This window comes from Augochlora pura, chromosome 9 (assembly GCF_028453695.1).
Source record: "Augochlora pura isolate Apur16 chromosome 9, APUR_v2.2.1, whole genome shotgun sequence".
In the NCBI taxonomy this organism is placed as follows: Eukaryota; Metazoa; Arthropoda; class Insecta; order Hymenoptera; family Halictidae; genus Augochlora; species Augochlora pura.
Window position 1 is genome coordinate 1221942 of NC_135780.1, and position 70911 is coordinate 1292852.

The following is a 70911-nucleotide window of genomic DNA, read 5'->3' on the forward strand; positions in this document are numbered from 1 at the left end:
GGATACAAGGAGCGGAGTCTGAATCAAGAAAATCATTGTTTAGTCCCTTGTATTCGTAGTTTCGTGGCTGTGTCGGATGGAGCCTTTGCGTTTACAAAATTTATATTATGACGACCCCGTATAATTTTTGTATAATGTATGATTTTCACATAAGTTTTATAGAATTTTTTTATAATGTATAACGTTTGTAATGATGTCTGTATAATTTTTGTGTAATGTATAATGTTTGTATAATGTATAACTTTTCTATAATTTTTGTTTAACTACTGAATAATTTTTAAAATGTTTGATACACTAAAATCTAATACTCGTACATGTAACACGATAAATTAAATTAAATCAAATTACATTACAATTAGTAACATTTAGAACCGGTCGGTAGATTTAGCGTTAAATCGTTCGCGCTAGAAGACGATTTTTATAATCTGTCCCTGCCTAAAACAGTATAAATTAGGACACGTAACACGATTGTAGGGAACAGTGAACAAATTCTACCGCAATCTCACTGGCTAGCAGCTGTCCCTGGCGACCAATACGCAGCAAGGCCCGCCCACTGTCAGCTGACCCGCAATAGTGGTGATAACCGTAACATTACGAAACAAGAGAGGCAAATCTACCAATACAAACTGAAAATAAACGTTAAAAATAAAAGAATGAGAAATGAAGACTGAAACAACTGTCTCCATACTCGTTGCAGACATAAAAACTGTCCCACAAAGTAATCGATCCTAGCAAGCTTCGATTTAATCGCGGTCTGCGCGTGCGACGAAACGATCGCGTGGAAACTGGGAAATCGCGACGATCGAATTTTTCGCGTTTTAATAAAATCGGAACACGGGGACGTGTTCGACTGTTTCTGTGACCGTCGTCACGCGGCCCCGACATCGTATAACGCGAATCGAGTACAGGCGGCGCGGCGCAAAGGGAACAAATAAAATACAAATGACGCGTTTCGGATTATGCGTGGCGACCGGGCGACAAGCAGGAGGTCGAGTGCCACTCGAATCGTTGAAAAATTAACGGCAACAATTTATTGCAAATATCGCGTAGGGCGCTGGAACGGCGGGAGGGGGCGACACTTGGGCAACGGGCCCGCCATTCGACGCCATTAGCGAATAGCTCGTTTGCATCAAAGGAATGTCATCTAAATAAATCACACGGTCCGGCTCGTCGGGTTACACATTACCCCGCGCGGACCGCGCGCGCGAAATAATTTTCAGCCCGCCGTTCTATAATTTCTCGATCGATCGAGATCGCGTGTCGGATACGCGTCAATTAACTCGCGCAGCGATTCCCGGCAACAATTTCACGGGAAAACGGAGAACAGCGTTACGGTTCCCGTTGTCCGGATTGAAACGGCTATTTACAACGAACGATTTCATCGGGCACTCCATTTGTGCAGGTATTAATTAGCGCAGGCGTTCGCGTAAGCTCTCTTTCGACGCGCATTGTGCCGGTTAATGGTGGTCCAGATCGAATCTGACAGTATTTCGGGGGCGGATTCATCGACTCTGTTAGATCTAGCGCATACCCCGGCGCCGCGGCCGAACGGAAACAGAATTTTGCAGCACCGATTTCTGCGGCCTACGCTAGGAACTATTCCGCTGGCACCGGCCCGGCGGAATTCCCGCTATCGGTTCGCCGAAAAGATGCCGCGGTTTCCGATTCTGGCAAATTATTCGCGCGTTCGAAACTTTCCCTCGACGATCGCGTCGTATTTTAATAATACTTTCGTTTAATAAATAGATAAAATATTGTAATAAGTAATATAGTTCGGTCATTTTTTAGAGAGTTGAATTTTAGTACGAATTTAGTAATTATTCAGTACATTTATTCATGATTTCTACAAATATTAATATTTTTATAAATAACGTAAAATGACCGAAAACTGATTAAATTAATCGATTAATAATAAACTAAGCTGCATTGGAGTGCAAACGAAAAATGCATGAGCGAAGTGTGCAGTGACTTACTTAAAACTTAAAACTTAAAAACTTAAAACTAAAAACTACTTAGAACTTAAAACTACCCTAAAAACTTTTACATTTCTTAACCAAAGGTCTGTCAACCTCGATAAGTGTAATTAAATGTAATTACCTAAAAGTGTCTCAATGTTCTCATTTATAAACTGATCAACATGTTACACAGTTGATTCATTTAATTTCTTACTTTATTTTTATTATTTTCCTATTTTATTTCCTGTTATATTTTCCTATTTCTCATTTATAAACTGATGAACATGTTACACAGTTGATTCATTTAATTTCTTATTTTATTTTTATTATTTTCCTATTTTATTTCCTGTTATATTTTCCTATTTCTCATTTATAAACTGATCAACATGTTACACAGTTGATTCATTTAATTTCCTATTTCATATTCTGTTTTTGTTGCAAGCTCCGAGTTCTCATACGTGAAAAGCAAAGATAACTAATTACTTCGTTCCTTTATATGGGGTTTTAAAACTACTTTAAGATTATTCACAAAAGCGACGCATAATTTAAAATCGTTTTAGTACAATTTTATCAGAGTAAAACGCTTTATATTCTCTTTCGTACTATCCAGGGCTAACTTTTGCCCGGTCTGTCCTACAATATTTGTTGTAATTGTCTTCGAAGAGTATATACATATAGCCGCCAAGTACCCATTCCATCCACATGGCAATCACGTCGCCCTAATTAGTTCTCTAGAGGAAAACTACAAAAAAAAAAAACAAAAGCGTGTTCCACCGAAGAATCCGCCAGTCTCACACTATTAAAAACTAACGCTTCGCATGCTCGATCCAGTAATTATTTCGCAACAACCGCGAAGGCAAGCGTAACGGCGAAGGTTCACACTGTTCCACCTGCATTGTCCTGCTATCCTTTCCCAGGACCTTTCGGGCGTGTTTCGAGCCCATCGAGTAAATCGTATTGTGGGACGTGCTAAAAAGATGGAGGAGCGAGGCGAAAGAAAACGAGCGTTCCTCGTCCTCATCCTGCCGCAGGACTGCTCATCGGCGGGGCTATCTAGCGAGCCCTGCCCCAGACGCGGAGATATCGGCGGTTCTTTTTCTTTATTTCTTTTATAATCTTTCTTGTGTGTTTATGCTTCACAGTAGCTACGTCGTCGAACCTGTATTTATCTTGTGGCGGTAATATACTGTTTGCTTCGGTGTGTGTGTGTGTGTGTGTTGGTTATTTCTACTCGGTTCTCATGAGTATTTTCTAGGAAACAGTTTGAAAAGCACGTATTAATTGGTGGGGGTGTTAATTGTTTGTCTTTGAGAATTAAATGCTCTTAGTACAACAGTTGTTTTATTTTCATTTTTATCGAGACGTTTTTGAAGTCAATAGTGTTTAACATTAAATACTAATGGATGTATTTAATATAGTGGCCACTGATGGTGTCCGTAGCATTTTTAAGGGTACTTAATAACATTTAATTCTAAATATATTCTCCAACAGTGGAGACGTTTGCAGTCCCCTCATATAAATATATCTGTCTCCTTTAAAATAATTCTTAGAAATTTCTTCTATATAACCAGTATATTTTTATACAGTATTAACCTTTTAGATACGGCAGGATTTTGCGCAAATAAAGTTTTTCGTAACTAAATTACGATTTTTTCTTAATATATATTTTTTCCGGATATCTATATATAATACTAATAACATATATTCTTTTCTTAATATATTGTATATACACACTTTCACTTTAATTGTTTGCTTTAATAAATAATAAAACAATTGAGTAAAGCACGAGCCATTCGCGAAAGCCACTATAGCGACGCGTAGTATCTAAAAGGTTAAAGAACGGTTAAGCACGGGGTATAAACAAATCGGTAACAAATCAAGTAGCGCAAGGTATTTATCTATCGGCGAGCATAGGAGCGTAACCGGCACAATATTAACGCATAATATCCCGTTCGATTACGTTTCCGCGGGCAGATGTTCCCGACGGTTTCTCCGGCCGGTTAATAAAGGTGCCGCGGGATCGATAGCCGATCGGTCCGTGCAAATAAGATCGAGGGGAAGCCGCGAGGAGAACGAAAACGGGGTGCCTCTCGCGACCCGACCCCGACGCGACGCGATGCGACGCGGGCTGAGGCGGCGAATCGGCGAAAACCCGAGAAAAGTAATAAGGGATACTGGGCGACAGGACAAAGGAAATTCCGAGGAACGCGTGAAATTGCAGTCGCGCACCGAGGAGGCAGAGAATACCGGTGGAAACCGTGGAAGGTCCGAGTGTGGGAATAAAGAGAAGCCTAGCGCGTGCGCGCGCGCGCGCACGAAAACGGAAGGAAGACGAAGACCGTGCAAAATAGTCGCGCGGTGCCATGAGAAATTATACGCGAGCAAAGCCGCTGACGCGTACCGAACCCTGCCAGGACTTTTTCTAATTTCGTGTCTAATTGCGCGCGCCAGGCTATTGCAAGCACGACGATTGGCTCGCTAACGAATCGCCGGAAACCTGTGCGCGCGCGCACGCGAATAATCATGGAGAACCGCTGTTCCCATTCGGCGGGATAGGTTCAAACGGGAGAAAAAGGTTCGACAAGCACGAATACGGAACTTCTTGCTGGCTTGTACGCCACGGGGTCGTTACGCTTGCTGTTATTATTATTTATCGCGGCTAATAAACCCTTTAGTCTTAACAAAGGCTTGAATTATGAACGAGGATGGTGGAAAAAAAAGGTACGTGGAACGAGAACGAAACAAAAAGATTGTTGCACAGCACGCACCACCTCCACTAATGATTTACTTACGATTCTACCATTCTCGTGCTTTCATTCTTTCAGCTTCCATGACTTTTATAACGAATCCGATGTTAGTTAGTAGCGAAACAATCGAACATACCTTCACTGTTATTTTGAGCTACAGAAATGTATTTCAAAGCTGAAAAATGTCACAGGAAACCTACAGTGTATGTAAATCTTAAATTAGAACTAGTATAAATTTTGTTTAAGAACATTTAATACAATGGTTATTTAATATATGATAAGTAATTTATGTTAGATAAACTTTATCGATTTAATTACGGATTTTAAATGGATTTCAAAACCGAATTTGAGAATAATATCGACAAAGAAGTATTAATTATTGCAAGTATAAATTGCTTTATATGACAAGCATTTTGTACGAAATAAGATAATAATTTTGTCAACCTAATTAGCAATGATCGCAACAGTGTGCGCGACCGCTTCAATTTCTGCCAGATTGACCGCGCCGACGTTGCAGCTTATGGTCTTCTTATAGGTAAAACTCGTTTATATTCCACCGATTATGGTCCGTGGAAACGTTGAACGACAGATATCGATTTCTTTCTGAACTTTCGCGGGCTTTAACGGTTTCGTGCTCGGGCCGGAAATCGAGCCAGTGGCGATCGCAATTAATGACGATCGCGCGGAGTCATTCGGTTGTAATTTGATGCTCTTACGACGCGGCAATTACGGGTCTGCGGCTGAAAAACCGCATTCACCGTAGATAAGCGAGCTCTGCGGTAGAACGAGCAGGTTACCCGTTTACCTCGTTGCACTTTTATTCTGTTGCGGCCGCGCGCTATCGCCGCGATCGAGGGATCCGCTGTTTTCTGCGATACATGGCCAGAGTGCCGCGATCGCGAACAGATACCAATCGATCCACGGCAATTAATAATCTGACCGAGCAGCAAGCTTTCTTGCCGCACGCTCGCTCGCTCGCTCGTGAAAGCGAAAAAAGCTGTTTCCCGCTTTCCAATCGATATTTCTTCGTGCCAAGCAAAAACACAGAGTCTCGGCAACGAGAGCAGTACCACTTCCGGTCTCCTTCGTCTCTTTAACCCGCTGATCAAATTGTTTCGCGCGAATATTTGCAGCACGATCGACTCCGGTTTACTTTGCCCATTTTCAACGGGTTGCCGCGCGATGGGTTACTTCCACTTTCGACGATTTTTAAACCGATCCGGTAAGTGAGTCGATTACCGTCACCATTACACCGACACGCAGTGGGCTGGGTGCTCGCGTTCTTTGCCAGGGATTATGTTAACGTTGTTTCGAGGTCATGGTGTAGCAGGTCGTTGAATTCGTCTCGACGCCAGCTGGTTCATTATTAAATTAAAAATATGCGTTAGCGTTGAAAATATCACGGTGACTAGTAACTTTTATAAAAAGTAATTCTTTATTATCGTAATTTGTAGAAAAGCCAAATCATTAGAAATGCCTAAAAATTTTAATTTCTCTATAATCAAACTAATAATTTTCTATAATCGAAATATATTAAAGAAAATCGAATTACTGTCGTTAGGCGATTCGTTGTGTTCTATATAAAAATGTATCATTCCGACACATATTTCGTTATGAAATGTGTAAAATGTTTCTGGTAGAATAATGCAATATTTCATAAATAATGTAAGCACACCGCGACCGCGTTTTTCTCATTACAGACGATATATCTGCAGCATGTGATAAGTTAGAGTGCGTTTTCACATTTTGTGCCTTATCATTTCGACCGACAGTAACGTGGCGAACAGCAAGAAGTTACGTTTCAACTAGTAACATTACAACTTTTGCGTTTTAATATGCTGTCACGAACAAATGTGCCGGTACAGCTAGCTTTCAATTACACAGTCCAAAAATTCCACAAAATTTACCAAATTATACAAACGAGCGCCGCAACATGATATTCAGCTATTTACTATTGTAAAAGCCATCATTATTGCTTCTACAATCTTAATATGTGTTACGCATTCTACATTAGACAGTAACTTTTCAAAATGAAAAATATTAATACCCTTGTAAGCAGTACAACATTGCTTATAATATAGTATGGACAGTATAATATAGACAAATTAATAATCATTTTCATAAAAAAGTAGGAAAAAGAGAAAAATCGATTCTCTTTTTAGAAACAATATTTCAACATAAGAAGAATCATCGTTTGATCATAGCTATAAATATCGCGCTTCCAATCATTTGCAACAAAATTATGACAACGTCAAGCTACACAAATGATAGTTTCTATCTTATCGCTGTAGCGTGTACTCGTCCTCCGCAGCAGCATAGAATATAACAAACGCTTAAATCCGTAACAAATACTTTCAATTATCTCGCAACGGAATTGAATCATTTATAACGTTTTATAAATATATCCCGAGACAGTGTGCACTCGCGATGCGAATAGTTAGGCGGCATCGCAATACGCAACGATACATCGTCGTCGGCACTTCCCGCAGGCGTTGCGAACGACGATGTATCGTCTTTCGGCGCTAAAAGGGTTAAACGCAAAGAGAGCGCGGATAAAAGCTCGCGCAGTCACGCTACACGCAATAAAACACGACGAATGTATCGCTCTTGTACAAATGTTCTGCTCGTAACGAACAGAGAATAAAATTTACTTTGCAAGGAGAACGTTCGAAGCACATCTCGGCGCGGCGCCGAAGAATCTCTCTTACGCCGATTCGCTCCGCGTCAAACACAAAACACGATTCACGCGCGGAGCCCGAGAGCGAGCGGGAGCACGGCAGAATTCTCGAAATAAAATCCTTCGGCCGAAAGTACCAAATAAAAGAAACCCTAGGAGAGCGCGGGTGGTCCCGGTGAAATTCGGAAATCCGGCCGGAATCCGTGGAAAAAAAGAATCGAGATACCGGCGGCGCGGGATCGCGTCTGAAAGCGGAAGAATTCCCGCGAATCGCGCGGCAACGCCGACAATGAAAACGACGACGAACAAACGACCCGGCGATGGTCCGATGGTTTTTGAAAACGACAGCGAAATCGAGAAGCGTCCAACGGAACTTGTATCCGTTTCCTCGCGGCCCGGTCGCAATCCGCCCGTCCGCGCGTCGGGCGAGGGCGATGGGGTAGGGGGTGGGGTGAGAAAGGGGTGAGAAGGGATCCTCTTTGCCTCTCGCCGCCAGAGGCAGAGACATTTGGCGCTCGAGCTTTTCTGCCATTCGAGGGAAGAATCGAAAAGGATGCAGAGGGTGCACCGAGCCAAACTGTCGCGCCAACGCAACGGTTAGTAGCTACGTGGCCCTCTGCCGATCCTCTCCGTTCGAGGAGGTGGGACCGGCTGCCAACCAGCGTGCAACGCGTAGGCGCGGAACGAATGATCCCGCTCCTAGACAATGCGACGGATACAATCGCTTGGAAACTCGCTAACATTCCCTGTCCACCGATTCGCCGAAATACGTTTCCCTCTGCGAAATATTTCGCCGCGTCTCCCTCCCCTTATCAGCGACTGATTTTGTTCTGAGGAACATCCTTCGGGAATACCGTTCGCTGAGTGATCGATAACGCGGTGGACCGGGCCACGGATTTTAGCGCAAAATGCTTGTCAGTTTTTTTATTCAAAGATGGAAAAAATATAAGAATGATTTAAAATTCTTCGATTCAATTCTTATCGAAGACAGAAAACTCTGGACTGCAAAGTTTCATACAAATTTGAGAAGATATTGAGTTTCGATAAAAGATTATCGATCTCTCGGTTACTGTGCAATGTTACAAAATTTAAAATGAATTTTTATAAACCGTTTACCCAATTTCTTGTTCCTCTGTCAGTCTTAAAATGGTATCTTTGTTCTTTGATGGTAAATATTGGTGTTGAACATAAATCAATTAAATTAGAATACATTATATTAAATTAAATTACGTTAAATTAAATTAGATTAAATTGCATCGAACTAAATTAAATTAACATAGCATTAAATTGAATTGAACTGAATTGAAATAAACGTTATCTATTACACTAGGTACTCTACAGATTATAATTTTTCTCTCTTAATCATTTTATAAAATTGAAGACAATGTAATAATATTTTTACAATTATTACACAGAATGTGCACAATAGCGAAGGCTCGAACGACCTCGAATTGTTCGGTGTGAGAATCAAAGTAACTCGTAAATTAATCACCGTAGAGAACAACCTTCGAAACAAAAGATTCAGCGGTGTGAAGATGAATCACCATAGATAGTACACCATCATCTTCTTAAGCGGAACGTCTAATTCCGTGAACTCGTCGGAAGCATGAAATTCTACTCGAATTCGAAGGCCCGCGGAGCATCGACGAGACATCGCAGTTTGGGAAGTAAACCGAGTAACAGATAAACGTAACAGCAGGATTTCGAGTTGAGGAAAGAAAGTGCGCAGAGATCGACGAGCAAAGTGCTACGTTCGAAAAGTTGGAATCCCTCGGTGACAAAACTTGCCGCGCGCAAATCTAAAACAGTTGACCATAACGGAAACGTTAAAGGCGAGTAGTGGCCGAATGTATAGTACCTGGCCGTGGCCGAGCTGGGCCGAAGACGTCGAGAAACAGCGGGCGTCGTCAGAAGCTGAAAAGCGTCGGCGAAAACCATAAAACACTGCTCCAGATGCCAGGATTCTCACGTGTCGAGTTAGAGTTTTTCATTAAACGAACAAGATGTGAGCTCTCTTGGCTGGTGCCTCTAGAACCTGGACTACGGCAGCAGGGCGTGGATTCATGACGCCGAAAGTGGCGCTGAAAGCCAGCGGCTCCTGAAGCCAGGCTCTCAAGGGAGAAGTAGACCTTGACCCGTTCCAACGCTAGGAATTTTTCTGCTAAATGGATTATTAAGAGCCTGGTAGCCGCGGTCTGATCGTCAATTAACCCTTAATTACAATCGCCGCCTCTAATTACTTATTCATCTGTGCTAATGATACACGCTGCTCGACGAAATTATAGCACAGAAAAATTCAGATAAAAATGCACCATATTCGAGTCGCGATAACTCTGCGAAAAATCAACGTAGGATGATCATCATTTCTTCAAATTAAAGGCTGAAATTCCTACTTTAAGATACTTTTTATCGATTTTAAGTTTATTGCACTCTCGCCATTATAACTTTTTAAATATGAGGCTATGTATATCGTATTGAAAATTGTCATGTTTGTCATATTAAAAATCGTCAAGTTTAACGAAATGCATGGACTTGTTAAAATTTTTGTTGGGGGTGCCGTTTACGGTGATATATAGCTTGATCCTTGACCTTTAATTTAAGAAAAGAGAATCGTGGCTACGATTTTTTCCCGCGAAGTTATTGCACTTTAAACTAACCGAAACATCGTCTCATATTTAAAGGATCGCAGAGGTGAGAGTGCATCGTACAATAATAAATAAATTCCATTAAGAATTAATAACGAATAATATAATTTTTAATGCAATAATATTAAATAACATAGCATTTAACATAATAATATTCATGAAGTTATCTCGCCATCGGTGATGACGACAATTTATAACAGTGTTCATGCGAGAGTCGGTGGACGCTTCTTTCAACACTAGCAGCCGTTTAATTCGGACAGACGCATCGCCGTGACACGCATAATTTCACAGTTCGCGGACACGTTGGGGTCTGTCGAATCTCCACCCCTTCGCGTTTGTCCTCCCAGCGAATCCTGACCCCCGACGTTCGCTATACTTTATGGCCTTTCGCTCGCGAACTTCCCGTGCGTTCGCTAGAGCCGTACCCATCCCCGTAAAGACTCCGAGTATCGATCTCGCCGAGTATCGGCGAGATTCGAGACAGATATCCGATTTCGAGACACCCTGTTAGCTTCCGGAGAGACCGTGGAGGAATCGCGACTGCTGCTTTTTCCCCCGGAACTCGATGCCCCGGGATTGTTTCGCGAGCCCCGCGACGAGGAAACGTCTAATTTCATCGGCGGAGCTCACCCGTCATTTCGATTGCGTCCATTGTCCGGAAAAGATAACTCGGCGAGACAGCGTGCCAGACTATTTCGAGAAGATATGAAATTTCCATCGGGTCTGTAGGAAATACCCACGTATTAACTAACCCGGTGTTACCAAATTGATTCATTCGAAGAATCCGCGATCTCCAGCGAGATGGTACCTCGACGGTTTTCTATTGGACGACGCAAGAATTCTTTCTATTTTAACATTATTTAACTAGAACTGTTATTGTTATCGTGTTCAATTTTTGTAGAGTTTAAGCACCATTTGGTCTGTTTGGTTTTATTAAAACTAGGATGCTAAATGAATAAGAAGATTTAGGGGTGGATTTCTTGCGAGTGGTCAAAAGGACTTCATTCTTCCAAAATAGTTGACCAAAATGCAATTTTCTAAATATAGTAGTTAAAAGTTGTCTATATATAATTTTATAAATTTATTTACGAAATTTATTACTTCAATATGGAGTCTATAAATTACTTATACAATTTTATCATATTGCTATTATATCTTCTACACTCTCTTATGAAAATTAATTATATTAGTATCATATTTGACAAATTTCCTTATGCAAATTTATTACATTGATATCACATGTTATAAATTCACTTATGAAAATTTATAAAAAGTGAACTTAACAATTAATTTAATGATATAAAAATGACAACAGTACTTCACACAGGGAATAAGACAGCAGAGAAAAGACATTGTTAAAATCAGTAATGCCTGTTTCTGCGTTTTAATAACATATTCAAACATCAACGATCTGAACAATATAAGAGCGCCAGTTTCTACAAAAATTTACGAACATTCACGAATTTACAAATCGTCGACAACTGTTTGTACGAAGGTAACACCGCGCGTCGCCGGTACGGAAAAAGCAGCCGGTTAGGTCCGTGTTTCGTCACGGTCGTGCTCGTTTTTCATTTTTCGGGGATCTCCTAATATTTCATAATGCCCCGCCGCTACGCCCCCGCTTCCTGCGTCGCGCCTTTCGAAATAGAAATCTGGTTGCCGGCGTGATATTAAATTCGCGGTTTTCGGAGGAACCCGGGCGCATCGGAAATTGCACTCGGCGAGATCGCTGAAGTTTGATATCCGCACCGATTCGTGGACAACGCCGCGCGACGGATGAAAGTTTAACGTAAGGTGGTTTTGCGGTCGGAATTTTCGAGGCGAAGAAATTTGGCGAGATTCTCGAAAATATTGATTGCAAACGTGGTGGAGCGAGCGCATTTTGTTCGAAACCTTTTTGCACCTGTTGTCAGAACCGATCGAGGGAACGATCCGATGGTAGAACGGTTACTCAGTTTTCCCGCTAGATCAAAGTTTAAGCGTTGCATCTGGATCGATTTGTTGGCGTGAGCAACGCGCTTGGATGTAATTGGTATATAGGATATATATATAGGGTGTACCAAAAATGTCTAACAATGCGGAAATCGGAGATATCTTAAGTCATTTCAAGCAACTTTTTCCAGTACAAAAATTTTCTCCGAAGCATCGTTAACGAGTTATTAAAGAAAAGCATTAACCAATGGGAAACGAGCTCCGCTAACGCGATGCAGTCAAGCCCATTCTCGCTCATTGGCTCAATCGCCTGGCATCAGCGGTACTCACTGCTCATTCGTCAATGTTTTACATTAATAATTCGTTAACGATGCCTCGGAGAAAATTTTTGTAAAGGAAAAAGTTACTTGAAATGATCTCAGGTATCCCATATTCCTGGATTGTTAAACATTCTTGGGACACTCGGCATGAAGAGTGATATAATAAATAATATAAGTGACCCAATTTGACCACGATTAAAAGCATAGTAAAAGGAAAGTTTCATACATAAATTGACACCTCTCCCTAAATCAATATTTGTCGATAAGTAAAAGTAGTAAAAAAATATAGGTAATCAATTTATATATAACATTTTCATTTTTCTCTCTTTTTTTAATCCGAGGGCACGAGAATTGGGGCATCTGCCCACTGCAATCTAATACACAAAATTCAAATCGACATCCTTTATTACATCGATCCAAGAGTTACGATTTCTATTATTAATTGCCGTGTAAACTTTCGTGAATTTCATAGACCGTAATTAAATTTAATGAACTCGATCTACCGGAACTAAAATTAACGTTACAATCTCATTAGCAAAATGTGAACACAGCAGTCGAATAATTAACACTAAAGCTGTCAAACCGGTCAAAGATGACCCCGTTTGCAATTTCTGTTATTATAAAAATATTATCAGGTGATATTTTTAGGTACACTTGTTTATCGAAGCATATATTAATAACATAAATCACACGAATGCAGTCTAGACATTGTTATAAAGTAATATACATTACCAGCGTTTATATTATAGTATGAAAGGACCATAAAGAAACAGAAAGCTGAATAAACAAGTGTAATATACTCCGGATATAATTAACGAAGCGTGAGTGCAAGGGACACCGTATAAAATCGCCGCTGTATCAAATTTTTGACGATTAATCATTTTCGCCGAGGTTCCCTATCGTTAATAACCACTTAATCACAGCGGACACGGCGTTAATGCACGCGCGACATATTTTCCTAATACAATCGAAAAGCGGACGAATCGACGCGCAGTGCTCCGACACTTGGAAAATAATTTCCAACGAAAACCATTGTTTCGCGCGGCCCATTGTCCGACGGAAATCGATACCGTTTCTAATTTCTGGACCGCCTCGAAGTAATTTGTTGTTCCGCCGAACAAAATTAGCCGAGCAATATACGTTTTCTAAGTTTATCGAGGCCCCGGGGAATTAGTATCAGATAGCTTTTGGCGATGGATCAATTTTCATCTCGGTCGGACCAATGAAAACGACCGTTTCGGCTGCGTACTATCGCCATCGCAGAGCTAATACGAATTTCCATAACTGTTGGACTATGTTATCGTAACTATGCGTGTAACTATACGGAACAGAAGCGGCTCCGCCAGACAACTATAGAAACCCGCTCGACCATGCAGCCCGCACAAAGTAGACGCGCTCAGTTTTACCCTGTATAAATCATCCGCAAACAGAACGCCATCCCGCTTCAAGGGATTCTGCCTCGCGGAAATTCTCCCTCCCGGAACATATTCGATCGTCGGTCCGAGGCAAGTATCAATTATCAACCTTAGACTTGCACGGAGAAACTTTGGAGCGAGTACTTAACCGCTCGCTCCTCGATTATGCGCGCTGCTCATTAGCAGACCTTTATGCAAAATTCTGTTTTTCATTATTTCTTTCTTTTCACAAGATCTACAAAGAGGTTGAAAGCAATACATGCACGTTCTCAAATTGTCATAACACCTTGATTCTTTAAAATCTTGTGGTTAAGTTAATTTATTAACACATTACCGAGAAACAAGAATTCTCGTTTTATTCTACCCACCGTGACGTATATTTATTAATGTTTTTCCGACGATTGAATACATATAATTTCTGACAATTTCAGTGATATATATATTAATTACAAAAGTAATATATATGAAATATATTAATTACTAAAACGATATATATATAAAACATATTAATTACTAAAATTACAAAACTTTTTAGTGAACACATGTTGAAGGAATTTGAATGTGTTAACAATAACAGAACTTAATAAAAAAGATTGATAAAGAGGAAACAATAATGACTGTTTCACCTTCGTAAAGTTACGAGCGCCGATCGAGCACGATTTAAAACGCGTGTTTCGAAGTTCCACGGGATCCCATGCACGGCGCGAACTTCAACGGTGATCACACCACATTAACCCCGCGTCGATCGCCGGTGTTCGAGAATTTTATTATCGGTCGCGGCCGCTGCATAGCCTTTGAATTTCATTTTAGAAATATTTCTGCACGCCGTGCCTTTTTTTTTACCGCCGCAAACATTTCCGGCGTTATGCGTCGCCGCGCGCGTAACCGTCCGGCAAAATATTATTCCTATCGCGAGCCGGGATCGGCTCGTAAAAGGTACCGCATGGGAAACCAAATGCACCTGAATATTATCAATTTGTCGATTGCAGAACGTAATCGCGGTCTCTGCTCGCAATTAGTGTACTCACGGTGAACATTTGAGATTTTATAATTGTTCTGCTCTTGATCTCGCAACACTGAGCCCCTATTAAAGCGAAATAACTTCTGTAAAATTATACCAGGCGATTTAGACTTTTTGCTAAGACGACGGAAGCTCTACTTTGCTGGATAAAATATAGATAAATGTTTACAAAAATTGCAACTGGGTGGAACGAGAAAAAGAAAATAAAACGATCGCGTATTTGGACGTTTTAATTTCAGCTTCGAAATTTTCAGTTGTTTATAGTAACGTTTTGTTTTCTTAGTAACGTTAAACAATTTCGAAGGAATTTTCAACTGTACAAGAGTTATCTAAAAGATTTCCTCAAAATTGTTTAGCTTTGCTGCGAGAGATAAGCAATTAAACATTCCTAAAGACGCAGCTCTTCTTCGATGTCTGTCAATTGTTAGATCATTTTTAAATATATTACTTTAAAATCCGAAGGACATTATAAATTTTAAAAATAGTAGAAATCGAAATTTTAAGCTAGAGAAACCGAGAAGATTGCAACCGAGGGATCGCAGGATTTTTTGGTCGCGGCAAATGGAATCGAGAGCGCGAGTTACGACGGAGAAGGACGGTGAAAAGTAGCAAATTTTTCAACCGGGCAACGATAAATCCTAAGTCCCGCGAACTGCGGGCCACGGCGTTTAACCGAGCGAATTTACAGCCGAAACGTCTATTAAAATAATAGGATAACGCGACGCGAATCCTCGCGGATCCGCGCGAAGAAGACACCCCCCATCGGCGTGAACTTCCACTAGCGTCTTTTAGTGGGGACATTAAACCACGATTACGAGAAACGACGATCCACGAACGTTCTCTCCCAAAGTTTTCTCCCCGCTTTAAAACCACTCGCGTAATCGATTACGATACAGTTCCACCATGACGATCCACGGTTTATGGATCGTCGCCATTTTTACGGAACTACCGAAGACGTTCACCGACCCCTCCGCGCAAGCGTGAATTTATTTCGAGATATTTTCAAATAATTCGAACTTTATTCCGCCCGTATCCTGCGGACTAAAGCGATTTTTAAGCCGAGTATACTTACGCCATCAATATTTTATACGTCCGATTTATGTGGCGGTCTTGAGCGAAACTTTTATTCTGTTCTTATTTTGGCGGCGCGGTAAAATATCCACAGACCTGTTCGCGGCTTTCGCTCTCGCCGACGAGATCGCCTCGCTGTGCTTCCTTGCTTTTGTAAATAATAACAGCATTATTACTTATCTTTCGCCATGAATAATTCACTAGCTGGCGGGAAGAATTGTAACTCCAATTTCTATGAAATAACGCGCGAAAATGAGAACTTGTATAATGATGTAATAACGAAAAGTGTCTCGGCAAATTCTTATCAATCAGTTATAATACGCGATACAGTGCGTTAAAAAACGATCGCAAAAACTGCAGTTCGGTAGACGCTGTCCGTCCGAGTACCCTAATTGATTTACGCAATTATTAGGCAAACAACTGCGGTGAAAAATAAAAACGCGAACACCCCGATCAATGAACTTACAGAGCCGAAACGTTGAGCGCCGCGGTAACCGTCGATATTTTGTTGACTTTCGAGTCAGCGCCGAGTGCTTCTGAATTAGTCGGCGGCGGCGTATATTGAAAACATGTTATTGGCCGTGCGCAATAAAAACCCGCCGATAAAAAAATCGTCCGTTCTCCCGAGCAAATCCGATCGCGAATAATTGCGATGACTTAAGCTGAAAATGATTCGACGCGATCGCGCGTGCACCTGCGAAATATATACGGTTGCCTATTGGAGATGCGCCGATCGGGAACGGTCGAAATTATTCGCGTATTGGAAATCGTGATGCGCGCGTTGCAAAAAACTCGCGTAATCTATGCTTTCGATGTGTCCCGGTGTTCGCGGCGTTTTGTTCAGGTCGAATCATCGAGGCAGGAGTCCGTGATTTACGAGACAACTTTCAGGCGAAACTGCAACATTTGTGGCAGAAGTAACGAGGTGAAGGCTAACTTTGAATCACTTTGATCGATGAGACAGAGAACGCTAAACTGTTGTATTATTAATATTTTTAAATATTATCGGTAAGATTTTGTCTATAGACAAAATATTGACTCTATGTTCATAGATTTCCATGTTCGACCACGCAAAATCATTGTAGACGCGCTCCTTATTATACAATTATAAAAGTAGTAAAGAAGCTTTCATGAGAAATGATTAAGTAAATTACATTATTGGAGCAACTATTGTAATAAAGACTACAGAATATCTGAATAAGTTGTATCTCCTCATTCTTACGAAGCAGAGCGGAACAGTCAACTTTACCATTCGGTGAACTTAGTGGTAATACTACGCTACAGTATTCAGTTCGATTTAAAAATTTGTTACGTAATCTACTAAATATGACTAGGATTTATTTATCAAAACGTAGGAAGTGAAGCAAACTATACAGGAATTATCAAGAACGAAGACAAATCAGCGGAATTCCAAACGAAATCGTAGCTTAAGGAAGATTAAATCGCCTTAGTTAAAAGCCGTTTTCTCCATGTGAAAAGTAATTATAAAAAGTCTCGTAACATCGTACCAAACTGCTTGGCGACCAGTGAAACAACGCGTCGACCAAAAATCATAAAAATAATTCAGGTATCGGGGAACGCAGCGCAGAATTGCAAAAGAAAAGCCATGGCGCCATTCTGTTTGCCGCACTTTCGCAGCGTTTAGTTTCATTTAAATTCTGTCCTCGGGAAACCGGTGAAATTCAGTGAAAAAAGAGATCGTCAAGGTAAACGCCGTGGATTCCCCGTCTCGCGGGGAAACTCGCAGGAAGGACCATAAAATACCGGACTTGTTTCGCGGCCCTGTAATTATGCGCAAATGGAGCCGCTTTGTAATTAATATTCTTTTCTTCGAACCACACCGTCGTACACCCGTTGTCCGGCGGCGAACAATACGCGCCCTTTCTAATGTTTTCTCTGCCGTGTGAGACAGCCGCTCGTTTTTTTTTTTCGGCCGCGGCGAAAGGAAAGCGCGCGTGCACACGGTAACTGCTTTTTAATTCTGCCGGAGAGCCCGGCATCAACCTGTCCACCGAACGAACGAGCGAACGGGCGACAAGAAACGCCCGGCGAAACTTTCGTTACACGGCGAGAAAAAGCGTTATTAACGAGATACGGTGACTGGCTGAACGTACTCTAAGTGGATTGAAAATAATGCGGAGCACTCGTTGCCCGCCCGTGTCATAAATATTAGGATGCGGAGGCTTCGATCGCGTGATCCTGCGCCGTTCGCGGCGCCGGAGATGAATGAAAATGGTGGAAATTGAATTTTCCGCGCTCGTTCGTTTTACTTTTGTCGCGCGACACTTGATGAGTGCGTGAGCATACTGTTTCAAATAGAATATTGCGGATACAGTCGAACCTCGATAACTCAAACCTCGATAACTCGAACCTAGGTAATTCGAACCTTGATGACTCAAACCTAAATAACTCGAACCTTGATAACTCAAACCTTGATAACTCAAACCTTGATAACTCAAACCTTGATAACTCAAACCTTGATAACTCAAACCTTGATAACTCGAATCTCCATAACTCGAACCTTGATAACTCAAACCTTTATAACTCAAACCTTGATAACTCAAACCTCCATAACTCGAACCTTGATAACTCAAACCTTGATAACTCAAACCTTGATAACTCAAACCTTGATAACTCGAATCTCGATAACTCGGACCTTGATAACTCAAACCTAGATAACTCAAACCTCGATAACTCGAACCTTGAGAACTCAAACCTAGATAACTCGAACCTCGATAACTCAAACCTTGATAACTCAAACCTAGATAACTCGAACCTCGATAACTCGAACCTAGATAACTCGAACCTTGATGATTCAAGATGCGAATTTTGTTCATTCCCTTCCGCCGCATTGTAAGAACCTCTATAAATCGAAATAAAATCATGTTGATTTTCAGAGTTTTATAGAACAATTCACCGAACTATCGTGGATAGTTCCACAAAAGTTTTATGAGAGGAAAAAGACTACTATTTCAATTACTATAAAAGGCCCCTCGAACATTGCGATCGTTTGTCAATTTATTACGCGAAAGAACGTCACGAACGGAAATTAAACAATTTCCAAAGAGAGCAAACAAGGTGGTAAAACGAGACCGCGGTTTCAGCAGCTTGTAAGACCCCCTAAAAAACTGGAACTTGTTTAATGAACCTAAGCACGAGAGTCCATGCTCTCCCAGCGCCGGCGACGTTGTGTTACGAAAAACTTTCCAAAAAATGCTGTAAAAACGACGCTGCAGAAACTTGTGCCGTTTTGCCACTTTGCAGACCGTACTGGGGCTGTTTGTGGTAGAATATTCCAGTTTCTTTCAAGGACTATCGATCCGATAAAAGGACATCGTAAAAGAATATATGTAATACGAATTTATGTCGGAACAGGAATCTAATTCATCTGTGTAATCGTGATATCTTTTGTTTTATTTGGAGTTTAAGATATGTACAGTAAAATTCAAAATTTAATTTCTTTTTATTTTTGATAAATTATTAATACAACAGAATTAGTAGAGGTTTAATCGAGGTCAAGATTATGTCAAATATAGTTTCATCGTTATTCCTTGAAATTATCCAAAATTTTGTCAATTCTAACAATTCTAACTCGTCGGTTACTATTATAGATCACTTACAACAACTAAAGTATTATAATCGTCAATTTTTAATCAGATTACTATTCGTCCCGCTCTGGTGCATCACCGTTAACGATTCAAATACACGTGTTAAGTTTGAAAAAACCTTTCACGTGCAGTTTCGAATAAACATCTCTGCGTGGTCCCAGCATGTTTGCGCCGGGCCGACCCAAGAATTCGAGCAGCTCGAAAATCCGCCCCGAAAGAGGCCGCGCGGACCCCCCTTGTTAGCCGCAGTAATTTCTAAACATCTGTAAGGAAAATCCACGTTTCCAGGGTCTGAAGTTCAACCATCTGTTTACCAGACGCGGACACTTTCGCTCTAGACACCAGCCAACCCATCAAAACAGTGACCATCCGAAAGGGATCCGGTTGCTGCGGAGTGACCTGGATTTTCAAGCGTTTGCCACCTTACGGCGATTCTTCGGGACCCAGACGGTTCTCCGAGGGCCGAAGAAGCCAACCCGAGGAGTCAGCTAACCGAAGATAAATAAGGGTCACGCGAGAAAAAAAAAACTCGGCTCAAATCTACTGCCACCGGGTGACAAATTGAGACTACGAGCCGCTTCCAATTTGGGGACGTTTTGCCGCTCGAAACGTACAGTATCTGTCGCGTAGCGTTTCTTAATATCGCGTGAACCTTATGTTCGTATATTGTGTTTATTTATGTGTTGAATTTATATAAGGATGCAAGGGATGATACGAGAGCAAGAGATTTTTTATTTAAAAAAGAACGTGACTTTGAAGAAGAGGAGAGTAGAAGTTATCATTAAGCAGATGTCACGCATTCATTCATTTCTTTTTAATATAATCGTTTTGTCATTAATTGTAAAGGCATTTTAATTACTTTCAGACGGTGGCTATGTCAATGTGACATATCGTTCGTTTAATTATTCAATTTTCGTCAATTAAATAAAATAATATACTATTAAATGAAAAATAAAATAAAAAGTATCCTCAAAAATATATTCTAAAAAATTGCTGAATGGCCTATTTACCATTTCATATTTTCTGTACCATTTTGCTAAATGCATGAGATCCTCGGCAATTACAATCCACCTGATTCCGCAGAGAACTGTCTGAAAAATGTCTCGAATCAGCCGAGCCACGAGTAAAATCGCAGAGCGAGGGACCAACATCGATGGTAAAAATCGCGAAGCTGTCGAAACTTTTGCGAGGAACTCCCTAATCAGGCACCATAAATGGGTCGCGGAGCGTGCGAACAAACATACCGGGAGTTCGGGCAAAAATGTTACTTTTCCGTTCGGACAATAAGCGTTTGATTAACGTGTGTCTACACGTCGAAAATCAGAGTGCTCTTCTCGTTAATTCGAGGCTCGGAGAAATCGAGGGAAATGCGAGAAATCGGCGAACGAGTCGGACGAGAAAAAGTGAGAGGGCGAGAGAACCGGACGGCGGAGGGAGGAGAAGGGCGAAGTCAAAATCTCATTTCTGAATTACATCGCGTCCGTGTGCGGGAACTTCGTAGCAGAAATTGTGATTCGTTTTTCCCCGGTGGCCGAAGATGCGCGACGCCGCTGTCCACCCCACCTCGTCTCGAGGGCGAGGGGCGGGGGTGGCGACCGGCAAAAAAATGGGGATATTCGTTAAGCATATTACACACGCCTGTGGAAACTCGATTAAAAGGCTCGTGTGTGCCCGGCGGTAACTCGCGTCACGGGAACTAACGTTGCAAACAGAACTTTTTCCAGATAGCCGCGTAACGAACGAACGTGGATCGGTAATTTTTCGACGTTTAGCAACGCCGCTGCCGCCACCGCCCCCGGTCCGATTGAATTTATAGCAATCGATACTAGCGTTCGCAAGGTCGGTAGAATTGTTTTTGTATCGACGCGCCGCGGATATGTTTAGCCGAATTTATCGTTCGCTCGGATTCGCTCGCAGAAACTTGTTCTCTCTTTAATATTCACTGCGTCACGTGGAACTAAAGTTTCCATTTTATTGGTTATTTGCTCTGCTGTTTCTGCTGTTGATTATTTATTTTTACCGTCCAATAATTCCGACGGTTTTTCGGCGAAGGTTTTCGCCGAACTTGCGGTTTCTTGACTTTGCGTTCACGCTGGACCGATCGTACAAATTGAACAGACTACGCTTTTATCACTCGAAAGTTGCTGAAATTACAGATACCATTCCGTGGAAAATTATTTGTTACGTTATACATGTTGTGTTATTTTATATAATCTTATTCTGAAGAAAACGCGCGTTCATCAATTTCCGTGCGCGTTTTTCATCCGAATCAACGAATTAAATCGTATACATCGAAACACTGTAAAATCCGGATTATTAGAATTAGTCATAAGAAAATTGTTAGAACAATGACCTAATTTTCAATAATGAATTTTCAATCAACCTGATTCAATGCATTTCTTTCTAGAGACAAACACCATAACGGAAAACGTTAAAGATCCGAATCATGTTACTTTTATAAACTAATATAAAGCAGCTGCTTCCAGTGCTCCCTAAATCTATCATTAAATGACGTTATAGCGCAAGAAGTTATTGCACAGCAAGAAATCGTTCGCCACGAACTGCTGCCGATGTAATTTATTATTTCGTACGGTTTGCAAGCAATTCCATTGGTCCGCTCTGTTTTCGACTAGTGAATGGCATCGCCCGGATGTAAAATATTTGCCGGCGTTCCGTACACGGCCGAACATATATTATTTAAACAATTCCTGTTTGCCGGGCGCGTGTTCATTGAACTTGTTAGTGATCCGCGGATTGCAAAGCGGAATAGAAAACTACGGGGACGGAGGCTAGGAACGGCGGCGGAACAAAAGGGCAACGCGAAACGGTCCCTTGGTAGAGCCGAACTATCGAGCAAAAACCTATGAAAGGAACATGAAATACGGCGACGTTTTGATTCGTTCGCGGCTGAATAATTTCGAAAGAGACAAACAACGAAATCTGTCGCGCGTAATATGTGTATGGAAATTCCTAGCGAAAGAACCGGAGCCGGTGAAAAAAGTTTCTTTTTCCCGCGATCGTCGCGTGATCGGTCAAATACGTTTCGAAGATCGGTACTTTTGCCGCCGAATTTGAGAGATTTCCTCGGCAAGACGTGTATCTTCTTTATTGATAAAAGTTCCGTCTTCCGTCGGCGCGTCCTCGAAATCACTTGGCCGCCATTTTTGCTTACTCGAAATCCTTTCAACTTTTCTAATTGGTCCTTAGAGCACTCTCGTGGAAATAATTACGCCGCAAGAAGGGGGACTTAATAACTTAATGAGCCTAGATCCGAGAATTTTTTCTTCCCCTTTCTTCGAGCAACCGTGCACGAGTTTGCGTGGACGAAATCGGCGAAACTGAGATCCAACATAATGAATTCCCTCGTTTAGCAGGTATTATGGGGTTGGGGGTGCTTGGGAAACTTGTCTGAGCAGTTTGATGCTCGTAAGGAACAGTCGAGAAGTATCGAACGCTGTCTGCCGGCGATTGTCTAATGGTTTCTTCATAATCAAGGATCGTAAGGCAGTTGTAGTTCTTTAGAAGAAATGCGATTTTTCATTTGGTGGAAGATATTGAGGTATATGTAACAAGCATAGAATACTGTGAACTTGTAGCTTGTTACTTGTAGAGACATTAATGACTATAATAATGATGACAGTAGAATATATTCTCGTCTTAAATCTCTTTAATGTATGATTATTATTTTTCTACAGGATTGTTCAACTTGTCAAGAACAATAGTAATAAAATGGACATATTTACAGCTAATGTCACTAAATTCAAAAGAGATTGCTGAGTCTCTATCAGTCTAAATATCATATATTCTTGTGCCATTGTAAAAGTATTATTATAAATAGTAAGGATTTTATAAAATAAAGTATTATAAATTGACAGATTTTTACGTTCTTTTAACACTAAACGTACTATCACCTGTCAAATGATCAATTTATAATTACTGATCGACTATAATTACTGAAATTATAAAGAGAAATTCACCGAAAACTATTCAATATATTTACTCATCCCAACGTATATTGATATAAAAATTCAATACTGTAATTTCTATAAAACAACACAGTCGAGTCACTTTTAACGCCCGGTTAAATAGTTAGCGTTAAAGAGAACTGTTCCAACCGAAATCTATGCATTCGACAGAATAATATTCGATACTCGATCTTCCTAGGAGCTCGCGTGAACAGCCTAATCGCACTTAGTTCTTCGAAAATGTCTAACATCGATTGCTCAGGCATCCGTTTCCCCTCGTTCGATAACTACCCACTTAAAACAATGAGTACCGGCCGTGTTGACCTAACTCTCCTTTAGACCTGTGCACTACGATCGCTTATGCCATACCGAACACGCGTTATTCAATCGAAACATTATTCATTTATCGTCGACAATTAAAGCCTGGCTTCGTTATACCGGAACATCGTTGCCCGGGAATTCGTTAACGAAGTACAACGGCAATTTTAAATATTTGATACGTTTCGAATTTCGAAACAGTCGAATTTCCGCTGCGTCGATACAAGCAACGGCCTCTCTTATCAATCGACATCAACAAAATTAAAAACCTGCGCAACAGCAGCTGGTTTGTTACGACCGAGAGCCCGCCCGTAATTGACGGACAGCAAATAAATCGCGACGACACCGTTTCGAAACCAGTCCGGACAGACTGGTTCGTAACATGGCGTCTAAGATACGGGTTCTCCGACAATTTCGAAAACCTGACCGATTCCCATCGAAGAACGGTTTCCAATATTCCGGGCGTTTCTCGTCATTAAATAATCATAAGACCGATACACGACGACGCACGGTTTGGTATTTCGATAATCTAGGGCGACATCATTCTGAACGACTACATTTTCTTGGTTTTTAAATACGTATTTAATTGTGATTACTTGGAATATCAATCTGTAATCGGTTTAAATATTTTTCAATATTTTCTAATATTTATTCGCCGTTGGATAGAGCTACGTTTGTTAAGAGAGAACGGCTTAGATCGACGACAGGTGCGTGCGTACAATGATCACCGGTAACCGTAATCTAAGATGATGTAGAGAATAGCAAAATTTTTAAATTCATGAACGCAAACTTTCTCTGCCCTTTTAGATAATAAGACTGCGTTTTCGATGTTCGCTAAAAAGCGTAGCTCGTATTTTACTATAAAACGAAGTATGGTAAAGTCACTTCAATCACTTTAGCCACTTCAGAATATTGGTATACAGGACGTCGTATAACTGATGCTCCAAGCGGATAGGAGCTGACTTTACGTTAAAATATAAGTCGAAAAACAAGAATAACATTTATTCATTTAACACTTTGTTTTCGAGAAAACCGAGTCGAAGATGCGTCAAATTCGCATAGCTTGTAATGTGCCGACAAGTAGAATTGCCGTATAGTTGCCAGACGCGTCATTTGATTCTTATTTAGTACTATTACTTTTTCTACCTAATTTTTCTCAAAAACAGAGCCTTGAATGGAAACAACTTATTCTATATTTTCAAACTATCTTTTCACGTAGAATCAGCATAGGTTGTACCATCAGTTAAAAACTTCGTCTTTATATGATTATATTTTTCAAATTATTTCAAGTATGCAATTTTTAAATAGAAAGTATTAAGAACGCACGTTAAACGGTGGAATAAAAGATAATAAAAGATTCGAAGTTCAGATGCAAGCATCATCGCTACGAAATAATGTTAGAATAAATAAATTTCCGAGAGTTCGCTGCCGATATAGTATTAAAACTAACACTTATTCTGGTTCGCTAAGAGACATTGCTTCCAAATAAACGATAACTTGGACGGTTGTTAAAAACGCTCATCCTCGAAGCGAGATCCTTCCAAGTTGTCGAAGCGTCACGCTGTGCGACGGTCGCGAATTAAGGATCGCGGATAGCATCGATGACAGCTTACCTTTTACGAGGGTCGTTGCGGACAGGAGGACGAAAAACAGGATCAGCCTCATCGTCGACGGTTTGTTTCCGTGGTCCTTCATGGCTGGCTCGAGAGTCCGCTACAGGAACATAGATGAACACACCGGACACGATAGAACGTATGTAAACACAGGTGGGGTCCACTCTCATACGATCGAAACGTGTTCCCGTGAGAGGAGAAACAGCGATAAAGAGAGACAGAGAGAGAACGAGAAGAGGAGAAAAAGGGTAAAAAGACCGAACAACACAAACAACAACGAAACAGTCGGTTCACGGTCCACTGGCTGCACTTGGTTTCACCGAGACGATGCTGTAGCCGGCGTCGACAAATCTGTCCTCCCGAGAATCGAAAGAATCGAGCCTCGATCGGTCGGCGTTCAACCTTTCCGAGAAATCACTGTCCGCGAAGTGCGTGCGCGGAGACAGCACGGGCACTCTATACGTATCGCGGGGTTAGGTTGTCACTGTAAGAGCCGTCGGCCACTCGGCGCCGGTGCTTTCATCACACAAAAGCGTAACAAGTTTTGCCGCGAGCGATCGCCGTCCGTGAATATATCCTCCCGTCGGACTCGGAAGAAACGCGTCGACTGTTCGCGCGCGCGTCGCACCGCCGTTAAAAAGCTCGGCGAACCGCCGTGTGAAGCGAGCGATGGGTGCCCGGCACGCGCCGCGCCAATTCGATAAAATTGATGTCGATCGACAGATCGGCCGATGAATCGTCGGTCGATCGCGACACGCCGGGGCCGCGGCTCGGACGCGCAAATCGGATCGAAGGGTCGTAACCGAGCGTAATATTTCGAACACGGTGCCCGTTGCCCCCGGCGCGTTGTCTCCTCGATTGTCACGAGACGAGAGACGAGACGATAGATTTTGCCGTCGGTCCGTTCCGCGCGCACTCCCGATGGCTCGAGGCTCTTTCCGGTTTCGACTGTCGCGTTTTCCACACTTTTGACCGTCGCTGACGCGAGCGGCTGTCACGTATTGGTATCCAATAGAACCGGGGGTTGTCACACCGGCGAAACACACAAGTTCACGATCAACACCACTTCGAGAGATCGAACGGTCGCGAACGGCCCAGAGACGACGCACCGTAGCAGTGTCGCGGGTCCGGTTGTAACAGGTGAACTGTCAAGGTGCACACGACGGGTCGGTCGCCACGGCGTACACCGATCGGCTTTCACTCGGAGCAAGTATACGTATATATACGTGTATCCTCGCGGTTTCTGTACCGTCGCGGCTCGGTGTTCTTGTTGTTCCACGATGCACCCGACGGTGTCAAACGATCATCCCTTATCCTCGCCGGTCTTCAGACACGTTTTTCGATGCCGTCCGGCGCGATCCAAACTAGTCGTCGCGGAACTTTGTCGACTCGCCGAAACGACGCGCCGGTCTCCTGCCGAAAATTCTCCTAATTCACTTTTTCGTCTAACGGAGACCAAAACGAACACGTACTCGTACACTCGGATCGCGGGACGAAGAAATAAAACTCGCACGTACCGCCGCACACCTACGCGGGAGTGTGAACACTGTGGAGTTGCTCGGAAGGGAAGGAGGCCTCTGCCCCCGCAGAGATCCACGGAGATTGCCGAGCAACGGCGACCGCGCACGAACCCACAGCCGACCAGCATCCGACTGCACCTCCCAACCCCTACGGCTTCCACGGCGAGAGCGCAGTGCGCACGCAAAGCACTTGACACGATGAGAATCAGAAGAACAACGCAGATGCGGAAAATCGAGGGAAAACGTCGTCAAGATACCACAGACCCGAGCGTTCCAAGTCCGAACCGATTATACCGATCCGCGGCCCGACAAGACGCGAGCCTTCTTATGCGCCCAATGAAAACGCCTCGTGCACTCAACCCTCTCTGGCGCGCTCTTTGTCCGCGCACTTTATTAAGTCTACCGGAAACTGCATTTTTTAACACGTTAAGCGCCATGCCAGTCGGCGGTGACTGACACTGTACTCTTCGTTCCGACCGCGTCAGAATCCTGCGAGAAATCATACTCTTCTATTTATAAATTGAAAATAACTTGGTGGTCGCAAGTTAATGCATTTACTTAATTATTATTTGTTAACGAAAGAAATTTTGAAGAGTATTATTAAAGCTCCGTGTTTCCAGGTTTTACAGAATGTTGTAACGCATGCTAAACGGAAAGGAAGACAAAACAAGCTTGGCGCCATCGTGTTAAAGTTCGGGTTCCGCGACAGTTTAGCGGAAGTTTGGCCAAATGGAAAACGTTATCATTGGGCTGTGAAAAGGGCTCGGGAAAATCGTCTTTCGAGCATTCACGTGTCGCGACGGGTATACTGGTTCGGACAATATTTTTCATTGACGTGCATACTCACCGTAATAAAGTCGCGATGATGTACATTTGCAATTCTTTCTTTATTATCATTACAACCATTATTGTAAGAAGGTTGTAAGAAGACATATCTTTCATTATTTGCACATCCTTAATGTCGAAAATAATATCTCCTAATGTCCAAATTGTATAAATGTTCTTTTTATTTTGTATTTGATCAAGATACCAATTATTTATTTATTAACGAGTATATATTTATCACGTTTGCTTTCACCATCTAAATGAACGCATTCATAATTTTCACATATTTTAGGATAAGTCAATTTTTGAATTACTAATTTATTTCGAGGGTAACTTATTAGTTTATGACGAAGCTCGGGAAATCGATAACTAAAATTTGCGGATTTCACCGAGCCTGAATTAATATTTCACCTTCGAGAAACGTGAAAGCAGGTTCGCATTGCTTGTGATGATGTATTCAGCTTCATGAAAATTAAACAAGTAAATATGTGCATAATTATTACTGTTTTTAATTCGGCAAATATTAGCTTTAATTTATTTGGTAATCCCCGTATGATATGCATATAATTACCGTTGTTCGATTTATTTCACAAGCAGTGGGAACTTTGGGTAGGAAGAATTTTTCAATTCCGACACTCGACAATAATATTGGCAACGTTATTGTACTATAAAGCGCTTGTATTGCCGTAAGGGTTAATGATCGGCGCCACCAGTTACCTATCAAACGAAGGAGAATGGTGCTGACGAAAGTAGGCCAAAAAAACTGATATTTTTTCGAAGCAGTGAACGTTTTTTCAGACTGTTCACTTTTAATGCTGTAGCTTTAGAAGCTGGAGTCTAGTATGACGGGAAAGCAGGGGATTATCTGTCCTCTTCATATTTTATACACACGTATCATGACACAGGATTATCTTACCATCAGGCTTCACTAGCGAAATGTCGGAGCCACGACGTGAGATACAGAATGCTTGCGAAATAGTTAGAACACGACGAGTCATTTTCGAAGGTGGAATTGCTCGAGATTCGTATTTTTTTAAAGCTTGATCCATCTGATTGAAACACGGTCTCTTATGAAACTTATTCAACTTGTTCAGCGAAAATCAAGGTTTGAAAATATCTCAAGTAACGATGAAATTGGATTTAATGGCACTCGTAGCTAAATCACTATTTTAGAGCTGGTGAAAGAGACGATAAGATTCATTTAGCTGCTTAAATATTATATAAAATAATATTGTTTCTTGTGAATCCATTCAAATTTATAAAAAAAACGGGACTTCTCATTTTTAATCGTGAGGGTATATATTTTCACAGAATTAAAAGTAAAAGGTAATCAAGTGGTAATTTTTCGTTGCTTCTTTAAGATGGATGTAGGTTTCATTCGCGATTAATTAAATCCCCGTTCTAACAAGCGTCGCTATAATAGGTTAAAGCGTGCACAACGCCTTAGAATAATTCCACGAATATTCAGCGACAGTGTTCGTACCGGCGCAACGTTGAAAGTACTCCTCTTCGCCGTTATTATTTATGGGAGCAATTTTCTTCTTGACAAACAAGAATCGATAAGAGCTACGGCGGAACTCGTTGGGGCCGCTTTCAACCTTCGAGGAAACTTCAATTATCCAAATTATATTTTTGGCAAAATATAGGTTCAGCTCATTTTAATAGAAATCTCGAAATTAAATCTCCGCACGGCGAATAAATAGACCTGCAATTTGCGATCGTTTACTCGCGAAGTATAGATAAATAAAAAAAGGAACAGGAGCTGGTATGGTTGCGATAACGTGGCAAAAATGAAAAACAAATTCTCTGTATCGATAACAGTTATTAGTTTGAAAGTAGACGATATGGAAATGTCAACTTCGCGCACTGCGTTATATTCTAAAAAGTATTCAATTACACGTTATCAATTCTACGAATTTTTTTTACCAGGATGAAAAAGGAATTCTATTGAAAAATAGCACTGCCAAGCCAGCCAGGATGCTGAGCAAGAGCCCGGTCGAAAGGGATGTAACCTTCGGGTCGACTGCTCACAAACCGTGCAGCCATAAGTCATGGGAACCGACACATCGTCCCGGAAACCAAAATAGCGAAAGGAAGATCAAAATTTATTTCACGGCGGAACGTGTGCAGGTTGACCGGAACAGTTTCACTCTTTGAAAATCAATACCGCAAAAGATGCAACGATCGGTATTATACTTTAGTTGAAAATTAACGTCGAACTAAACTAAATGGATAATTATTAAACGCTCTGCATTTTACTGTATCTTTTTGCTTTCGTGATCTAACTGAAAAATACTTCTAATATCTCAAATATAACAATGTTGTAGACAGTTACATACGAACGATTGTTAAATATAGCGCCATCCGGCGCACATTTTAAATTTTGTTTCCCCAATTTAACTTTATACGAAAGATTCATGTAATATGTAAAAAAATTTTCGCCTTCTTAGTGCAGCTTCAAATATTTTCTTGTTATTCGAAAAACTTGCCACGATATGCGGCGCGTCAAAGATACCAGTTTACAAATGGTGGATTTACAAGCGAGTTTGGAATCCCGAAACCAGGATTGCCCGGCGTTTAGGTAGTCAGGCAAAGAGACCGAATAAGAATATCGGAAATCCCGAAATTTCGGGTACCCGGGACACGTTCCGAAGCAAACTTTGTTATGAACGGTGACCGACTTGTGGCATTTTCTAAGCATAAGATACTTTTTGATGCAAAGTTGTTTGAAAAGAATACGAAACTGTGACACTACTTCCTCGATTGTGTTTTACGGTGATCGCTGACGTTGATCTTTTCTTAACCCCTTGCCGTACTTTGACGAGTCTGACTCGTGATTATGATTTTTAACAATAAAGTGTTAAATATCAATGTTATTTCGTGTTTTTATGTCGAGATAAAATTCTGTCCTTCTGCCACTAATATTTAAGCACTGAACTAAGTGTAAGTATACTCTAAATATTAATTTTATTTCTCCTCTAAGAAATTATTCTAATCCAAATTAATTTAATCATTATAACTGCGATGAATAAAAGTACTGTAAGGGGTTAATCGCTTGGGTCGCGATGGTAATCGGAGTTTACGTGTTCGTTAGCCATGCAAATAGACCAAAACACCGAGTGATAAAGATTTAATCCCGTCCAGCGAGGTTCGTATATTATTTTTATCGTTGTTAAAGCCGCGAGCGGGGTAAATAAACTCCGTTCGAGTCCCGCTTTTGTAATAAGCTCCGAAGCAAACGAATTTGCATAGAAATTCGCTAGCCTATTTATGTGTTTCGCTATCGGGCGCGCTAGTTTACGCATAATTATCCGCTGTAACTACTCCGTTAGTCGTACAGGATGATTCAGATTGCTCCGGCACACCTTCGATCGATCTCGAAAGCGACGCGTTCAGGTGGTTTGTTTTGCACATTGAGACACCTGGTATAGTAGCACACGTTTTATTCTGTCATATTGCGTACAATCGGGGAATAGAAAAAGGTGTACCGCGTACTTACACATTATACAGCGTAAACCAATGACACACAGCAGCTTCAACACCTTCAAAACTCTGTAGGTAGGAGTAGAAAAATATTATTTCAATAATTCTGTTCGACGCGTCACGCAGGCTAAAATAAGAACACAATCGTCTCGAATAGACTTTTTAGGTATTCGACGCATCTTCGATACGATTAAACATTCGTAACGTTTATACAGCGAGCTACTCTTCTCGACGAGCCCATCTTGCGAGGATTTTCTTGATAAATTACAGAAAAAGCTTCGTCGAATTAACGAAAGAGAAAAACAACTGTGGATCGTTAATGCTTAAATGAACAGTTGCTCGAGGCGCGCCGTAATTGTCTTCTTTAATTACAGCAAGAAATTCGTAAATGTCGAGCAGATCTCAATTAAAAATCACCGAACGAGCCTGTAATTTCTCGCGTGTCCAGCAAGAGGAAAACGAGTAACAGAAAGAGAAAAAAGGATTGATGGATGAGGCGAGGATAAAACATGGTAGCCAATCGCGAGAAGACATTTGTTTCGTCGCCGTTCATTTTTTTCTTCAGTCTTATTGGTACCTATACTAATTGCGAGTCGAAGATCAGGACAATGTCGCGGTTCAACGCGCGAAGCTGCGAACGACAATGAGAATAACGCAATCACGCATCCGTTTCTACGGAATTTCTCACGCAACAGCCGAGAAATAGTCGCACAAAAGTTGGCACGATGTCTTTCGAGACCTTCGATCTTATTCTCGAGCCGGCTCGCTGCAACTTGCAGTCCAGGATCGATGCAGAAATTCCCGTGATCGTTTTGGGTGCTTGAATCTTTGAAACAAGACACGCGACGTGAAAGTCGAGCACGATGAAAAGTACTTTCCGAATACGTATTTTCAGGACACCCTCTAGTTTGACTGTGTATCAAAAATATCTGTTTGATAACTCGAAACCGTGTTGTGCCATTCTGTTGCAAATACTTCGTCAAATGCATTATATATTTTATATTATCAGATTTAGACCGGTCGATCAATCACGCTTACTACCTCGAGGTATTAACGCGTTTACAATAAAAATAAAAGAAACAAAATTTGTTGCGAGATACGCATGCAACTCTTCTTCGCTCCAATTTATGCGAAAGCTACACGCAGACGACTAAAACAGTCATCATCATCTCATATTTGTAGTTGTAGCTTATAAGAGAACGATCATTACGGCTCAACAAAATTTTCATGCATTCTCCGAATGTGTATTAACAAATGGGATTGCCGTTCTTTTTAAAAACTCCAAAAGCTGTCTCGCAACACGAACGTACGTCAAACCAGAGAGACTCCTTCACGAGTGGATGAAGTAGACTCTACAAAAAGACAATATACTTTCATTATGAAATATATTATTCCTAAATATATATATGTATATATATATATTTATATGGTTTCTCCGTCGCTGCGTTCGCATCATTCGCCTTAAATTAACAGTATTACGAGACAGATCGTCTTCCGTCGCTGCGCACAGGGTACGCGAATCGTCGAGACTTGCACACGAAAAGAAAGAAGAAAAATCTACGATTACAAGAAAATATAGAGAACCTATCGTAAATCCCTCGCTGCGGTTTGCTTTGCACTAACATCGGTCGCGCTTTTCGCCGCGGAAAAGCGGAACCGGTCGCATCGCGTATCATCGCAGCGTTTCCGGCACAGAAACGCGCCCAAAGATACTTCGCCGCGAAAAAAAAAAAGAAATGCTTTCGCAACGGCACGCACGAAGAAAATGCGATATTCTCGGCGTAAGAGCAAATACGGTCCGAAAACAAAACCAAAAAAAAAGAATAGAAAGATTTAATGCGCAGTCGGAGCAAACTCAATTGGCTACTCAGGACCACTCGCGCCGGTCCGGCTACTTCAGACGTAGCTTCCCTTTTTACTTTTATGGAGCACGCAGATCTTCTCCTCCTCTTCGTTACTGCGATGTGGACATTACATGCACCCTCTGCCTCGTCATTAACACTACCAGCACTCCAGAGTCGCTATTTCGGATTACTTTATAAAAGTAACCGGAGTGCATCGGGTTGTAACGTAAATTACTACGCTGCGATCTAATACCTGTTCAGATTTTCAGCGATCTTTATTAGAATATATGTCCATAGAAAACGATTTCGTAAGTAATTTTTCGCGAACGCGTTCGTGCTATCTTGATGATCGTAGATCGAGAGATTCGGAAGCCGGCCTTTTCGTCGGCTCCCACTGTTCAGCGTTCTCGTGATAGAAGAGAAGCACTTTTGTGAACTGAATTTAGACATTTTCAGACACGAAGATCTAATTAAGTTCATTCCTTCTTATTGTTAAAAAATTTCGAGTCCCGTATAAGCAATTGTTAGTTAGATAATAAATTTTGATCTGAGGCGAGGATGAACAAACAATCGCGATTTATGAGATTCCAGCGTCGGCGCTAAGTGGATGTTAATTATATACCTACGTATGTTTACTAAAATAATAACGAGAAGGTGCCGTGAAAAAGAAGAATTATCTATCGTTATGATTTTTCTAACTTTTAACTCGAAGTTTGGAAACAGGCTCGCCGAGAGAAGTCTGATGTGATTTAATGAACTATGATCTGATAATCGGCGTGTTATTAAATGTAATTAGGATCAAGGTTGATCTCCTTGGAAATAAACGCAGTAGGTACTTCGAAGCGATTCTTCTATCTTTGGAAAGGAAGGATATATTGCTTAAGAACGATGCTTGCAAACTTCGTTTCAATAAAGAATTGACTAATTTCTCTAAAGACCACTTTGCTGCTTAGAAGACGGAAATTGATTAGGACTTGTTTGCTACCACTGTAGGTACATAACTTGGACATCGCAATACTTAATCGTGTTGATAACGAGTTTGCAGAAGTTTGTTTCCCCATAACATAGAACATACGCGAGTGGTATTGTGTTTGTAGAAACAGAGTAAGGGACGTAATGGTGGCAAATTGGGAGAGTCTGTGATAGCAAAGTGGAAGTTCCCTAAGCCCTGGAGCTTATGTTGGACAGCACTGCGCTAATTAATGTGATGCATTGCTGTCTACGGGTGAGACACGTTTTGTGGTATTCTACTCCTCGACACGTCTCACCGCGAATGTGTGAGGCGGAGACAATACGTGCATGTGGAGGAGCGCTGTCCACCGGTAAAGCCCCGTGCGTGTTTCTTACTTCCCTTCCTTCCTTCCTTACGAAATCTTCCCAAATTCTATGCTAACAAGGGAATATCTATGGCTGCCAGAGTGCAAGATACCCGCGAATTACCGAACTCAAGTTGGAAGAGAATCTTCGCGACTTTCGCACCCCTCCGTCGAAATGATACGGAGAGTTATAGGACACATAGCTCCGTTTGAAAACCTGTTTGCTGTGAGGAGCAAAAATAATGTTAAATACTGCCCCTAGCAAAGAGTTTTCCGTCAAAATCGTGCCTGGTGTACGATCTCTCAATATTCGAGAAGGTAATGAAACAACATTCTATTATCCCTAACAAATATACAACATTGCATTTCTTACAATTTCCTATTCAATTTTCTGTCTACGTAGAACAGCTTACTGTGCACGATGACGATGGTGTATTTCCGCCAGGGGCAGTACCGAATGGCAAAGTATATCTAAGGCGTTTAGTATACCAAAACACAATTTTATCAAAGTACAAGAGCTTCCAACCGATTCCGCTTTTACGTCTACAATAGTTTTGAGATTTAACAGCTGAACAAAGGTAAAAGTAAAGTTAATCGGGGATTTTCGTAGTCCTGATCAGCCGTTTGACTTTGATCCGACTGTGTATCCGCCGACTGGACCACGTGCGTGGCCGAGAAACTCGTCCTCCTACTTTCAAAATGTTCCTGAACGTACTCCCTTAGACTATAGTTATACCGAGCATTTACGCAGTCTTACAAGGCACACGTATTTTTTTTTTATGTTTGTAATGAATACACATTTGATAAGGCCACAGTTTTCCGAGACGTAGGCACGGTGTATACAAAATGAGAGGAAATCAATTCCATTTCATAATAGAAGTTACTTTGGTAATGACTAGGTCATGCACTATCGCTACGCAACAATATACCAACGACTCCGCTATATCGTGCGACTTGCACCTGGTTCTCTCGACAAAGCAGTGAGGTGAGAACCGGCGCCTCATTATTATGGCTGTTCGCGTATTGCTCACGCATATACGCACGTTTAGGACTCTATGCAGTTGAACTACAGAAGAACGAAGCAAGAAAAAAAGGTGCTCGAGAAGATGGTCTCGCTTTTGATTCTGCGATCTGTATCAATTTCCAATATGTTCCACCCCAATTGATACGCTGTTCAACGTTCGCTGTAGACGTCGGCTCCTTCGTCGGTTTCCTCGTTCTTCTCTATGGTTCCCAGCAAGTTGCGAGTTTTCATTGACAAAAAGAAAAACAGAACCGTTTAGACTGTTTCGTGCCGCGTGGATCAGCGGTGACCAAGAACGATCCTCATTCTTCAAGAAACTATCTCCGACCTACTTCCTCGCGTTACAATTATGCTAAACGGTTCTTCTACATATCAGCCGCTCGCGAATTTCGCTAATGATAGAGCTCCACTCTTTTGAAATAACTTATAATATCACTATACAACACCCATATAGCACGCCTACTACAATCAGAATGCAAACCCCCGATGACTCGCGTTGGATTTCCAAGAGTGCAGTAGCGCCGCGTTAGTTGGACAAACCGTATTCGATCAGTTATCAAGGAAGGCAGCCCTTCCCTGTTCGATTCTAGTACTCTGTTTCTAGCATTAAATACAACAAACCGCAGACTCCACAAAGCCAGTCGAAGAGAACTGGATCTACCAAAGTAAGATCTAGCACAACTAACGAAGCACTACTGTGATTCGCTTCAACTGATATGTACCGAACATTTGAAGTCACCGGTGTCGAGCCACCGGCACGTAACGCGTTAAACAATCGAAATCCTCCTGGTAAAGGGATGAAATACAGGGGTGGTGAGGCTATGCTCTAATGGCTTCAGTGTCCGTTCAAAGGACCTGTCCCAAGTCTGGCAAATCAGAATTGAATACGATAGTTGCTGGGACGTGGTATGGACCTGGCCTTGGATGGCGGCAGCGAGGACGTAGAGGCTTCGCTGCTGGCTGTGCCGCCGGAGTCACGTCCTCCGCTTTTGCTGCTGACCGTGCTGCCGGTACTCTGACCTCTGGAGCCCGTCTGCTTCCTCAAAGTGCCCTCGCTGAGGCGACCGTATTCTCCGATGCGGCGAGACGGCGGCGGGATCAGCGAACGGCTCTGAGTCTCTCTGTGCTTGACCTCCGTGGTCGAAGATGGCTGCTTCTTGCGTAGATTCTCGCCTTGAAGACGTTCGTACTCGTGGCCAGCCGAGGTGGATGGCTTCTTCGGCACGCTGCTGGCCACCAACGGCTCCGTGCCGAAGGACTTCTTCCGGCGCTGCGCCTTCGTGTCGAAGCGACCGTACTCGATGCTGCAGTTGCCAGTGTCCCGCACCTTCATGCTCGCCGAAGCGTCCAGGGCTGGACCCGGGTCCGACTTCTTCCTCGCTTCCGTGTCGCTGAGCCGACAGTAACGCGAGTTGGTCGACTTCAGGGTCTTCGGGGGCCGCGGCAACGAGCTGGGTGGAAGACTTCCGGCGCGCCGGGGCTCGCCCTCTTGCATCCTCTGCCTCTGCGAGCTCCGGCCTTGCTTCTCTAGCAGCATCATATCCTCGGGCTTGCCGTCAGACAACCGCGAGACGGTACCTTTCAGCCGCGAGGCTGCGCTCGCGAATTCCATTATACTCGGCGAGACCTCGCCTCCCGAGTCGTCCAACAGACGACTCTTACTTGAGGCCGTACTCGAGGTACCTGTGCTATCTACACCCGCCAATAGTGGCTTGGGTATTTTTCCTTTTCGCGACGCAGTGCCTGGATTAGAGAATCCTGGAAAACAGCAAAGTGCCCGCTGAAACAAGACAACAAAACGGCTGCGTTGGAGAGGAGATCCGGGACCTGGAACGGGGTTAGTGCTCGCCACAACAGCGCATGCACACTCTAGGATCGATTGGGATTTGGTGGTGGGTTAATATGGTTTTAGGGGGACAGTCGGTTTTGTTGATTAAACTAGAGCCCGTCCGAAGAAAGATTCGACTTTCGCGACTATCGTTGATCGACTCGCTATCGCGCTTAGCAGTTTTGGAATTCTGATTAATGTGCTGTGAAAAATAGCAACCCTGGTAGAGTGGTGGGAGAGGATGAAGATGATGGATGCGAAGCGAACGTGAAGATTAATTTACTATGTTTAATTTACAAACGAAGATGATAAAGTCTTCCTATTTCTTAGAAGTCAGTTCGTTACTATCTTAAATTTACAGAAGAATTGGCTATGAAAGTTTCTCGAATCAATTCTTTCTTCAGGGTAACGAGACTATGTTACGAAATCGTTTAGTTAATTGTAAAACGCAAAAATCAATGGCACACAAAAAGTTGTATTAGTGAAAATACAATTTTACTGGGTTTTTTTGTGAATAAAAATAAATGATGAATGCATATTTTACATATTGCCTACAAAAAAAGTTTTGTAACGTTATACAAAGTTGGCTTTTTATTATTATTTGTGTTCTGCTTATTGTGTAAAGGAACGTGACGTTTCATTTTTGTTACACAAATGACATGCCAGGGGCATGACAAAACAGTGCTGTATAATAAAAAGCTTACTTTCTATACTTCCCACTAATAAAAGAAAAGAAAGGAAAATATAAAAGTTTTCACAAAAAATTACGAATTAATGGAGCACACATTGTTATTCGAATAATAGCAATCGTAAAAACGATAAAAGAATAGTTAATGCGTCGGATTGTCATTACGTAACGGTAAAATAAATTATTTCTAAAAAAAAAATGTTCGATTATCGAAATAAAGAGAATCTACCGATGCGAACATTTAATTCTTTTAAAATAGTAATTACACTAAATTAAACTAACATAATAGGTAATGAAATTACTTCATGTTTTATTAAAAGATGCACATTAACTATTCTCAACTAAACTACTAATTGGAACATAACACTCGAATACCTTTAACCGTACAATCAGTAATATTTTCATGTTCTGTAGCTGTAGCTATGAAGTAAATGCTAAAGAGTATAAAATACAATCGACGCAAAAATAAAAATATTAAGTTGTCCGCAGATGATATGAAAACTAAAATTCTGTGAAATAAATGTGAAACAGTGAATAAATAAAATTATTTCCACTATTTTCGGCCGTCCTTTGTACAAATTTTTACGTAGAAAAGAAAAATGTGGATGCTAATGACTTGAAAATTATACATTTACTTGTATTGTGCATACCTTACTAAGCAGCTGGGAATCTAGCTCTTTTAACTGATCATCAAGACTTTTATTTGTTTGCTCGAAACTGCCTTGCTTCCTGTACTTATAGCTGTCCGTAACACCGTAAGAACCAGTACTTCCATAACCACTGCCTCCACCCAATACACTACTCACTTTTAAATACAAACATACGAAATTAATTACTAATAAATTTATAGTATTGAATTTTTTAATAGAAAATACAAACTTACCAAGTTCTGGCGTGCTCGTCAGTGCGGTGTGATGTTCAGCCGATGTACTTGAATGGGACGAATGAGCTGCAGGATAGCTGCCAACGCCACTACTGCTACTACTATCCTTATCGTATGTGTGTTTCTGAAGGACTCTGATCATTGCATCTCTCTCGGCCAATTTTGATTCTAAATCTTTCATTCTATTTAACATCAAAAGAATTACGCAATTATTGGATCACATTTAACAAATTCGATGAACGATTGTGCATAAAAACACTTATTACCTAGATTCAAGATCAGCCAATTTCTTTTGTGCAGCATGAACTTCGTCCATATGTCTCATTTTTTCGGACCGTGCTTCTGCGATTAATTTCTCAGCATCTTGACTCGTTTTCTCTAGTGCAGCTATTTTAGCATCCCTGTAAAAAACCATACATCAATCGTACACTTTAGTAAACGTATTACTCATCTAAACATAATTTAAAAATATACTCTTGAAGTCACAAGATAACTTACTTCGGTAGACTAGCCGCATCAATTGCGGCTTGCCTCAATGCGCTTTCCTCAAGATAGCGCTGCTCCCATTTCGTTACATCACCCTCCAGTGACATGATCTTTTCATCTCTTTCGCGTATTCGTCGTTTTAATTCCGCAATCGTTTCCCCATTAAAGGATTGTTCGATACCATTGATACCGCCTCCTCCGCCGCCGCCTTCTCTTAATTCCCGTTCTAGTTGACCCCTCAACTGTCTTTCTGTTTCCTCTCTTCTATCGCTGGACGCTTGAAGAGAAGACAGAGCCCGTTGAAGCTGGCCAACCCTCTCCACGTACACTTGTTTCTTCCGACTCTGTAAAAGCAACAACAATGTAACAACCGAGTCACAAACTGTTTCGTAGTTTAATTAAAACTATTTACTTCTTCTTCAAGACGCACAACGTTCCCTTGTGCATTAGTGAGAGCCGTGTCTAAAATGTCTATGTGTGTACGCTGCTCTTGCAACGTTGCCCGTTGCGCTGCCAATTCGATCTCTTGTCTTTCTTTCGCCGCGGCTAATTCTTTATCTGAAACAAAATCGATTGTGCATGATATATTTAATGAAAAATGTAGTTTTGTATTTCCCAGATTAACGTAAGAGAAATAACGCACTTTGTGTGATCAATTGTGCAATTAGTAATTCACGTTGAGTTAATTCTTTCCTCATAGATTCGACGACAGGCGGACTATCAGTGCGCGCGGACAATAAATCTATCTGATCTCTCAGTGCGCGGTTTAATTCGGTTAATCGTCTACAATCGTTTTGTAGCCTCAATCTAGCAGCCCGTTCCAGCTTTTCTCTACGTTCGCAGGACGCCGCTAATTCCTCGTGCGCTCTGTGGACTTTCGCAATTTCTTGTTCCAATTTTTGAGATTTGGCGACCTTGTTGTAACATCGTTCTAATTCTAATTTTAAGGCACTGTTCTCTTGAATTACGATCTGAATCATTTCTGATGGAGGCCAAATTTCACCGGCTGCAGATTCTGTCTCCTCTCTCCCTTTCGTTTGAGGCCTGCACATAATATTTTAATTACAACATGGTTCATCGTATATTTATTAATAACTCTAGTGTAAGTACCGTGGAGAAGTGGTTCGCAAGTTATAGTTGTCGATATCTGGTTTGCCAATTCTAGATAAATCAGGCTGCGATCTCGACAACGTCAACTTTTCCATTGGTCCAACAAGTCTGGATTTATTTTTTAACGGTAGTAAAACAGACATGTAAGAAGGTGGTGGTCGATCTTCGGATTCACTGTCATTCTGTTTTGCTCTGTCACCATCTCGCATTCGCATGTCTATATTTCCACCATTATTCGTTAGTTTACTATATGATGGTACTTTCACTTCTTTTGCAAGATGTTTTAGAACCTGCTTGGTAAAAATATGAATATAAAGCATCGATTCCGTCGAAATACCATTGTTACTTTGGTTGTAACGTTAATGAAGTCACCTGTGATTGACTCAAATAATCATCTGGTATATCTGTGATTTCTTGACACCCTCCATTAGTGGGTTGCTCGTAAACGTGATCTTCGTGCGATAAATTCGATAAGGACTGCATAGTTGGACTGTTAGAATGTCCTTTGCCACCACCATCACAATACAAATAACCCATATCGCCATGTTCTCTCACAACACCTGATAACCTGTGTGTTAAAGAATTAGTACTAGTTAGACAAAATTGCACACTAAATTCAAAATAAGATTTGCTACTCAATCATTTGTATTACCTTCCAGATGGTACCCATGAGCTGTCATCATTTGCATTATGAATGATAAGTGTATTGTATGAACTTGTAGACACATCCAGACTACTTCTATTTGAGCCAACACTGGTGCGATTACTTAAATTATCCTTCAAACTATTTCTATTAGAACCATTGATGCTGTCTTTAAGGCTATTCCGATTGGAACCATTCAAATTCTCTTTCAAACTGTTTCTGTTTGAGCCATTCAAACTGTCCTTCAAACTGTTTCTATTGAGCACATTACCCTGGATTGCAATGAAACAGTTTACACTTATGTAACTTAATCACACCGATTGTAGTAATTCATGATATATAGAAACAAGATAGATAGCATTAGGCAACATCCACACCTACTTCATAGACAATAGGATGTGCTATAAATTATGTTCAATACATAAAAAGAATTATATACTATTTAAAGGCCATATTTAAAGAATTAAAGAACATTTTCTAAATGTGGAAACATAAAATATCATTGAATTAATTAAGTGATTTCATTTATTACTGTAACAAATTATACTTACTTGTATATTTGGTATATTTTCTTTGTGACTGGAAGACCTGGATGGGCTTTGCTGCTGATTCTCTTGACCTTGAGGTTCTTGGCGAGCTGTATGCCTTATTACATACCGATCTTCATTGGTTAAATTTTCATTCGATGTTGAAACATCAGTTTCACTACCGCTTAAGCTTTGTGGAAGACCTCCTACAAAATGTACAACAGAAGTATTTTGAAACATACATAATAAGAAGTCAATGTCCTAACAGGAAGAACATATTTTCTAACAATTTATACCTTGCATTGATAACTGTTTCCTTTGTATATTGTTATTTGAAAAAGGCAAGAATCTGCTACCTTGTTGCAAAGAACTCATGTTTCTAATGTCTCATTTATGCCTTCCTAGTTTTATCTGTAAGTGTAATGTATCAATTATAAGTTCAATAATTTCATTTATATATAAATGTATAACATTGACTGAAGTAGAAGTATTTGAAGTATTATTATAAACAGCAAACATTCAGAGTATTGTTTTAAGATGTATTTAAAACATCTGAGTAATAAGATGACAAAATGAAAATATATTACTTTTTATAAGAACGTGTTGAACAAAACAATCGAATTTTAAAACTGTATTGTAATAAAAACAATATTCGTACTAAAACTGCGAAATATCTTTTTAAATAGAATGAACAGCTGCGGAATTACTTCATTAAATACACGCGATTCTGTAAGTTTCACTTTCCCAGCTATTGTAATTTACATTAAAATCAGTAACAGATTAAATCAGATACATATGTAAAACCACTTTACATAATCGCATTAAAAATATTCAAAATATATCAAGAATTTAAGTGCAGTCTTACGCAAAATACTATCACTTCACTATTCAACTGTTTTAAATACCCCATCGCATTCCTGAGCTTTCAGGTTGGAATCCGAAGCATTATATCGGAACTGCATTTACGTCGTCGTTCACTGTTCAAAATAATTTTACAAATACCTCTGTTTCGATTTTCCTCGAGCCCCGTACGCTATGAAATATTTTAAAAGCACTTCATCTCTCAAGAACTCGTGGAGCAGGTGAACGAGAAGGATGCGGACAATTGTTCACAGATTAATCACACTCACATCTTGCAACACTAAAAATCACTGGGAACGTGAGAACGTAAACCTACCCATGCATCTCTTATTTGACACTACGCGGTACTCGAAAACGAGAAACCGAAAGAGAATTATGCAGGGACCCGTGTCCGCGAGAGAGACGGCGATATTATAGTAATGGTAAAGCAGAGCACTCTGACAGAGGTGTCAACACTCTGGAATGTTGATAATCCGGAGATATTGGATTTTTCGTTGATGCGTAACATCGCAGCGGGAAAATATTCGAGGTCCCGTGAACCGGACCCGTCTATTTGCATGTACAGATTACGAATACCCGAGAACTCTGCTTTTCCACGGAATCTGAATACTTTTATAGCTTTCTGAACTTGAAGGACTGCATAAATAAACAAAAGAATATCCTGGACGTGTGCCCGACGAGGATTTTCGCATGCTGTGCAATCGAATCATGAATAGATGGCTATACAAGATTGTTCTCTAATTACTCACAGTATATGCAGGTGCAAAAACGGGATGAGTGTCGTAATTATTTCAATAAATTAGTACACTTTACTGCTCCACGCACGAGAAATAAAAATCGCTAGTTCCCGCATTCCTCATCAGGGTGCGACATATACGAAAACGGGATGTACGCTCTTCCTGACTCTTCTAATCTTTCCCGACTAGTTTCTCCATCCGCAGATGATTCACTACAAAGCAATGCATAAAAAGTGTCATGTTTGTGCTTCCTTTTTTTTCCTGCATCACAATCGCTATAAAGATTGCTTTCTTTTTTTTTATCTGCCAAATAAAGATTTTTACGTTTTACTTTCGCAGCGAAGTTTTAGGCCGAGTTCATTGCTTCCTCGACATTGATAAATCAAGACGAAACACTAGTTTCGTTAATGTTTTGTTTCATCACCGTGTATTTCCAGCTGCAATCGAATGACATTGTTAAATAAAATGCACGTATAGTGTAAGCGCATAAGAATTTCTTTAACATTCTATTTTGAACATATTTTTATGCCAAGTTCATTGACACGTTTTACAAATTCATTGCAACCACCTCGGAAGAAATTGATAGGAAATGATTCTGTTATCTTATCGTCAATATCTTCGGAATATGTAATTATATGATGTGAACGTAATGGATTGAATGTATATATACAAGTTGTGTTTTTTGAGTTGCAACTGTATGAATTTTCACCAATGAATAGAAAGATAAAAGGTAGGAAAAGTGTCTTCCAAAAGATTTTTTCAATTAAGCAAGAGATAGCGCGAATATGAATGAACATAGAAATTCACATCAATCTGTAGTACAGATGTGGTATCAGAATAACACATGCTCTGAAGCACAACTTATTTAAAGTGTAACAAATTTATTCGCACGTGGTTTATTGAATGCAAGCCTTTACAATTCGTATGCAGTTCGATGAATACATATGTATTCTGTGTGTGATTGTGTGGTTCGTGGCAAGCACATGTCTTAACTTGTAACCGTTATATGTACCGGCACTTTCACAAGAAAAGATACCAGAAAATGTTTCAAACTTAAAGAAAAGGAGGAGTTGAATTTAAACAATTTCAAGTGTTTGCTGTTACAATTCTATTTGTTTTCCTTAATGTAGCATTCTAAAGCTCCAAATGAACGGAGTAATGGATCGTACGAGTATTGGAAACTCGGTTGCCAAAAGTTTAACATCTTCGAGAAAACGCATGTTAAATGTGCAATCTTCAAGGAAAAATACTTCGTAAGTTAGCCCTGGATATGCATTGAGTCGACGACTAGAAGACCAATTAGAGAAACGACTTTTCAATTTGGTTTATTTGTTTCAGTACTAACAGCGTGTCTGGACGTTCAAATCAATCAGTTCAAATAATATGTAATACACCGAATTATGTACTAGAAAGTTTCGGTTCCCCTTTACCTGTACTTGTCACAGAAGCTTTAACGTTTGTTGAATCAAACACTGCTGTCAGTGCAAACATTTCTGAGGATGGTTGGGCATGGCTTGTATGCGGTCGTCGACTTCTTATATGGCAATGTAAAACTACAATTCATGATCCAAAACATAGGAAAGCATTTAAGAGTCAATGTCGTGAATTGCTGTTACCTCAGAGTGACTTAGCTCACAAAGCGGACTGTATTGCTATGTGGATACCTCCTGGCCATCAGGTTATTATTGAACTGAATTTATTTATGATAATCCATTATCTATGATATTATTATCAAATATCCTCACATTACTTTTTAATATACAGCTTCCTAGTTGCATGGCTGTCTCACCAGAAGGTATAGTGCGTTTTTGGACTAGTATTGCGCATGAAGGATCTTCCATAGAAACAAGTGCAGAACTTGCTGGTCAAGAAGTAAATTGTCTTACTTATGTTCCTGGGCATGGTTGCATTTTGGTTACAACCACGTGTACAGTAGCATTGTTACAACCACAATTTGCCAATGGAAAAAATAGTATTTCTTGTCAAGTACTTAGATCGAGTCAAGGATGGTTGGGAGGAATAGGACGTAGAATGAGTTCTCTTATATTTGGAGCCATACCACAATCTCCAGTCATAGAATCTGTAAGCTCTTGGATTCTGTACTTTTCTTCCTTGTCTAATTAAATAATACTTGTTTGGTTTTTACCTCTTGTTTCTAGAAATTTGTAAAAGTTGCCTGCACAGGATTAGGTGACAAAGGATTCAGAGTCCTTATTTTAGCTGGCTTATCTTTACAATACTGGTCGTTTCCTCATAATGAACAAGAAAAAATGGAATTCGACGAGGACATAGGACATATTATTTCGCAAGCATTTCAACGTAATATTTCGGTGTGTATGAAAGCTATTGGTTATTACAGTATGTGAAAAGATTTGGTAAGTGATAATTTATACATGTCTGTAAACAATTTTAGGCACTGAGTACTTGTAATTTACAAAGTATAATGACTTGGTTAGTCGACATGCAAGTTTGCGATGAAGGCATAGTATTTTTAATGGGGGCACAGTCAAGCGATGGACATCTTCTTCCACTTTTCCTTGCTATTGGTAATATATTATAACTCATTTAATTACATTTAATAATATACAGAATGTAAGTAGATTTATCTAATTTTATTATAGGTTTAATACAGTTGTCATCTACAACATTGGCAAACACATTCAAATGGTTTGTACCAATTACGAGAGATCTTTATGGTTGCCCTGAAACTTTACTAGTTACACAGCGTCTTATATTGTGTGGTAGGGACGCTATTATATGTGACGATACCGACGTTATTGTGGTTAACTGTGAGTAAAATATTTTTGTGTAGATTAAATGTGTTGCAGCATCCTTTTCATTTCTTAATATACATTTTGTTATAGGTATGTCTGATTTCAAGGAGAATAAAATACGATTAGGAAGACAAGAGGACCAAATACTTGGTGGCGCCTTGTGTTCTGGTACTCCAGTATTACTTACGAAAGTTTCGGGATTGGTATCGATCTTGCCAACAGACTCAGCATCACAAGACTTTAATATAAGTTACGCCGACACAAATGCAAGTACAGACTATAGCCATCGTCTCACTGTAGCTGCACAAAACTTTTCTAGTCTAATTAGCAATGAAGAAGTGCAAGACATGTTTTACAGTTCTGATAGCGCAACACAATTGCGGGCTGCATTCCTCTTGAGCTTACGCCAGAATAAGGTGCAGTGTGAAGAAATTTTGTCGCAATTATTCCCTTTGCAAGAAGAACAAGTATTGGATATAGATGCCAGCCTTGACACTCTGGTTCTAAAAGTTGCTCAAGATTTAATAGATGATTATCCGGCAAACGATCCACGGTGGTCCAACCACAGGGATTTGACGATGACGATAAATGCAGTTACTTCGATGCAAATACCTCATCAATTAGAAGGGAAACAGAAAGCATTGGACCTATATGTAACATTTCTGAAAGAACACAATCTATGGAGTAGATTCTGTGCTGTTACACACCGTGGAATAATAATGTCTACGCCGCATGTCCTAGCAGAATATTCAGAAAAAATAATTGCAGCTTTAACTATATACAATCTGCAGAACAGGTATCCAGATATTGTGGATACTACAATTGAACAAACATTGAATCCCGAATCTTATGTGTCCGATGAACTAACAGCACATGATATATTTTACCGTGAAACTAGTACAATACATCAGTTTCTTCCGATTTTGGTAAATAATGCGAACGAAGTGACACAATCTGAAAGACCTCTTCAGCAAGTAGCGCATTACATTATGCAAGTGAATACTATATTATTGGTAAGTACGAGTTCGAAGAATCATTTTTATATTTGTATTAAAATTATTACTAATTGAAATTATTTTATACAAATTAATTATTGGTAATAGAACGTGTTACACGAAGTACTTAAATATCGGCAATATAATGTCGAACGATTTAGTCCCACAAGATCTTCAAATATTACAACGGAATATCTTCCATGGACAGCTGCTGTTGGAAAAAATGGTCTAAGGAATTGTCTAACCACAATGGTAGGATTTTATGCTTACAAGAATAGCATATGGTTTTGTTTCGAGAACATGAACGTTAACGTATACCTGTCTATTTATTGCAGTATAATTTAACTTTGAAACATGGTGTGACTGGAACCAACGACTCGATAGTAAGAAGCGAATTATATGAACAGTTAGTAAGTTTTATAGATCTAATATTAGACGGCCGAAAATGTCATTTGGAAAGCGTTAGAGGTCCAGAGAAGTTCGAGATTCTCATGAAGCAATACGAAACAGACAGGGCGAATTTGATACAACCCTTAAGTATGTATTCTTAAAATGGTAGTTCCTAGAAGTGAAAAAATATAAATATTTACGTGAAATTATTCACAGTAAAGGAGGAGCAATACGATAGCGCAGCAATGTTAGCCGAGAAGTATTGCGATTTCGGATCTCTTATACAAATCTGTGAATTAACCAACAACAAAAACCGATTAGACGGATACATAGAAAAATTCTCGGATCAAGACTTCGTAGGCTTTTTATTTTCTTGGTAAGTTCCTTCCCTATGGTTTAAATAACTGCAATTTATTTTTATTGAATTATTTATGTATTTCGATGTAGGTATGTAAAAGATGGCCGACAAGGTCAATTAGTAGAAAAATGTAGACAAGGAGGTACCGTAGAACTAGCAGAAAAGTTGGCAGAACACCCTACATTATCTTGGGTACAATCTGCGTTGACCGACGATTTGCGGTTTGCTGCCAGTACGCTTCATTCTTTGGCTGTCGAAGAAACTGAATTAGTTACTCGCAAGAAGGTAAGTTGCTACATACTGCTATACGATACTGTGAATATTCTTTCTTGTATTCCTATGCAATGATACTTAAAATTTTCTCTCATTGTAGTCCATGCTTTCTTTGGCAAAATTAGCTTTGCTTGCTTCCGACGATCCCGAGAAAGAAGTACGACAACGTCTGGAAAAAATTGATAACGAACTGGCAATGATAGCTCATCAAGAAGACTTACCGACCCACGTACTCACCACGTATGGTTATGATATAGAAAAATTACGAGTATTTACACCTACAGAATTAATCACGGTATATAGAATAGTTTTCCTCAAATCCTGTAAGAGTTAGTTTCTTTTCTTTATCAAGTAGTTTATGTTTGACTTTTATACTTTTATACGATGGTGCAGTTATATACATCCGAAGATAATGTAGACGCAAATGAATACGATTTCAAGAAAGCTCTTGATTTACTTGAGTACATAGAAGACAAAGACCATGCAGAGACTCTAAAACTACAAATTTGGGCACGTGCTGCAAAACGAGATGAGTGGACCACTATAGGAAAGAACCCGGAACAACAGGTGCAGGAATTAATTTTCTTCAAGTTAATGGATTTGGCACATTTTATGGGTATGTAGTCAACTATTTCAAAGAGCTATGCAATATAAAATACACAGAAAACTTTTCAAATTTATACACAACTTTCCTTTTTCTATATTATAGGTGGAGTAGTAGAAGAGTTTCTTCCACCAGTTGATAGGCTACTATTAGAGCCTGAATTGGGAGATCTTGCCGCATCAAGCAACTTTCAATTCCTAATAAAATTCGTGTACGAGTATGCATATCACAATTATTAAGCTATCTGAACAATTGTAAGTAAGAATAGAATTTGTATTTTTTTAATGTAATAAACTTTTATCCTATTCAAACTATTATATAATATTTGGAGTAATTCTATTAGCTTGTATTTTTTAGAATAGTAGAAAATGCATACACAGATATACACACACATACAATAAACTCAAGATTTTAAGTGATTTTTCTTTAAAGTTTATGATAATGCACGATGTGCTAATAAAAACATAAAGATTAATGAGACCAGCATTGATTTTCTATTAGCAGAATTTTTGTAGTAGGCATTCTGTGTCCTTATGATGAATCTTACTTGATCTGGTGTACGGCAATCTATCTCTGTAATAAAAACGTGTACCTTTTAGTAAAAGCTATATTTTCTGTTTGATGATTAAATCAATGTTTACCTGCACATTTGTAGGAAGATGTTACATTTTGTACACGGAAGTACATATTAGGGCACGGAGTGGTACCCTCGCATTTGAAATCATTAGGTAAAGTCATTTCTTTGTGACCAGTTAATTCAGTACAATGATAATTTTCTCTTTCGTTTTCTTTTTCGTTAAATTGTATCCATGAACATACTTTCATTGTACCATAGTCAAAAGTATGAATCTAAACAGTTGGTAATTCAATGACATTGATACAAAGAAGGATAAAGTTTTAATATATGGATTCTTCAAAATACTAACTGAAATTGATATTTTTTTAATATTTCGTTTCCAGTGCGAGTGCAATCTATATGTAGTAGATGTCGAAGGAGTTATATAATCTTCCATCCAAGGGGTGATATTCCGTGAGTTATTTGAGTCGAGAAGCATTAAGGGCCTTATTGTCCGTGGTACTGAAAAGTAATATAAAAATCTCTTACACTCTTATCATAACATATTGTTGACATTGACTGATCCGATGAAATTAACACTTTGGACATACTGGCCTTCAGTTGCTCAGTAATAGCGTTGACATTAGCGTCCTTTATCAAGTAATCTTCTTTCGTCAAAATAAATGGCTCGAATAAATCGACATTGGATCGTGATGTACAGTATACAAAGTGAACATCTATGACATATAGAGAAGAATGAATGCTGAAGATTTGTCGTTCCTAGTCCACAACAATATTTAAAAATTTATAAATCCTACCTGGATGAGTGTCTCTTATTTTTTGCAATTTATTTATTACAGTCTGTTTATCATTATTAGATATGTAGCCCGATGGAATCAGTAAAACAACTACTTGACCAAGATTTCCAATTACATGTCGTCTCTGATTGTTTTCCCATGTTTTATTCAAGTGATCAAAAATTGTATCCAAAACTTGAATATAATTAAATTGTGTAGGCCCTGAAAAACATCATTTTAAATATTCCTCAGTGATAGGTGCAAAATTTTCTATTAGAATACATACACAAAGACCCTGTAAAATTATTCAGTGCATCAAATACAAGAGATGGGCTGTTTGTAACATTCAACAACCATTCTCCTGACATGCCATGTATTATACCCATTTTTGATCCATACATTGATACATCAAAATCTTGCGTTAGAACTCTAACAAAACAAGCTTTGCTAAATTTAATGCTCAAATTGATATTACCATCGATATACACTGGAACTCACCCAAGAAAGTCCTTTGTGTATTCTATGGACCATGCACCATCGAATACGATCAATGCCTCTACCCGTGGTGGATCTACTTGTTGACAGGACATTTGTGGGAACATATGATTGTCCATGTAGTTGTAGAATGTTTTGATGGCATAAGTACACAAAAGTTGTAATGCATCGGGTGTTATGTATGCTATGCTTGTACGATAGGCTAACATCTTAGCTATTGCATAAGTCTGTTGAAAATAGTATCTATAAACTAAGATTGAGTTTCTACACTTTGGATTCAACTACAAACCTGTTCATTTAGAGTAGTATTTGATACAGCATGTAGAAAATTTTGTGATCTGTTGCATGCTCTAATATTCGCGTTAAAAGCAATGCCGTTATACGAATAATACATGTCCAAGATTTGACTGAGTCGAAGATTGTAAAAGTCTTGAATCCAAGATTGCAAATTATTTGCAATAATTAAACCTGAGATAAGTTATAAATAACACAGATAATCAAGTTACTTTTTAATTTAATATATAAACTCTTAATATATTTTAACAGATTACCATCAATGCCTCCTAATAATTCAGCTCTTGTAGCATCAAAATTTCTATGCGAACTTGTGAGATAAAAAACAGTTGGCCGTATTGTATTATTCCAAAATCCAGTTGCACCAAGGCTCATATTTTGCCATACAAGAGGTCCCTGATATACAGCCATCTCTGCCAATTCACCTAAGATAATATTGTCTTTCATAAGTCAATGTTGTCAAACATAAATGGAAACATTAAAGTGATTACATATGTATTGTACCCGCAATTGTAGTCAACCATACATTATCCAGTTTTGTGGATGAAGTCATTAAAGTCTGATACCACATAGATGATTCGTGGCTCATTTCGCTTTTTGGTAGAACAAAATCAATTTTTTCCTCATCGTATTTTGGAGTCTGTACAATTGTAGAGTTTGTTTCTGCAAGGCCAAGGACATTCTAATGCGGTACAGTATTACAGTGGCATTTATATAATGTAGAAATTGTATACCTGAAGAAGGTACTTCTAAACTAGCAATTAATTGATTTAAAGCCACATTTTGTCGTTGCAGGGATGCAGCAATAGCTCCTATAATTGCTCCAGGAGTAACAGTTCCATATGGTGTTAAAATTACTCCTTGTTGTTTTGTATAATTTAAGGTATTGGTAAGTTTACCTAGACAATGGACTTGTTTGTGTATGTTACTTTAAATGATTTTACATTCTACTACAAAAATTACCAGATAGTTTTTGAGTTTCAGTATGTTCCTTGCAAAATTCGTTTCTACATTGATCATCATACTGCAGGATCGTATTGGAAATAGCTCGATGAAGCATACAACGTTCCACGGGTAAGAGCATATCAACTGGTAAAATTTCTGCATTGCCTGGTATTAGTTCTTCAACCAGCTTTTGTTTGACACGTTGCGGTCCAGTTGCACTGAACGGAAGTACTCCGTCTGTAACGTGCACATTCTCCTGATATTCAACGCCATCAAATTTAAACCTGCAATGCATAAAACAGTATCAGCTAGTTGTTTTTAAAATGGTGAATTTAATACCAAGGTCTAAATACAATTCCATTATATCCAACAACCTGTGGAGTAACGACGATGATAATACTCTCATATCCATTGTTTTGTAAGCTTGTTTCTCGATTTTTTGTATAATATCTATTAATACACGTAAATTTAATGGATGCGAAGAATTGAATGCAGCATTGTTTGTATAACATTCTTTAAGGTGATCTGGTATAATTATTTGGGACCATGTTAACTGCAGTTCTAAAAAATAAGATAAATGTATTTAATAATTATTGCTTTATTGATTTACAATCAACTGTACAAATGAACGAGTATGCACTAGAATTTATCAACTTACCGCAGTATATTATCCATAAAACAATTTTGTTAATCGCCATATTTGTGTTAGAGAAAATTCTATGTTATTTGAACTCTTCCAATAGTGTCGCGCTTTTGATATATTTACCTGAACCTTCTCAGTGACTTACAATCACAGAAGGATAGCAAAGATAAGCTCGTATTTGAATCATGATAAGATAATCATTAATAAAAAGTTTAATTCCTGTAAAAAGAAGAGGATACGTGCTGTTGTTACCCTACTACATAAACTATAATTTCTAATTGAAACTTATGTTAAATTAAAGAAATGATTGCTATTTCTAATATAGTTGATTATATATATGCAAGCAAAACTTTTTAAGTCTTAAAGATAAAATATGAAATAATGAGTAAAAATATTACTTACAGAATACCTGTAATAAGGTGGGGTGTCTATTACTCATGGCATATCATACTATCTTATCAGTTTAGTGGTGATAGATACTACTATATCTGCAGATAGGTGTGGTGTTACACTATGGCATACAGAGTTGAAGGAGTATCATTCATTCTGTGCTAAAAGTCTTCACCTACAAATTATTGTACGTATTCCATTCCTTCAAATATGGTTTAATCGTATTGCATAATTATGTAATTTTCATTTTAATGTATCGTTTTTTCCAGATTTGACAAAATGGCCAAGATATTGCTTTTGTATTGCTTGAGTGCTTTTATAATAAGTGAGTATCATAATGGAATTAGATTAAATAGTATAAACTGTACGACTTTTATTTCATTCCAAATTATAATTCTGCTTCTTTTAGGTGTCTGGGGACAAGAAATTGCGAATAGAAATCTGTCGCCTTCCCTTTATGAATGCTATGGAAATAAGTTTATTTTACAAAGGGATAACAGATTACCGCATACTTTAAATACATTCATTTCCATATTACGGAAAATCGAAAATGTAGAAGGTCTTAATATGGATTTGAGAGCTCTATCTGTTGCTCTCTTGCATCGGTAAGATCGGCGATTATGTTGCTATCATAAGATGCGATTAATATTTTAAATTTATAGTTTCAGACAAGATGGGATTGTACTAAATCCCTCGATTCCCGTACAAGAAGGAGTGACCCCTTATAGGCCGTTTGCTCCTCAATTTTACCGTCAGTCTCAAACTCTTCGCTTTATACAAGGAAATGCTCTGCAGTTTCCTAACAATAGCATCACACTAATTGAAAGGGTACATCTAACAAACCACATTTTTTTATCGTATCCGCTATTCAATGTTTTCAAGGTATTTCATATTATATCATCGTTTTACAGTGTACATTGCATTTCATGTTATCCGGTAGTATAGAAATTTTTGAAAGAGGAGATGAGTCGAAAGTCTGCAAATACGCAAGTGCATATAGGTATCCAAGAAGTCTTTCACTTAATGATGAAGTGACAAGCAAAGCTTCGAGTGATGTGGAAGCTGACGATGCTAATACCGATGATGTCGAAACGTTAACACCCGATGAATTGTAAGTGACAAAGCTGCAATACAATGAAATGGATATACCGAGACAACAAAGTAATGCATGTTTATGAAATTATAGAAAAACCATGTCGAACCCAAAAGACCAAACTGCTAAAGTTACAGTCGATCCAAATTCATTATATCCAGATTTACCACCGAATCATCCAGACGTCTCGAAGCTGCGTTTACTACCACAAAGCAGATGCCCCGTAGAGAACGGAGTCATAAAGACCCCGTATGTTTAATCTATTTCTGAAACGAATATAAACTAATCTGCAAAATACTTGAGCACAAACTATTCAAATTCAATACGTTTTAGATGGGGCACTATTTCTCCTGGTCTGGTTCTTTCTGCAATAGCAGCTGCCACACAACCAGAAACATTCATGCTACCAGATATACAACCTGAGCTATCAAAGAAATATAATCTAATGGATATTAATATAGACAATAAATGGTTCGCTACTTTGGCTGGTAAGATTGATCTTTTCAACTACAAGCAACTAACTTAAGGTCCCACTTCTTATTACTATTAATTTGTACAGGAGACTTGGCAGAAGTTGCTTTAATACAAGGGCCAATAAGAGAAAAAGTTAGCGTTGGGGGAACTGGTCATTGGAACTCAACTGCTTTGCCACGGTGGCACTTCCTGGATTCCAATGAAACATATGAAATGACAACAGCAGAAATTAGAGGCGATTTAGATGGTTTAATTTTGGCCAATGAAGTAAAAAAATGGTATTCCAAGATACCCAGTTTAAGACTGTCACAAGTATTTGATATGTACTACAGCGAGCGAGGAGTCTTTGATCGATCATTCAGAGCATGCAATCGGAGATCATTGTTCACAGTTGTTGCTCCCAACCAAACGATGTGCGAACAGGTAAATTTTCTAACAAATTTTTGTTTTAAATGCTATGCCAATGTTGTTCTCAATCTATTCTTCCCTAGACGTATGGTGCCGCTCTACTGTTACACAGTTCTATAGCAACAGCGACGCTCGATGTTGACAAAATTAAACAGTTTTCAGTACAAGCGGTAGACGATTTGATAAAATACGTTCGTAAGTATTGATCTTTCAATACCAGTTTTATACTGGTTCTTGAAAAACTTTTTTAAATGTTTCCCCTTTAAAAATTTGTCTGCGTGTGCAGCGTCGTCAATGAATATGGATCTCATGTGCGAGAAGACAAATTCAAATAATTTCTATGAAACGAGTGTCGATTTAACTATAATTTTGGATCCAAATTGGCCGTTCTCTGCTATACAGCCTATTCTCGCGTGAGTTTCTACATTGTTTAGATATTTGTTAGAACGCGTTATATTAAGATGAGAAAATTGTGTCTTTCAGAACATTATTAGAGAGCATAGACCTAAATCGTTTCAATAGTAACTTTACTCTAATAAGTGGTAGCGATGGAACTGAAATTATAAATAGCACATTTAGTATTCTGGATTTCTATGCGTACAATTCATCACTATACGACAACAGTATGTATTTCACATTATTCATATAAATAATGAATAAATCAAGTTGAACGAGTAACCAAGTTTAACTATGGAGAATTGTTTGCAGTTACACGTAAATTCGACTTGTCGAAGTCAATTGTCAAAGTGCAAAATCGCTTGGTGGATAAATTGGAGAATGAACGCCTGCAAGGGCATGGTGGTGCAAGATCTGACATTGTTTTAATTATTCCGTTTACTAATAACATTAATGATGGTGACAAAAAGTTCTGTGTGGATCAGATATTACGAATGCAGGAGCATATACCAGGTAAGATATGACGCACATCTGTAGAAACATTCTTATCTGTCTATTCTTAGATACAATGAATCATAAAGTCAACATTGATACATATTGATCTAATTGGTTTATTTCTATCTAGACACAACATTCCTTATTATGTCAAACGGTCCAAAGGATACGTGGTCCAGTTTCGTAAAAAATCCTGTAACAGATCTGTTCAATATCGGTATCGGTGATACAGAAGAAATTTTGTCACCGGTAACCAATTTGGTTTCTAGGATAAAACAAGGTGAAAGAATTGGTGTAATTGATACAATGCATTTCAAATGAATATATTAACAACAAGAATGTATCTTTTACAGTTCCAAAGCGCCTTATTAATACACAATGTGGTTCAAATTACGTTTCGACTGGAATTTCTAACGTATACGTTGATTATGTTCCATCAAATAGTGTAAATTTCTATAGATTACATCCTAATTACTTTTTCAAATCTTCTGCCACAGTAAAGGTAAGATCTTCAGTCATATATATAACCGTAACGAATGGTTGCTTAATCAATATGTAAATTATTATTTTAGGTTCAAGGCTCTGGTCAAGATAATCTGGTTATATGCTCGGCACGAGAACTGATTCATGCCAATACCACGCAAGGTGTAACATGCGTGTCGATAATTAACGGAGTATACAATGTTACAATTTCTTGTGCAGATGCTACTTTTATTCGTGACTGTCCACCGCTTTATTTATCTATAACTGCGAATTCCACGAGTCCTTCAACATCGTGTACAGGTAAGCGCTAATAATTGACACACAGAAAGAAAATTAAATAAGAATATAGATCAGTTCGTAATGCTAATCTGTCTTTTCTTCTTTCAGATCGCCAAAAGTGTCGATTCTCCGATTCAGTAAAGTATACAATATCCTACGAAAATCTAATATGTGTCAGCGGTGCAAGCAAAATTGCATTCAGTTCACTTATTCTTATTGTACTGCTGACATTCCTTGATTTATAAAATAACGATCATGTTCCTAAATTCATAAACAGAATAATCATTTATCACACGTTTCTGAATAACAAATATTCAGATAATATTTAAGGAATATTTTATATCGAGTATGCTAGTGTTTATGTAGTGACATGTGGAACCAATTATAAAATTTAATTGGTATGTTTATAACGAAGAACATGCTCTTTATTCACAATTCTTCTATAGTATATTGACTGAACAAATAGATTTTGTTTTTTTACAAATAATGTGTTAACCTTGCATAAAAAATTAAATGTAAATGGATTAAATAAAAGGTTTACAGAGAGTTACTGTATGATCTATACCACATGCGACTTGCTTTACTTGAGCTCCAACAGTCACCTACAATACAATTGTATTATTATGTTTATATCATGTATATGTACATACATATCACGTATTTGTACATACACATATGTACATATCTTTTGGTTTTTCCCTTATTATAATTAACTTACCTTTATTGGAAAATATTGATCTTTCATATCTCCTAATCCCAGTGATCCAAATTTATTACAACCCCACATATACAAATCACCTAAATTTGTTAAGGCTGCAAGATGACTCATACCACAAAATATTTTAATTACCTATGAAAAATACACATGTAACTAATTTATATATCAGTATTACATTTGTATTGATTTAAATATGGTTTTGCTCACTTTCGAATTTTTTTCATATGCATTTCTACCAAATAAAATTGATGGAATTTGTGTTGGTTTCGCAACATTTTTAGCCTCAGGACCAAAACCAAGAATACCATATCCCCATACATAAACATTTCCGACATCTACAATATGCGTTGAAATTACTAGAATGTGAGAATATAATTAAAAAATTGTTATATTCAAATACATACTGTTTAAAGCCATACAAAAGCAACCACCACTTGCAATGTCAGTAATATGACCTAGATGTTCTAACGCATTTAATTCTGTGGCAATATTTATTTGTTGATTCTCGCCGGTAGTAAATAATTGTCCATACTCCGAGTTACCCCAACCAAATACTTTTCCTTTATCTGTAATTACATAGCTATTACAATTTATAATCAACCATAGTGTAATATAATCCAATGATTTTGAGCATCACATGAATATACAATTTATCATAATATTAATACATGAATATTGGAGATACCACTGAGTGCTAATACACAATCTGCAACACAAGCAACTTTTATAATATGCTGTCCAGCCAAGTCTCCTTTCACCAAACTTGGTCTATATTCATTTTGGTAATGTGCCAAGCCAGTCTGTCCATCTGCACCCCAGCCAAAAGTATATACTTCACCAGATTCTGTCAAGAGTATGCTATTATATAGCAATAAGGAAGGATATTCAAATGTGTAACAATTAAATTGATCTTGGCTCATTATTATATATTGTACCTGTGGTCTTGACCAGCTGTAACAGCTTTTATCTTTTTACCCTTAATATTGGATATATGATGGACCACTTTACTTTTATTGTATTCTTCTTTTGATATTATCGGTCTACCACACTGTCCATATGCATTATTTCCTAATGTGAATAAACCCTCATTTGTTAATACTAACAAGTGTGCTCTACCAGCAGCAATATCTATGACTCTAGTTGAAGATTCTTGAAGTGGCAATATAATAGGTCTTGGTGCGTTTATTAAATTATTTGGAGACTTTAGATCCTGTTCATTAAAACCTGTTAACGTATCAATCATTAATTTTAGCATATGAAAAGTCATAAAACTCATAATTAAAAGCTAATGTTTACCTAGTTGAGAGTCTGTGTTTATTCCACTTCCATATAAAATATTCTTATCTGTGGAAGATACAGCAAAAGCAGTGAAACCGTAACCACAAGCTATATTAGTCACCTTGTGTTTCTCCCCAAAAGCTAATCGTTTTGGCTTTGACACATAATGGACACCTTTAATGTGTATGGTTTTAGACAGTATTCCAAGAGCTCCATGTTCTGCTAAACCCCAAACATATACTCTATGATCTTCCGGACTACTCACAGGATATTGAAACACTAGACACAAATATCATGAATTAATACAATTTCAAATGTTCTATATCTATCAACATATATCATTTGGAATATGGTACCTGGAAGTGTTTTTAACGTAGACCTTTTATTTTCTGATTTCTTTAAATGCAGGCTTCCCCCGCGTTTTCGTGCAGACTTCTTAATACAGGTTTTCATCACATTCAACATGTTTGATTCGTTTCTCGTTTATCAACTACTAAACGATTTTATAACGTACAAACAAATATTTCGGTTCCAGTGTAAACTTTAATGATAAATCATCAGCCTTGTAGTCTAGAATTACACGAGAGAAATTAAGATTGGAATTTCAATCATTTGTAACATGTAAGTACAAGTCACATTGCGAACGAGTAAAAACGCTGCCGAATCTATACTCTTATCTTTGATGTGAGATGTAACTCCGACATTGTAGATTTACATACATACATGTAGACAACGCTGCCGTTACTTTCTCCTTTTTTCTATGCTTTAATTCCGCAGCATTTAATTGGCGATCTAAAAATTGTTTTTTGAAATTTTAAATTGTTTCTGCATTCTGCATACATGTGGGCGACAGCAGCGTCTCTTCTAACGAATAAACGAAGCTCCGTTCGAGGTCTGTGTAATAGCGCTAATTAGCAATGCGGCAAAGTGTTCAAACTATTAGCCAAACTACCGACAATCGGTTTTGGCTAACAGTTTGAGCGTTTTGCCACTATCCTAACTAGCGCTGAATGAAGCTTCCAAAAATTGCCACAGTGGCGTCATTTTCGCTCACAATTTTTGAAAGATTTGAAAATGGTTCCACCTATTTATTCAACTAAATCGTTTATTTTGTATTATTAATGACATTCCTAAGTGATACCATTAGTCGATCGATTAAGTGACATTAATTGGTATTTACATATATTATTATTAGTAATTCGCATCCAAAATATGGCAAAAATTATTTTACAAATATGAAGAAGCTTCAGCGATTGAAATTTTAATTTTTATTCGTTAAAGGTTGAGTAACTTATTAATTAATTTTCTGCAAAGTTGTCTGTATACAATTGATCTCGCATGTACCTTTATAAACATTTTGTTTTGAAACGAAAACAATTTTTATTCGACTATTTTAATTATTTCGATCACAACTAATAAACGATTCCCTAAATCAATTTCCGTGAAACTTAATCGCGTTTCCACGGTGCTGAATAAATGCCTAGCTGTTGCAGGAACGACAATACTGGGGGCTGAAAAATTGTTTCCCCTGGTTTCGTCAACGTCGTGGAACGCGACGATACGATCGGCACCGTGCATACACACGCGTATCGATCCGGTGTGAAGCGATCCGTGAATTTGTCCTGGCTAAACGAGTCTAACCCGGGATAGAGCGCCGATACGATCGTTCTCGGCGAACTTGCGCAACGATCGGCAAGGGTTATGACACCCCTCCCCCTCCCCCCCGTTATGGCACCAATGCGCCAGGCCCGTGGTTATTGTCGAGCGAGTTGCACGTGTCGTTGATCGAAAGGTCCGAGCGTGTCTCGCTGGCGCAATTCCCCGGCTGCACCTACACGCTTATTCATTTAGGATTACACAAGTCGCTGGAGGGGGGCAGGGGAGACATTCTTCTGCCGAATCGTCGACGGAAAACCGCTAATCGCTCCATCGACTTCTAACCGATTACCGAGCCGAACAAACAGGGATTCCTCGCCTTCGATCTTTCAATCGCTCCTTCGAGCAGACAGACCATGAATATTTCCTGATCGATCGAAGCACCGGTAGGAAACGGCTGTGGGATATTATAGCTCATTGTAACCTCGACTATGCTAGTTTTTTGTCGAATATAACGTTAAATCGAATGGTGCCCCGTTGGACTTGGAAATGGCTGGATAGTCGGTACCGAGTACCGTTTCCTGGTGCTTATAGAGCTTGAATTTTATGTCATGATCGATAGATAAGAGTAGGACAAGAATTATTCTCGATTTATCCTAAAGTTATCTATGTAAACTCTGAGTCGAATGCAATATAACTTAAAATGGAAGCTTCGTTCGAATTGCTTCGGATCTTTGCTACCGATCGCAATTCTGCCATTGGCGGCTCTAGTAGAAGATAATTTTTGACTTCATGACTGATAGACGAATTTAAGGTGTGTAGGAATAATGTTATTATCTATGTCGATGTAACGCATTACTAGAGAGCAGACTCTATTTTACGACGTGTAGAGGAATTTGGGATAAATTGAAACTATCTAGGTAGAGTGAATCGGTTGTTAAAGCGTTTGCTAGACGGTCAGTTGATTTTTCAGCAACCTCGATTGGATCTCGAGCGGATTCCTTCGTCGAGGGAGTCCTTTGAGGTCCCGTCGAGCATCAAAGGACTTTCTATGGGCTTACGTGGAACTCGGTAATAGGAAGATGACGTTTATGAGCCGGGGAACGCAACAAAAAGGTCCGGGAGCTATCTTTATCTCGGCGGAGACGCTCGCATCCGGTCTCGATCCTCATCCCAGCCGGCCCTATCGTTCCATTCCGATCCCTTCCATCATCCTCCTCATTCCTCTCGTTCCTACGTGATGTCATTGCTTCGTTTTTGAGCCACACTTTCGGCGTGTAATCTCTTTCGCCCATGAAATTACCTTTTTCACTCTGGAGTCTCGTGTACAGTGTACTTTTTTATTTGAAGACGATTTAGCGAAAGGTTTTCGCACCGTTTCTGCATTCTTGGTCGTACCGATCATTATTTATTATCTAGTAACGATCATTATATTTATATTTTTGGTAGTAGCGATTTTGGAAGTATGAATAAAGCGATTACTATGGGACACTTATCTTCACCGATATTACCCTTTATTCTTATTACTTATCATTCATTTTTCTATATTTATTCGTGGCAAAATTTTACTACGATAGAAAGTCGAATAATTCTCTGGTTTTTACAGTTTTAACATTTTATCGACCGGTCATTTGGCCGTAAAAATTTAGCTGAATTTTAAATTTTCGTTTCTATTTTAACTTTATTTATTTGATTAAGATATTTAATATTTAAAAAATTTTATAATAATATTGAAGCTTACGGTGGTACAATCCGACACATTTATCTTAATAATAGATATTAAATTATGATGACAGAAACGTCAATTCGATCGACGAAACTGTACAAGCGATTTCTGGGAACAGTTAATTAATTAAAAATTCAATTCTCCACCACGATCTCGTTCCAAAAAATCAAAGGCAATTCTGGAAGGCAACGGGTTTCGATTTCATAGTGAGCAACGATTCCAGTTGTCGAAACAAGCTGCAAAATCCAATAATCCATGAACGGATGGCCAAGCAATCCTGCCACTCTCCCCTCTCGACATCGTCGAAGGGTGAGTCGGCCTTCTTAAGGTGTATGACCGAGGGTGGCAGAGGTTTATGGGACCCCGTGGAGAGGGGAAGCGATGTGACTCAGCGATGAGGATGACGTAAGAAAACGGGCGAGTTGGGGGAGCAACGAGAGAAAACATGAGAGAGAGAGAGAGAGAGGGAGGGAGAGAGAGAGAGCTGGAACCTATCTTCGAACGTTCCCCTCTTCCTCCGGATCACGCTCGTGTGAGCGGCGATTAGGGGAACCGCCCTAAATCAACTCTGTTCCATGGTGTACCGAGCAATTTGCTGTGGAATAACATTTCGTGTCTTTGTTCGGAAACGCAGATTGTTTTTAAACAATTATTCCTAGTTTCTTGTATTTTGTCTTTTTCTTCTATCATTTATCTTGCCGTTACACTTCCCGATTTTTCGACACGATCTTGTTCTTATCCGTTGATTTACATAATTTCGTGGTCAAATGTGATCTCCCAGTTTCAATTCGAGCAGTCGAGGAGTTAAATATCCTCATAGGATCGTATCTTAAAATTCTTTTTAAGCAACATAGAGTCCAATCATTTTTCTCTAAACTATCGTTCCAGGTTTCCGAAGTTTTCGAATCGATGTTACATTATCCTGCCAACATGAGCAATTTTTTTTCCCTTTCTCAGCGGCTTGTCTTAACTACATCTACTATTCTTTGTTATTCATTGTGGTCAAAAAGCTACTCGGTAGATCTGCAATGTATAGAGAGAGTATTATAGGCAGGTCTACTGTACAGAAATGCTTATCAAAGTTCAAAAAAGTCACCTGGCGACCTTTAGAACAATAACCTTGATAAAAAGCGAAGAATAACAAATAGCAATAATGTTGACCTTTGCCTCCTGGATGTTCCATTTCGGAGCCCAAAAATTCATTAACACTAGAACTGCCGACGATTGAGTGAGGTATACCTACTTCTACCGGAGGGGTCAAAATGACTTGTTTCTTAAATTACCAAGCCATTTAAGAAAAGACAGCAATTTTTAGTTTTTATATATTTTTTATTTTTATGGACAAAAATTGAATATAACCTGAATAATAATAGTAATAGAATAGCAAAAATTTATAAAATACTTATGCATAAAATGATCGACTGAAAGTAATCTGAGGGAACTTGCCTGCAATAAATACTGCAAGTAATGACCAAGTCAAACAGTGTAAGTCGTAGGAAAAACATTTTTTGGTTGTTAACATATCTTTGAGTTTGAAATATTTTCTTTCACGACTAAAGATCGTGTCACAAGTAACGTGTTACAATAATTTCCACGATACAACAGAACCATACCGAAAACCTATGTTTCGTGAGGGGGGAAATGAGTTATAATTAAAAAAAATGTCAAACAAGTCATTTTGACCCCCCTTGGTAGTTCTAGTGTTAAAAATTGAATTATTCAAAAAAACAAATATAACAGCTTTGTAGAGCTGAAAAAGTTCTTTCGAACCCCTTACTCGCTTCTGTAAATTAATGCACAAGCCGTTATAAAAAAGAAAATAAAAACTAAGTTTATTCGCCAACCGAATACAATCAATTTCACAAGTAAAGATCTTTCGACTTCGGAATAAATGAATACGATGCGCTGAAAACACATCCAACGGATGAAACAACCACAAATCCTGTTCGCTACTTAATTCGCGACTGCGTCACGGCGATTTTTCCCATCGGAATCGGCGATCGAAAACGATCCTCTCGTTCGAGCCCCATCGGCGATGCAAAGGGCCACTCGTCGTGGAACGGGTAGAAGTCACGGGGCCCCATTAACGAGAGGACATCGAGCAGGCTTATGCAACCGGCCGCGGACACTCTCGCCCGATCCGCCATTGCTCCGGAATGTCCATTATAATGCTCGCGCTCGCGACCGTCCATTCATGCGTTCGGATCCTGTCCTGTCATCCGCAGACGCGATCGCTTTGTTTAGCGTTTTAACGCCGGGCCCGCGTGACAGATTGAAGATCGATGCGACAATAGGCCGCGCGCGTCCGATATTTCTATTGTTCCGTTAATCTGTCGCCGGTAATTCCATTGTATGTACCTGTTTCGTCGGCGGGCGCCCATCCACCCCGTCTCGCGGAAAAAATCACGACCCTGGACGAACTGGCAGCGACGAATTCTTTATTTCCGTTTTTCAGCGGCTTTTCAGTCGCACGCCTCCCTCGAATATATTTCTCGGCCGTTCTATAAGTCCGTAAGTCGTTTCTTAACCCCTTGCACTACAATAACGAGTCAGGCTCTTGATAAGGATTCCATGCAAGGTCTACTAAATTAATAAATTATTAATTTTTTGTAAATCGAAATCAAATTGAATTTTTCTATTATCAGAGTCTAGAAACGGAAGTAAATAAAGACGATACAAGAAATAAAAATTATCTGACCCTATTAAGGAAAGTATTGTATTAAGAACAAATAACGCAACCTAAAAGGAGTCGTAGTGCAAGGGGTTAATCGCTGTACAGTTGTCGTTTAATCCTTTAAATAACAGTTCTTGCTTACTGTTATTTTGTAACAGATTGCAGATATACTTATCAGAAATGAAAAGAAAAAGGAATTATAGTCTTTCATCCGCGAGATTGTATCTGCCTCGATCACAGCCTTTGATCGATCGATATTGAACGATGCTGGTTGCATAGATTTTGATTTATTGTACAGACGGGTTACTCAATTCCTAAATTTTCGAATGCATTTCCTCGCGTTTCTGATATTTGAAATCTATTCTTTTCAAGCGTCGTTCTGTTAAATTTATCTAGCTTACGTGTCCTGCCGAGCTTTCTTAACCCTTTTAGTGCCGGAGGCCGATATATAGGCCCGCGCTGCAGTAGCGAAAACTGCCTTATACTTATACCTTTGTTATTTATGCAATTTCCAATGAATATAGAAAAATTGGTGTCACCGTTTCATTCTCAGTTTCGTCCTTAATACACTTCTTTTTGAATTACGTAAATATTGCTTTTCGTTTCGTTTTTATCAGCCTTTTTCCAAACCCTAATAAAACCGTGAAATTTGGCTTTTTCGCCCGGCACTAAGAAGGTTAAGCGGTTCAAATTGAAGACATTCTCTCGAATACTATGAATACAGGTCTTGCTCTTTACAGATCTCAATACTACAAATTGGTGTAACACTTAACCTCTTCAGGGATAAATTTCTATAACAGGGAACAATCTATTTAATTGTTCCTTTCTTATTTATCACCGATTTCATTCGGCGAGGTTTCTTTCCGCATTGCTGAAGTATTCTGCAATAAATAATTTTCCAACTGATTCTCATTTTCTTTGCACTTAAAATAATCGTAATTTTAAGAATCCTTCCCTTCAATATCCCTGAAGAGGTTGAAATACATAGAGACAAGTGGGAACTCGCAGGAAGAGCAAGGCCGATCGGCGTGTTGCCATAATCGTGAAGAAAGATACGTGGATAGATAGCTAGAAAGAGAGAGAAAGAAAGAGGGAGAGAGAGAGAGAGAGAGAGAGAGAGAGAGAGAGAGAGAGAGAGAGAGAGAGAGAGAGATTACCGTAAGAGCCTGTCGCCCTTTCAATTCCCCGAGTGAGGTCGATACATATAAAACGTGTAATTCAAGATTTCCCAGGGATCGGTTCTGTGCCGGTTGATCCGATCTGAATTGCGTCAACGCTCGGATTGCATAACGACCCGTAACACGGACTTTTTTCCCTCGAGACAGCGCGCACGATTTAATAATTCCTTTAATAAGGCGACCCTTAATTTTTAACCCTTTGCACTCGCGTGGTGACTCTGAGACACCACTAAAATCGTTCTATCACGTACCGAAATAATTTTTATACTAACAAAGTTTAGATTTAAAAGATTGTTAACTGTAAAAATGTTGAACCAATTTTATGCGCATAAAATACATTTTGTCACGTAAAATGGTAATACTACATGCTAGAAAAATTATTTTAGATTTATAGTTAACATGGCTTCGAGTGCAAAGGGTTAAGAAACTTCGAACACCCTTGTCCGATTAAAACTGATCGTATCTAATCAAAGAAACTCAATTATTTATTGACAATGCCGAGTCCTGTGATCTCGGACTTTCCGGAATACGTTTAAAATCGAAGAGAATTTGAAACCGACGCGGTCGTTGGAAATATTCTCTGTTTAGAGTCGAAATCGCTCGAACGATTCGATCGCCGTGTACAGCGTACTGTACACAAAGGATAAAAACGGTTGCCGGAAGGTGAACCCCAGAAGTAATAGAAGCCGTTTCTACAAAAACCGAAAGTGCGGCTCGCGGGAAACATTTGGGCAACAGATAGCGAGAAACGAGCATCGAAACTTATAATCTCGAGCTTCGTAAAATTTGAAATTCGAAAGTCGCGTGACATGGTATTGAACAGCGGAGAGCAGGTGTAGATCGTTTAATCGACGCCGAAGACGGGAGAATATTTCAGCTGAGCCGATTAAGCAGACACATCGGTAAAATGAGGTGAGAGTCGACAGATTTTAGGCAATTATTCCTTGAAATTAAACGACGGTATTTGTTCATATTACCTTTATAATTATTTCTTGTATCGGTTAACCCTTAGTAGCCTGATTTACGAAAGTGATTTTTTTTAATATTACTGTGTTTGCTTGAGGGTCTAGATGAAGGGAAAAATAGCTAAAAAAATCACAATATTTATTTTACATATTTATTTAGAAAAAAAACCAGGTATCAATTTTGATACTTCAGGCATTAAGGCCATAAAGAAATCAGATATATAAAAAATAATTATATCATAGCGAAAATAATATATTCACTTACCTCAAAAGTATTTATATTCTTCAGAAAAAGAAAATATATCAAATTTGTATTCAACAAAACTTTTAGTAAAATGTGTTTACTTGTTCACTTTGCCGCGCAAGTAATATGTCATAGATAAAATAAAACAATAATGACATTAGATTTTTTTTTTTAATTTCGTTGGAAGGAATATTATACAACAGTAAAATACGTACAGCCAACCTATAAAAAAAACTAATAGTAATGTGAACATTCGGTTTAAAAGATTGGTATCAAAATTGAAACTCTAGGTTATTAAGGGTTAAGAAGGAGCTTGTAAATTGCTTGATCAAGATTGAAATAGCAGGTTGTTCGAACAAAGATGAAACGCAGTCGAACAATTCGATGAAGGAATTAACATGGATCTATATACGTAGACTATATGATTCATTAATATGATTATATTCTACTATATTTTATATAAAATATGATTCATTAATATGATTATATTCTACTATATTTTATATAAAATATGATTCATTAATATGATTACATTCTACTATGTTCTATATAATATATGATTTATTAATATGATTATATTCTACTATAATCCATATAATATATGATTCATTAATATCATTATATTTTACCATATTCTATATAAAATATAATTCATTAACATCATTATATTCTATTATATTCTATATAAAATGATTAATTCGAACATGCCTCGTGGCGCAAATACGAATCTAATTACACCGTACCGACATTTTGTTTTCGTCCTTCCGACCCCGAACAGTCAACGGTTTACGTTAAGAAGCACAGTTCGAACGTGTGGACGTGTTACATTTGCGTCCATTACAGTTGTTGTAGAAGGCCGGCAACGAAAAAATCGACAGGGAAATCGACCTCTCGCCGTAAGAGCGCGTGCTGCGACTTGGGCAGCTACTCCGACAGCTCGTCGTACTCGTCAGATTCGTCGTCAGATTCGTCGTCTTACTCGTCCTCGGGCAGCAGCTCCTTCTGTTCCGAGTGCGACTCGTACGATTGCGATTGCTACGACTGCGACAGTCCACCGAAGAGGAGAAAGGGCAAGGGAAAGGTTAAAGGGCGGACCGTGCAAACCTCTAAGTCCTTGAAGGCCCCGAAGAAGACCACGAAACCAGCGAAATCGCCGAGCAACGCGAAGAAAACCTCGAGGAAGAAGCCGGCTCGTCGAACGAGTGAGTACTACCCCATTTATTCGACTACGTTTCCCAATTCGTTTCATCTACCATAGTCGGTATCTTTTCTCCATGAATCGTCCTTTCATTGGTTTTAGTTCTTGGGTACATTGTCGATGCTGCTGTGGCCCTGTTTGAAATTTTCACCATAGCCGTAATGATTCTGTTGTTGAGTGTCTGTCGATATGCGGATAAATTTTTATTTAAGATGCTTCTTGCTAATTAGTTATCATTTACTTTATTCTTTGTTATATTTATTTGTTAATGCTTTGAACCGGATGATTTATTTTAGACCCGTCACATATGATCGATGTTACTTGCTATTAATTTCTGTATTCTTACGGAGCATTATTTAAGAAGAGTATAATTATTTCATAGAGTATTTAATTGCTAAATATTGTTGTTCCGATCGGTGTTTAAAACTTCCGGGTTTTAAAGTATTTATCGGAAGATTGTCGTTCTATTTATTCTATACGAAGTTGTTTTGTAAAATGATTTGATAATTGATTAAAGGAGCAATCCTTTAGAAACAGAAATTACAATGAAAACTTCATCTTGTAAATACGTTGAACGATATAAAATGTATATGAATTAACATGAACATTTTAAGAATTTATTTAAATATTAGTCGAGTGAATTATCGGAGAACTATCAATTTTTGAAGACCCGAACCAGTGGAGTCAGATTCTTTTATTTTCGAATTAAAAAGATTTAACGTATCGTATACGGTAAATATAACATTAATTAAGACCGAAGAGAAACCGGTTCAGCAATTGGTCATCCCCCCCCCCCCCCCCCCCCCCTGAACCGGCTCCGCTGGCATATAAGATTTATTAGGACGACAAAGTGATTGAACAATCTTTGTTTCATTTTAGAACGATCCTCTTCGTCCTGCGGTTGTTCAGATTGCGACTGCTCGGACGCGTCCAGCAGCGATGACGATTGCCGTGGTTGCGGGTCGAACAAATCACGCCGCAAAACGCGAAACTAATTAAATCCCGACCTGGCCTCCAACTATCGTCCGTGTCATCGTCGATCATCGACCCATATTTTACGTCGCGGGCGACCAATTATTTATAAACTACCGTAACCAATTATTTATTCATCGTCCTTATTATTACGCCACTAAAGAATCGATAAAAATATATATATTTATTTATTTATACATTAGAAATGAGTCAACTAAAATGCGAAATGTTGTAAGAATGAATTTTTATAAGAAGAGATAGGAGAAGCTTCTGAAGCTTGGCAGCACTGAGAGTGTTGTTTAAATTTTTGAGCGACCTGATATGTACAATGTTATTTAACAATAAAAGCGACCACTCGTAAGGTATTGACGAATTCTATCCAGATTTTTATAATAATGTTAATATTTAAATTTGGAGAATGTTTCTACTGTTATTCTTTTGTAGATTGTCGACGGTTGTTGATTAAAATTTTTGTAAGGTGGGGTTAAGTTGTAAGAATTGGCTGACGGTGTTGGGATTGTTAATGTCGCTGCTACAGTTTGGCGTAATTGTAATTTTTCCATCGTCGAGTCGAATTAAGGTTACATCGGCGGAAATTCGAATGGAAGGCACCACGGCCATGGAATACTCAGCATGATACATACCGTAGGCCAGTTTAATCCCCGCGGGGGTGCCGTGCCAGTAGCGATTATTTATCGCACTGATTCCGTACACGATCCAACTGTAGGGTCCCCTCGCTCTTAATTGGATTTAAGGGTTGAAGATTTTATGTACGGCCGCGAGGACTAACCAGACGTTTAATTGCTTTCTTGGTGAATTCGTCCTGAACGCTTAATCAACGCCTTCGGTGTTAGTATACTTGTTCCCAGCCTGATTCGTTCTTCCACGCGAAATCGTTAATAGCACTGTGAATCATCCCCTAATCAATGTTCCATTCCAAACGCTATATTTTATTTTTAACTCATTTTTAAATGTCATATTTTATTTAAAACTCGCTTTCAAATATCAAATTTTAATTTCAAAATCACTTTCAAATATCACATTTTATTTTGAACTCACCTTAAATGTCACATATGAGCCGCTCAGTGCACACATCGATTAACTCCACTTTTTGAAAAATCTTAAATTTAAGTGTCAAAGCACTTGGTATAGTCATAACTTTTTATATTTATAATAACTTTCCTGAATAATAAAGATTAACACCATTAAACGGCAAAATTTTTTTTTTTCTTTTTGGCTATTCTTTCTTGTTAATTTTATACATTAAATAATATTAATTTTATACATTAAATTATACGTTAAATGAAAGCTATATCTGCATTTATTCATTCTACATTATATATGTGAATCTATGTTATAACAGGAATTTTAAAAATCAATGTACATCATTTCATCGCGTTTCTCGACTTTTTGTTTTATGGAGTTAGTCGATGTGTGCACTGAACGGCTCATATCATTTTAAACTTATTTTTAACTAGCTATAGTTATGAATACGTATACTATATATGTATACCATAGGTTTCAAACTTAATTATAAATAACAAATTTTATTTTGGATTTACCTTCGACTGCAACATTTCGTATCAAAAATTCGGAATGATAAAATTGTAAATTGCAAATTTCACATTCAACTTCGTAAATATTTTAGATTTAATTTTAAATACTGATCTCGAGTTGCTCTAATTCCAACGCTATTATTAGCACTGACATTTATTTAACAGTCCCTTGAAAAGCAAGAATGCTTCAGTCGATCCGCAAGGTTTTCAACAATTTTATTTTCTAATACTTCCTATACTCGTTGCATTTCTTATTTAGAGGATTGTTATACCATGTCCAGGTATACCAAAAAATTTATAATAATCATCCGAGAGTGCAAACTATCCGAAACATTCGTTAATAGAACTTTCGTGAACCCTGTGCTCATCTTTTGTTCTTGCCCGCCCCTTTACCCGTTCCAGAGAGAATAATTCCATTGTTCGACAGAAAATAGCTCGCCTAACCAGTCACGTGCGACCATGCAACGTGCCTGCGCGGCGCGGCTGCTGCGCTTACTTAGGTTCACGGCCTGGCTCTACCTTGCCACTGCAACCAGCAGTTGTGACATAATACGCTCTCGCTGTTTCTCAGCGGCGCTGATCGAACGCCGAGGAAAATCGCG

At 39.1% G+C, this 70911-nt stretch overlaps 6 protein-coding genes across 11 annotated transcripts; 3 read left to right on the plus strand and 3 right to left on the minus strand.

Annotated features, from left to right (window-relative positions):
• Positions 1–32099: 32099 nt before the first annotated feature.
• On the minus strand, positions 32100–43185 carry LOC144474895 (uncharacterized). Of its 5 annotated transcripts, XM_078190272.1 has the most exons (13): positions 43075–43185; positions 41761–41875; positions 41489–41670; positions 40947–41209; positions 40667–40862; positions 40295–40584; positions 39828–40228; positions 39597–39742; positions 39197–39528; positions 38965–39099; positions 38699–38880; positions 38466–38620; positions 32100–37079 (listed from the first exon to the last, which is right to left on the minus strand). In XM_078190272.1, the coding sequence occupies exons 2-13, from the start codon at positions 41837–41839 to the stop codon at positions 36174–36176; spliced, it is 3267 nt and encodes a 1088-aa protein (XP_078046398.1). In that variant the 5' UTR covers positions 41840–41875; positions 43075–43185; the 3' UTR covers positions 32100–36173. The 5 variants fall into 5 exon arrangements, with proteins under 5 accessions (XP_078046398.1, XP_078046394.1, XP_078046396.1 ...); XM_078190268.1 differs by having other exon boundaries at positions 38466–38880; XM_078190270.1 differs by lacking the exon at positions 43075–43185 and adding an exon at positions 42642–42813 and having other exon boundaries at positions 38466–38880.
• Positions 43186–44015: 830 nt separating this feature from the next.
• On the plus strand, positions 44016–48767 carry Nup133 (nuclear pore complex protein Nup133). The gene is made up of 14 exons (XM_078190148.1): positions 44016–44315; positions 44401–44740; positions 44827–45144; positions 45222–45392; positions 45476–45608; positions 45684–45851; positions 45927–46849; positions 46940–47083; positions 47167–47368; positions 47438–47597; positions 47669–47864; positions 47953–48147; positions 48246–48468; positions 48562–48767. The coding sequence occupies exons 1-14, from the start codon at positions 44209–44211 to the stop codon at positions 48693–48695; spliced, it is 3414 nt and encodes a 1137-aa protein (XP_078046274.1). The 5' UTR covers positions 44016–44208; the 3' UTR covers positions 48696–48767.
• On the minus strand, positions 47668–52293 carry LOC144474825 (uncharacterized). Its single transcript, XM_078190151.1, has 14 exons — positions 52202–52293; positions 51918–52104; positions 51562–51827; positions 51333–51497; positions 51103–51261; positions 50856–51023; positions 50594–50772; positions 50308–50531; positions 50096–50238; positions 49831–50031; positions 49624–49749; positions 49383–49534; positions 49098–49305; positions 47668–49029 (listed from the first exon to the last, which is right to left on the minus strand). Exons 1-14 carry the CDS (start codon positions 52239–52241, stop codon positions 48890–48892), a joined length of 2358 nt encoding a protein of 785 aa, XP_078046277.1. The 5' UTR covers positions 52242–52293; the 3' UTR covers positions 47668–48889.
• Positions 52294–52611: 318 nt separating this feature from the next.
• Positions 52612–56750, plus strand: LOC144474824 (uncharacterized). Its single transcript, XM_078190149.1, has 16 exons — positions 52612–52763; positions 52846–52901; positions 52986–53181; positions 53239–53404; positions 53488–53687; positions 53763–53918; positions 54003–54157; positions 54229–54566; positions 54635–54746; positions 54838–54964; positions 55035–55174; positions 55260–55460; positions 55573–55722; positions 55796–55944; positions 56015–56225; positions 56313–56750. Exons 2-16 carry the CDS (start codon positions 52856–52858, stop codon positions 56447–56449), a joined length of 2484 nt encoding a protein of 827 aa, XP_078046275.1. The 5' UTR covers positions 52612–52763; positions 52846–52855; the 3' UTR covers positions 56450–56750.
• LOC144474826 (RCC1-like G exchanging factor-like protein) lies at positions 56671–59060 on the minus strand. Of its 2 annotated transcripts, none has more exons than XM_078190152.1 (9): positions 58924–59060; positions 58557–58770; positions 58219–58479; positions 57858–58146; positions 57608–57780; positions 57327–57488; positions 57130–57257; positions 56923–57054; positions 56671–56806 (listed from the first exon to the last, which is right to left on the minus strand). In XM_078190152.1, the coding sequence occupies exons 2-9, from the start codon at positions 58663–58665 to the stop codon at positions 56729–56731; spliced, it is 1332 nt and encodes a 443-aa protein (XP_078046278.1). In that variant the 5' UTR covers positions 58666–58770; positions 58924–59060; the 3' UTR covers positions 56671–56728. The 2 variants fall into 2 exon arrangements, with proteins under 2 accessions (XP_078046278.1, XP_078046279.1); XM_078190153.1 differs by having other exon boundaries at positions 58920–59060.
• A 7052-nt stretch (positions 59061–66112) lies between these two features.
• LOC144475044 (uncharacterized) lies at positions 66113–69118 on the plus strand. Its single transcript, XM_078190568.1, has 3 exons — positions 66113–66286; positions 67427–67785; positions 68661–69118. The coding sequence occupies exons 1-3, from the start codon at positions 66282–66284 to the stop codon at positions 68774–68776; spliced, it is 480 nt and encodes a 159-aa protein (XP_078046694.1). The 5' UTR covers positions 66113–66281; the 3' UTR covers positions 68777–69118.
• The last annotated feature ends 1793 nt before the right edge of the window (positions 69119–70911 follow it).

Excerpts from the sequence above, each read along its gene's own strand:
- LOC144474895 (XM_078190268.1), bottom strand. The coding sequence starts at position 41,839 with ATGAGTTCTTTGCAACAAGGTAGCAGATTCTTGCCTTTTTCAAATAAC. Across the intron at positions 40,863-40,946 it reads TCATGGGTACCATCTGGAAG|GTTATCAGGTGTTGTGAGAG; the intron begins GTAATACAAATG and ends TTTAACACACAG. Across the intron at positions 39,743-39,827 it reads TGCACAATTGATCACACAAA|ATAAAGAATTAGCCGCGGCG; the intron begins GTGCGTTATTTC and ends ATTTTGTTTCAG.
- Nup133 (XM_078190148.1), top strand. The coding sequence starts at position 44,209 with ATGAACGGAGTAATGGATCGTACGAGTATTGGAAACTCGGTTGCCAAA. Across the intron at positions 44,316-44,400 it reads TCTTCAAGGAAAAATACTTC|TACTAACAGCGTGTCTGGAC; the intron begins GTAAGTTAGCCC and ends TATTTGTTTCAG. Across the intron at positions 46,850-46,939 it reads AAGTGAATACTATATTATTG|AACGTGTTACACGAAGTACT; the intron begins GTAAGTACGAGT and ends TATTGGTAATAG.
- LOC144474825 (XM_078190151.1), bottom strand. The coding sequence starts at position 52,241 with ATGGCGATTAACAAAATTGTTTTATGGATAATATACTGCG. Across the intron at positions 52,105-52,201 it reads TTTATGGATAATATACTGCG|AACTGCAGTTAACATGGTCC; the intron begins GTAAGTTGATAA and ends CTTATTTTTTAG. Across the intron at positions 51,498-51,561 it reads TGAAACTCAAAAACTATCTG|GTAAACTTACCAATACCTTA; the intron begins GTAATTTTTGTA and ends TCCATTGTCTAG.
- LOC144474824 (XM_078190149.1), top strand. The coding sequence starts at position 52,856 with ATGGCCAAGATATTGCTTTTGTATTGCTTGAGTGCTTTTATAATAA. Across the intron at positions 54,158-54,228 it reads ATGGTTCGCTACTTTGGCTG|GAGACTTGGCAGAAGTTGCT; the intron begins GTAAGATTGATC and ends TAATTTGTACAG. Across the intron at positions 54,965-55,034 it reads GCTATACAGCCTATTCTCGC|AACATTATTAGAGAGCATAG; the intron begins GTGAGTTTCTAC and ends TGTGTCTTTCAG.
- LOC144474826 (XM_078190152.1), bottom strand. The coding sequence starts at position 58,665 with ATGTTGAATGTGATGAAAACCTGTATTAAGAAGTCTGCACGAAAACGC. Across the intron at positions 58,147-58,218 it reads AAACACAGACTCTCAACTAG|GTTTTAATGAACAGGATCTA; the intron begins GTAAACATTAGC and ends ATACGTTAACAG. Across the intron at positions 57,258-57,326 it reads CTTTTGTATGGCTTTAAACA|ATGTCGGAAATGTTTATGTA; the intron begins GTATGTATTTGA and ends CGCATATTGTAG.
- LOC144475044 (XM_078190568.1), top strand. Across the intron at positions 67,786-68,660 it reads GAAGCCGGCTCGTCGAACGA|AACGATCCTCTTCGTCCTGC; the intron begins GTGAGTACTACC and ends GTTTCATTTTAG.